The 72089-nt window shown below is 39.1% G+C and overlaps 5 protein-coding genes, 1 long non-coding RNA gene and 1 other non-coding gene across 7 annotated transcripts; 2 read left to right on the forward strand and 5 right to left on the reverse strand.

Annotated features, from left to right (window-relative positions):
- Positions 1 to 2582: 2582 nt before the first annotated feature.
- On the reverse strand, positions 2583 to 3321 carry LOC104425921. The gene has a single exon (XR_005548721.1). It is a non-coding gene; the product is annotated as an uncharacterized LOC104425921 (transcript).
- A 4857-nt stretch (positions 3322 to 8178) lies between these two features.
- LOC104427689 (protein PSK SIMULATOR 2) lies at positions 8179 to 9102 on the forward strand. Its single transcript, XM_039307155.1, has one exon. It carries the CDS (start codon positions 8179 to 8181, stop codon positions 9100 to 9102), a length of 924 nt encoding a protein of 307 aa, XP_039163089.1.
- A 570-nt stretch (positions 9103 to 9672) lies between these two features.
- LOC120290761 lies at positions 9673 to 10542 on the forward strand. The gene has a single exon (XM_039307156.1). It carries the CDS (start codon positions 9673 to 9675, stop codon positions 10540 to 10542), a length of 870 nt encoding a protein of 289 aa, XP_039163090.1.
- A 319-nt stretch (positions 10543 to 10861) lies between these two features.
- On the reverse strand, positions 10862 to 13786 carry LOC120290356 (cytochrome P450 76A1-like). The gene is made up of 2 exons (XM_039306384.1): positions 12246 to 13786; positions 10862 to 11723 (listed from the first exon to the last, which is right to left on the reverse strand). Exons 1-2 carry the CDS (start codon positions 13164 to 13166, stop codon positions 11112 to 11114), a joined length of 1533 nt encoding a protein of 510 aa, XP_039162318.1. The 5' UTR covers positions 13167 to 13786; the 3' UTR covers positions 10862 to 11111.
- A 7703-nt stretch (positions 13787 to 21489) lies between these two features.
- On the reverse strand, positions 21490 to 23144 carry LOC104427695 (MDIS1-interacting receptor like kinase 2). Its single transcript, XM_039304946.1, has 2 exons — positions 22251 to 23144; positions 21490 to 22106 (listed from the first exon to the last, which is right to left on the reverse strand). The coding sequence occupies exons 1-2, from the start codon at positions 22459 to 22461 to the stop codon at positions 21739 to 21741; spliced, it is 579 nt and encodes a 192-aa protein (XP_039160880.1). The 5' UTR covers positions 22462 to 23144; the 3' UTR covers positions 21490 to 21738.
- Positions 23145 to 34118: 10974 nt separating this feature from the next.
- LOC120290365 lies at positions 34119 to 35385 on the reverse strand. The gene is made up of 2 exons (XR_005548289.1): positions 34487 to 35385; positions 34119 to 34371 (listed from the first exon to the last, which is right to left on the reverse strand). It is a non-coding gene; the product is annotated as an uncharacterized LOC120290365 (long non-coding RNA).
- A 2359-nt stretch (positions 35386 to 37744) lies between these two features.
- LOC120286363 (MDIS1-interacting receptor like kinase 2-like) lies at positions 37745 to 39742 on the reverse strand. Its single transcript, XM_039303856.1, has 2 exons — positions 38191 to 39742; positions 37745 to 38068 (listed from the first exon to the last, which is right to left on the reverse strand). Exons 1-2 carry the CDS (start codon positions 38657 to 38659, stop codon positions 38043 to 38045), a joined length of 495 nt encoding a protein of 164 aa, XP_039159790.1. The 5' UTR covers positions 38660 to 39742; the 3' UTR covers positions 37745 to 38042.
- Positions 39743 to 72089: the final 32347 nt, after the last annotated feature.

Here is a 72089-nt window from a genome sequence, read left to right on the forward strand (position 1 = left end):
AATGGGAAGTCTAAGAGAAGATAATTCTGGACTACAATGTAGGTGAAGCTTATCAATGAAATATAATGAGCCATAAGAAGTTCAAATTACTTAATATAAACCATGAATATATAAATTCACATATTGTTAATTAGGGGCGAGCATGATTTGGGTTGGATTTGGTCCCACACGAGGTGAGGGGCAAGTGGTGCAACAAGGTATGAGTGGCAAGCAGCGAGCGGGGAATGTGGCGGCGTCGAGTGTTGCTCATGAAGAGGATTTATAAATTTCTAATTAGGGTTTTGTTCTTTCTAATTTACTTGACAAAGATAAAAAAGAGAAGAAAATAGAAAAGAAAAAGAGGACAAAACAGAATGCTAGAGGAGTAATATTAAGTTAGGATTATAGATTTTAGAATAGATAAAAGAATATTATATATAACATATATTATATATAACATATTAAATATATATTATATCTAATATATAATATCTACAGGGTTGGTTCGGTTAAACAAACTCTAAATTCTCAAAACCAAGGATCAACTCGTATAATGTAGGGTTTTGAGGTTTCAAGATCAAGTACCAACCCAATTCCCTAAGAACCGAATTAGGACTGGTAGAGTTAGATCGATCTAAGGTCAGTCTAGAGTTGACCCTAGATTGATGCTCACTCCTTCATGAGCTAAGAAGCTCTATTCTTGATTGGTGATTTTTCTGATTGGTAATTTTCGCTGTTAATAAGTTTTCCTATCTAGAAGAGACATTTGGCTTGTCCTTTTAAGCCTGTGGTGAATTTCGTCAATCTCAGTTTTTTGCTTCGACAGGTGGGGTCTCCTTTAGGTCTTGGGAGTGATCGTAATCTCATACATCACATCATTATCACTCAAACACACTCGCCACGTCCCACCCACATCAAGTTCCAATGCCAGCTCTATATAGAACTTGGCTATACGACCTCAAGCTCAAGCTACAATGGAGCTGGCCGTGAACCCCATTTTGAGCTCGGCCATGTGAGCTTGGAGTGGTGCCGAGCTCAAGCTTTACATAGAGCTTGTTTGTAGCAAATTGAGGGTCCAGATCGAGGTTGACTTGATGTCGACCTAGGCGTGACCAAATTTGGTGAGACCCGAGCTTGCTCGAGGCTAGTTGGGAGAGCTAGGGCCTCACCAAATTTAGCGAGCTGCATGGGACCCACGCCTAACTCAAGGTCCCCAAACGTTGGCGAAGCCTTGCCTAGGTGGCTAGATCTAGTGGGCCTTGAGCTCGTTGGCATCGGGCAAGTTCAACCTCGCCACCATGTGGCAACGTTCCAGTTCGCTCGTGGTTGGTTGCCAACCACTGCTGTGGCCGGACTAATCAATGAAGAAGAAAAAGAAAAAGAAAGAAACAGAAACAAAAAGAAAAAGAATAAAATAATTAAAACTCAATTTAAGAAAATAAAAAATAAAAGGAAAAAGGTATTTGATGAAGGAAAATGAGGTGAAAGAAAATATGAAAAATATTTTCCTTTTTCTCAAAAGTTGAGGATATTTTCTCTTATCGTAAAAGACTATTTTCTCTTAATAGAAAATGTTTTCTGAAACTAATTTTTTCATGAAACGAACGTCGAAAAATTTGAAAAATATTTTTCTCGAATTTATCTTTCATGAAATGAATGGAACCTTAATATCATCATAAAATTATAAAATTTGACAGAGACGCAAGGAAGGGGGAGCGAAGCAGAGAAACATGAGCAGAAGAAAGTGGAACTGATCAAAGTGAAGGCAAGTGAATATGAAGAGGAAGAGGCTCGCATGGCGGAGATGGCTAAGGACTTTGAGGTTGCAAGGTGTGAATTCGATAGAGCGGCCGTGTAAATTTGATTTCCACTCTGTATAATGAGAATGATGAAGTGCAAATCAAAACCATCACGATGTGATTTAATAGGGCGAAGGCGGCGAAGCGCAACATCTTCATCCCAGGGGAAATGTGATCGGAGCCATGAAGGAAAAACTTGCACAACCTACGGACGTTGATAGAGAGACTCGGGCGGCACACGAGCGCGGTGGCGCACGAACGAAAGATCGAAGAGACCTTACCAGCTGCTCTCGAAGGCTTCGGTGCGGGTTAGAAAAATGACATCTGAGGACAACTCTGGACATCGATAGAGTCCAAAAAATGAGTCTGTTCTAAAGCTTTTGGTCAGTGATTTCATCAAAGCTCCGTTGCAGGAGGAATAGAGGTGAGTTTTGGGAGACTCTAAAGTTAATGCCCAAAATCCTAAGTGGAGTCAAGGCGATTTTGTTGAGAGGAGGCCATTTGCAAGTGGTCCACCTTCACTTGGGCCATTTCCTCCCTTTTTCGTTCTTCTTGCAGACCATATATGTAATTTTAATATTAAAATATCAGACGGTTCAACCACCGATGACAAGTGGCCTGTTGCTGTGGCCTATTGCTGTGATGGTTTAGGTTAAGAGATGGCACTGCTTTACAGGAATATGTCTTGAAGTTGTTCATAATCAAAAGTGACAGAACAAAAGCTGCAATCCCTGACCTATGCAAAACAAATTTTGGTCTCAAAAGATACTTCTTTCTGTTTGTCCAAGAAAATCAATTTGGGTCTGTTCTGGCATGCTGCAAAAGCAAATCCAAAATCCCTGTGCTTGAGCTGAAGACACTATAAAACGGAAGACGTAACATATACGCGGAATCCAAAGACATAACTGAAGAAGATAAGATGGGATTAGTCGAGGATGTCGACGTAAATCCTAAAAAATGTACAATCTCATCAAACTACTCAATCCTCCTGTTGAAACACCTTCAAGTTAGGATCAATTTCGATCCTCGCGACCCCGACCTCGTGAGCCTTGGGCACCTCCACCTCCCCACCACCAGCCCGGCCACCTCCCCGTCCTCCCCTCTGATCGCCTTCTCCTCCGCTTCCTCATCCACGTAGTTCGGATCCTTCTCGTCAATTGCCGGTGGCGTCGAGGCCAGCTCGCTCTCTGCTGGATCCTCCGGCCCCTCCCACGTGTACTTGCCGCCGCGACCGGACTTGGGCGGTGGGCGGCCGATGCCGCCGAGGCCATTGGCGGGGTGGCGCTCCATCCGCTGCACGCCCTTGTCCATCAGCTTCCTCTCTAAGTATTCGACGGTGTCCACTTTGTGAGCCTCCACCTCTATCTTCTCCACCCTCTTCCTGCCTTCCTCGTCGCGGGTCACGACGGGGAGCGTCGTGGTATCTTTCCTGCGGTCGACACGCTTCATTATCTTGTCGCAGATCGGAAGAAGGAACCAAGCTCGAGACGGGTGAAGTGTTTTTCGAATGGAAATAGCCGATGTGTCGGTGAAGAGTCTGCGATGGTCTAAGAATATTTATAGATGTAGGAAAAATCGAGAACTTGGGATGCTAGAAGGTGCCGGAGAGTGACGAAGATGGTGCTGGAAATGTCTAGGACTTCAGTTGGAACCTAAAAATAAAAATAAAAATAAAAAAAGAGAGTTTATGCTAGGCTCCTGATTAAAGACATCGAATATGCATTTTTCTTTTGTTGTGATTATAACCAGTAGACCTTGTCATCGAAACCCATTTCTTGGATAAATATTCCTTGACAAACTCATTTTACTTTTAGGGGTAACATGGTCTTTTGCTATACGCGTGCGATGTTAAATTTGATTCTTAAATTTTGCTTCTTTTGTTCAGTTTAGTCATTGTGCTGCTTACGTAGATCCAATTTGGTCAGTTTAATTAATCAAGTTGGTAATATTGGCATCTGAAATGTTAATCGATCTCAGTTGTATTGTTTATGTAGCATTCCCAGACACCATACTGCAAGATGTGCAGGAAAATCGAGTATGATTTTCTAATTACAATGAATTTAAGTTGCACATGAAATTAGTCAAGCAACCTTGCAAAGATATTATGTTTTTTTCAAACTGCTCAATATTAATTAGATTGGGGTGCTTCACAAACACTTTATACTGGATATTTGTTACTAATTTGGAAAATATTTCATAAACACAAGAAAATAAAGAAAAAACTCCCGTAAAATAATTATGTGCAATTTGATCTAATGAAAATATTTCAAACTGTATACTTGCTTGTTAAATTCGTGATAAGTCCAGATCCATCTAACTTTAGTGACCTACCCATTACCCGTGGGCCTCGCAGTCAATCAACCTAAGAGGTCCACCATCATTATAGGCTTTACCGGAAAAAAGTCTAAGGTTGGGCTCAAACCTGTCGTATAATAAAAAAAAAAAACTAATTAAAACTGAGTTCTAATAAATTAGTCTAATACAAAACGAATCAATTAGTCAAATAAAACTAATTAATTTGTTAGTTACTGACAGAATAGAATAGTAACCAAATGTTTGCGTGTCTTATGCATTTGTCAAGTGTGTGCAGTGTGTACCTCACGTGGTTGTGCCTATTAATGATAAAAAAAATTAGGGTAACGTTGGGATGGCCAGTTTTTGACTTTTGGCTTTTTATTTTTCGCTTTTATTGTTATTGAAATATATAAAATATGAGACGCAAAAACGTTTAAAATCTTTATAAAATTTGAACGTTTAGAATAACTCTTCACATGATTCAAATTGGGAAGACTCGTTTTTGTTTTGCTCCTCACCATGAACGGTCTTCCTTTTCTTTGTTTCTGTTTGGCCACAAGCATTCCTATTGGGCTGTCGCGAACAAGAAATCCCAATCCCACTGGCCCCGATGTCGCAACTCCATCGTACTTCTCCTCGTGATGACACCATCGTGTCGAAAATGGAACAATGCCTTATTTCGTATCGAACTTTGGCCTTTCGGATTCGAGAAAAGGCGGAGGGCAAAACAAAGGTCGCCCAACAAAAATAAGGAGCTCAAGATCCGCCCAAGCTTTTCCTTCTCAGGGTCACCGTTGCTCCCTATGGTTTCCAAATTTAACAAGTGCGAAGTTACCGCATATTCCTCTCATCATTGAGCAACAGGAGAAGAACAAAATCTCATAGCAAACATCAAGAGTCCTTGATGTGACGTCACATAAGTTGATATCAACGCGTGCTCATCGAAAAGAACTATGCGAGCTACTCAAAACCAAGGGTCCAATACATATGCATGTCGATTTAGAAGTTGCAAAGAGTCATCTCAAGAATCACGTTTCTAATCGTCTTGTCCTGCCGCACATCCAAAGCTAAGGCGCTTCGATGTACGCTTAGTTTGGCGTTAGTTCGGGGGATTACATGATTTATGCGGAGAAAATTCGTGTTGCTTTGTCCTTCCCTGTCGGCAATGTTTGTGAATGTCTCTTGTAATTCAATAATTTGGAGTCAATTAGGTGCGGTATAGGATCTTGATTGTGGCCTTTAAGTTTTAACTACGTGATTTTAAGTCTCTTATAATTGTTTAGGTTTGTCTGTATATTACCAATTACCTCAATGTCTGAGTGGGTGTATATTTTTGTTTCAATACATATGTATATTCTTCTTTGAGTTTCTGTGGGGATTGAAATACTTTTCAAAAATAACTATGGTCTTTTAGTAAATTGGCCTGACTTTAAATGTAGCAACAACCTCTCGCGGTGGCTGTGATTTGGCCCTATAAACCGTGGATACTGAGACTAGTGGAGATAAATAAGGGACAAGAAAATTACACAATCGGTCCTAAACTTACTATACATATGTCAATTTAGTACTAAACTTTTCAATTTTGCTAATTCAGTTTAAAATCTTTGCACAGAGAATTTCAATATAATCATTCCGATCAATTTTAACTGGAAGTCATTAACGTGGTGGTCTCGTCATCGCCGCTTGTCCTACGTGGCATACTCCTTAGGGCAAAAATTGACAAGAAGGTATACTTGGCATTTCGCATAAATTTTTAGGCTAAATTGCAAAATTAAAAAGTTTATGATTGAATTGGTGTCGGTATAATATGTTTATGATTGATTGGACAATTTTTTTTTAATAAGAGACTTTTGGTGATTTTTTAATTAAGAACTCCATTTGATATCATCTAAAATCCACTAATAACTACGAGAAGTATGATATGCTAGATCAAAACATTGTTTAATATTTAAATTTTATAATGAATGTCATCGATTTCCTTAGATAAGAACAATCCATAGACGTTCCCACAATTGACGATCACTCGATGCTACATTTGTCCAACCTTGAAATCTTTTTCATGGGCAACGGTTCCAAAGAACTAGAACTAGAAACCTACCTACCTTTTAGGCTCTTGGAACCACCGTCAATCTGGAAATGCCAGTTCTATAGATTCCATAGTTATGGCAATACCACATAACATCTAGAATAATACACGAAAAGATATGTGCTTTATATCAGCAGTTACATAGTCAGAAACATAAAAACATTGAGAAATAAAAAAAAATACAAAATAAATCTTACTCCTATTATAATTGCATATTTATGAGCATGAGAGGAGAGCAGCTTCGTTGGAGGAGAGCCGGCCAGGCAGAGGCCAACTGTAAAATGGAGTTGGAGACTTCTAAATGTGATGACCCATACCCAGGCAATATAGAGGGATGGCATCTCGATGGTACACCAAACACGGATGAGGCTAAGCACATGTCCCCTATCTCACATCACTTAGGAGAGAGTCCTAAACTGACTTATAAAGTTTTAGGTTCTTTAACTATACATACACGTTTTCTTGAAATAATATGCGATGTCTTGAGAATAACAAAATCGTGAAAACTTAATGTCCAAAGTGAACACTATGTATACGGTGGCAGACCCATGTTACACTAAAGATGAGCTTTGCTTGTCTTAACAAGTGAATCGATGTTGATGAATTCAACATTTGGTTGAGAGAGAAAAAGATTCCAAAAAGACCATTCAATTAACATACTTTATCTAGACTTAATTTTTCATGTAAACTGCATCCACACTTGTAACTCATCAATAAAAAACTTGTTTAAGGAAACTCAGACAGGGAAAAACACCACTTCTACAAAACCTACTCGAGGGACATATCTGCATTCTGATCGGATAAAATTAGAGCCCTATTGATGGAGGTTTTCGACACCGACACCGTACCATTGTGGATTACCTAACAAAATGTAAGGTGCAAATAACAGATCGTAATACCAAGTGAAGCAAATTGCAATGTGAGTAACAACCAGTTGAGGCTGATTTTGTAGCCCAGAAGATTAGAGCACGTGGCTACAAACCAGAGTGTAAATTTCTTTTGCGGAAGATTTATCACGCGGGCGGGCAACGCTGAGTTAGTAGTTCCAACTTTCCGTAATAGAGCCAAAAAATAAAACTAAAAATAAAATTAAAGTCTAGTTTAAGAGGAGCCATGCGCGATGGTTTCGGCCCACGGTTAATGGCGTGGTCGTGCGAACTGTGGGAAGGAGGGCGACGGCATCGTAAGCGCCGTGGAAACGACAGAAGCACGACAGGAACATTTCATTATGATTGTACTTGGATTTGTTCTCTCGTGTGTTGTTAACACCGGGAGATCCAAATGAGAAATCGCATAGCATAAACCCCAAATGATCCCTTGAATCCTTCCTCGGTTTGAATGACTTTCGTCCTCACTCCTCTTTTATCCACATTCCCTCTTCTTCTTTTTTATTTGGCAATGCCATCCTGTTATTTCACGGCCGGCATCACCTCACAGTGCGCGACACCCTCTCGCTCTCTCGCTCACCTTCTGTTGCTTCATGTTGCTCCATTTGGACGACGATCTCGTAGCCTTACAAGTCGGCAGTGAGTTGTCTTCTTCACGCGCTCTCCTGCATATTGTTTAACTATGGTGCTGGCTTGGTTCCTGGATTAACGTCGTTGTCTTGGATGTGAATATATATGTAAGCAGAGAAATGTCTTGGAAAAACAAGCGTATTGCCACATCCGGTTTAGACGAAAGGATCGGTTCAGTAGAGTTTCGTTTGTGATTCTTGATTGTGCGACTCTTCTGCTGTTGCTATTTCAAGAAAAAAGAAAAAAGAAAAAAGAAAAAGAAGTTTCCCTGGGAAAGTTGGCATCGTGAATGTGGTTGGTTTAACTTAATGTCTCTTTTGCGTAGACATTTGGTTCAATGTCTAAATTGATTGTGGCTTTGATGGAGTTGCATTTTAGCATTTTTCTTCTGTCACCTGATTTGGTTGGGTTTTCATACGGGTACAGGAACCAAGAAGCTTGTCGAAATTACTAGGTGCATACCAGGTACTTATCTCTGCTTGATCCCACTGGGAGCATTTCAATGGGAGGTGAAAGGGTGACCGAATCATGGTTGGGCAATTTCTGGCGGGGCTCGAGGTACAAGGCACAAGAGCATGAGAAAGCCACGATTGGGATTTTGTCTTTCGAGGTCGTGAGCCTAATGTCCAAAGTGGTTAAGTTATGGCATTGCTTGAGCGATGTCGAGATTCTGCGGTTGAGAGAAGAGATGGCGAGATCCGTGGGCATCAGGAAGCTTGTGAGTGAAGATGATAGGTACATCATGAGTCTCGTGCTGGACGAGATCATCGACAATTTCTTGTACGTGGCCAGGGCGGTGGTCAGGCTTGCGAGGAGGTGTGCCGATCCTGTGTACCACCAAATTAGAAGCTTCTTCGATGACCCAATGAACAACTACATCAAATGGTTTGGTTGGGAGTACAAATGGAAGAAAATGGACAGAAGAGTGAAGAAAATGGAGAGGTTTATTGCCGTCACGCTGCAGTTGACCCAAGAGCAGGAGGTGCTGGCGGAGCTTCAACAGACAGTTAGGAGGATGAAGGCCAATCCCACGTCGCACCACGTCAAACTGTATGAGTTTCAGCAGAAGGCGATGTGGCAGATTCAGGTGGTGCGTAATCTCCGTGAGTTGTCTCCTTGTAACAGAACTTATGACTTTACCGTTCGGCTCCTCGCCAGATCGCTTTTCACGATTCTTGAGAAAATGATACATGCTTTTGGGGGTGACCAAGATAAGTTTGAATTAGAGGAAATCCATCCCACTTGTTTTTCCAAGGGCCACTCCCTCTCTGCTCTAATGTGTTGGAAATTGGTGATCCATTTTCAACAAAATCTAGAAGCTACTAGCTTAATGAAGAATAAACTTGAAGATTCTCAAATGTTGAAGAAGCTTCTGGTACTACGTGAAGAAGTCCAAGTTGATCAAGAAAAGAGGGGCACACAATAAAATAATATTATAGTAGTTGCTGGAGTTTTCAAGAGAACAAGCTCTACGTGCATGGGAAATTTGTGCATGGGAAAAGAAAAGAAAAGTCAACAAAAGCTGTTGGGAATAGAAAAATGCAGAAAAATGGAGAAGAGACCAGAAGATCCGAAGAAGCCGCACGAGCATGAGATAAAGAAGCAAGTTTGTAATTTTATATTAATTTTTTGTACAAAGTCGGTTATGTATGGCGGTGGATTTACGCCTATAAATATGCTTGTACATGACCATTTGAGTGTGTGAGGGAAATACCTCCACCGTGCGAGAGGTTACCTCCACCTTGTATGTGGGGGTGAACTCTCCACCTGAAAGGTCTTAGACCTTCATTGTATTTTCATTAAACTAGTTTGTTTAACTAATAAAACTATTTCCCCCATATCTCATGTCCTATATTCTTCAAATTATCCTACCTTGTCCCTTGTTTATCCTTCACAAAATATATCATACACTTGCACACATCACAAACCAAAAACTATAACTAATACCAAAATCATGCTTCCGTAACGCACACATCCAAAATATATTTTTTATAACATGGTACAATCTTCGGTCCATCCATCTGCTTACAGCCTCGATCCGTTCTATTTGTCACTGCGTCCTCCTGACAAGGATATAGCAAACAAAAAGGCGCACCAAATTCATCATCAGCAGTCCTCTTCGCTGAGGGAAAGGCACGGACCGATGAAACAGTCACATTACATTGGGCCTTTCAAGGGGTGCACTAATGTGGAAACCGATTCTCCCCTTATCGACAGTTACTGCAGAACAGAGATGGTTGAATCGAGGAGAGCGACAAGTGTGTTTGGAAATGATGTCAGAACAATTGACTACAAAGATATGAAGAGGTTGCTCGTGAGCAACAGAATTTACTCTAAGCTCGCATCTTTCTATGCAAAGTCCGGGTGCTTAATCACCCCTCCTCATACTCTTGGCCATGCTGCCTTAGCTGTGCACTATGCTAATGTGATTGTTCTAATCGAGGAGCTAGCATCTTCGCCTCACTCAATCACCCTCGACATGAGAGAGGACCTCTATCATATGTTGCCTGCTTCCATTCGAACTGCTCTGAGGGCCAGGCTAAGGTTGCATTCTATGAGTTTGGCGTTGATGGTGCATGATGGTGCGATCGTGGAGAAATGGAGGATGACAGTGGCGCAAATGCTGGAATGGCTAGCTCCGCTCGCTCACAACACAATAAAATGGCAATCTGAGCGGAGCTTCGAGAAGCAAAATCGCAATTCTGGGGCAAATGTGCTTCTGGTACAGACGTTGTCCGTCGCAGACCAACCGAAAACTGAGGAAGCGATTGTCGAACTTCTGGTGGGTCTAAACCATATATGCAGGATTGGCAGAGTGAAAGCGAGAGCTGAGAGGTTTTTTCCGGAGACTAAGTGCGGCACTTAGAGTTGCAAGACATTAGTCTTTACTTTCGGGTCAAATGTTGACTTTTCAATATACAAAACCTATTTCTATTCTGAGTGACGGTAGATAACATGAGGCATAATACTGAAATGCGCCATTTCCTTCATCTTGGTAAATTTGGCACTTAGAGAGGTGCCAGCTAAGCTGACAATTTTTACGCAAATAATTGACTGGGTCCATTTCTTCTTTGTTGATTTCTGCCGTCTTTAGTTTCTAGTCTACTGAACTCGGGACTATAATAGGTTGTGAAAGTTCTCTGAACTAATGAAACGGAGCTTATTTGTGCAACTACGTATTATCCTGATCTGAAATTTGATTCTATTCACGAAAGATTAACATCTTACCCAATGAAAATGTCAAAACAAAAGAGCAACCTTACATGACCAATCTCGCTGGTTTTAGATACATCATATTACATCTTGTCATTTACTCATTTTCTAGCCTAGGAAATAACTAGAAAGTAAAAACCATGGAGGATACGCATTTGAGCAAGCAAAGAAAGGCTCAGACCAATATGTCAAACAAGCACAAATTCCGAGCTGAACCCAGTCTCACATTGCTCTTCTTTTGGGCACCACCAGTAAGGGGACATACTTTCTCATGGTCATCCCCACCCTGTCTCTCATGTCAATCGTCTTTGCATCAATGCGGCCATCGAACTCCCAATTGAACTCATGAAGCAGCGAGCTCAAAGCCAGATGAAGCACGCGATGTGCCAAGGGCATGCCGGCACACATCCTTCGACCTGCTCCAAACGGAATGAACTCATAGTGTTGACCCTTATAATCCAACTTCGATCCAATGAACCTCTCAGGCTTAAAAGCCATAGGGTCTTCCCAGACATCTGGGTCTCTACCGATCGCCCAACTGTTCACAAAGACCTGTGTGTTTTTGGGTATGTCATAGTCCATGAAAATGGTGTTGGCCATGGCCTTCCGTGGTACGAGGAATGGGAGTGGCGGGTGGAGCCTGAGGGTCTCCTTCACAACTGCTTGCAGGTAGGAGAGCTGGTCTATATCGGTTTCCTGGACCTTTCGGTTGGACCCAACAACCCGGGACAGCTCTGCTTGGACCTTGGCCATGGAGTTCGGGTCCCGTAGGAGTTCTGTCAGCGCCCATTCGACAGTGCTGCTCGATGTTTCTGCACCAGCCAAGAAAATTTCCTGTGATGTCAAGAGGAGAGTATGTGAGAGCAAGCATGGCAAAATTTCACGAAATGGAGCCATATCCGTAAATTTTTCTAGGCCAAGGCAATGGAGCCATAGCCATACCATTTTTTTAAATACGTAGCAACTGTGGGTAGTTATACCATGTAGGCTACTAATTTACCACAATACTTTACCAAACAATCACAAACATATTTTTACATGTCTAATGTTGTCCTTGTTGACATACTCAGAAACTTGCATGTTTCTCACAATGGTTCTATTGAATTCTCGACACATTTCACAATGCTAAGAACCCTAACCATAATTCTAAAAGGTTATATTAATGAAAGGATGCCGATCTTGTTTCTAAGTAAAGTTATAAATAGAAAAATGACTCAGAATCGAGTATGATTATGTGTTATACATTAAGGAGATAATTGAATAATCAAGTGATATTCACCTGCGATCTATCCCCTACGCATATGATTGGACACATGAATCCTTACAGTACTAGCAATTCAAAGTTTGTGGTCGTACCAGTATGAATGTTTTGATTTGCTTCTCAGAAAGCTTGGCCGGCTCGTCCTTACCGTTTCCTTCGAACTCAAGCAACACATCAAGAAAATCCCTCCGATCAGCGTTTCCCCCAATTTTCTTCTCCTCAATCCTCTCCCTCACGAAATCCGAAGCGATCCTCATGGCCTTCCCCATATCCCGATCCATCTTTCTCCTCAGCCCTTGCGGGCCCAACCACCGCAGCCACGGGAATAGGTCCGCAATGGTCACATTGGCTGACCACTCCATCAATCCGCTCATTGCCTCGAAGAACTCAGATCCAACCTTTGAGTCCGGATCAAGCAAGTCTCGGAACAGCATGAGATTCCCCAGCAAATTGAAAGCCATGAGGAACACGAAGCGTGCCAGGTGAACACCTTCTCCGAGTCGGACCTTATCTGTGGATGCCGCCTCCCCGATCCATGTCAACATGTCGTCGACACACTTTCTCTGGATTGGAGCTGTTTCATTGAGCCGCCTGGCAACGAGCATGTCCGCCGTCAGCAGCCGCCTTGACACCCGCCAATATGTGCTGTATGGGGCTAGGGCAATGGATCCTTTGCAGTACTCCTGAGATTGCATGAGATCGGTGATGGTTCGCTCCACAAAATTGAGGTCATGGTTCTTGAAGAACTCGGCTGCAACTCTGCTTGAGAGAATCACCATGGTGTCTATCGAGCCTAGCCTAAGCCAAATCACCGGGCCATACTTTTCACGGAGGCCAGCTAGTGTTCGATGAGGCATCTTCCCAAGATTGAACAGGTTGCCGAATATCGGCCATCTGGAGGGTCCCGGAGGAAGCCGGTGTGACCTGGACCTTTTATGGTAAAAGGAAACAAATAAAGTAGTGGACACAAAGAGGATGCAGATCAGTACTAAAACTGAATTATTAGGTTCAGTCATGATTTCGATCGGTACAAGGAGTTCTCCGACGAGCTTGTCACCGGTGAACCTGACCTATATAAGTAGCAAAGTCAACTGGGAGTCGGAACTTCCCATACGCGTGAATTGGATGTCCATTATTATTATTCATTTTAGTATTGTTATACGTGACTAAAGATGTCAGATTCTAGTTAACATATCCCTATAAGTGAGGAATACAATATAAGTAAAAAGTTTAAAACCAATGAAATTGTCCCCTACAGCTGTACTTTGGACTTGCTGAAACATATAAAAATACGTTAGTTCGCGACACGATCCGGATGATCTAGCCATTGATTGGGAAGGTGAGAGGATGTCAGACTCTTGGGATGCTCAATTTTGTTGTGCTTGTCGTGGTCTGCGCTTTGGATTAGGAGATGAGAGGCGAAATTTAGACTCAAAATCTGCACGCACCTGACATAAGTGTTGAACGAGTTGAAAAGGAAGCGGGCGTGTACTGTAAGCAACATTATCGTAGGGCGCGGAATTGAAACTGAGTCAAGTTATTTGGGCTCCACGAGGATAAAAATCATTTGATTTCTGGTCAAGCTCGAGCTTGAGTTACTCAAACTACCTTGTCGCGCCAAGTTTGAGCTCGCCAATTTCTAGTTCCATAGGCTCGAGTGGAATTGAAATCTTTGAATATAATTTTAATAAAATAGATATAAATATCTTAAAAATTACTAAATGTACCCACATTATTCGAGCTTTTTAAGTTTGAACTCAAACTCGAGCTCAAGTTCCTTTTCAAAATAATTGTTGTCCAGTCTAATCAAATACCTCGATTTTTCAATAGAGTTGGGGTTGAGCCGAAATTTTAATACCTGATAAATTTCTAGTTGAGTTTCTAACCATTTCACTTGAATCGGATTCAATGACAAAATACATGTCATCAAAAGTCGTTCTTCGGTTTTATTAGACAAGATGGGTTCTGTGATGATTTTGAACAAAAGATATCATAGGTAGACAAAAGAATCAGCAAGTTTACTTCAAACATAGCCACACTTACAAAAACTTTGCTGGAATTTAATTGACAACAAAGCCTTAAAATGTGAAGATGCAACGTTGGAATTTAATCGTCGATGAGGCACCTAGGATTTAAAGCAAAGATACATGTAGAAATATAATCGACAATGAAAATTTGGTAACTACAACAAAGAAACACGTCGAAATTTAATCGACGACGAGAGTCTGAAACCTAAAATTCTTGTGTAGAAATGCAAAGATAATTGGAAGATAACATATTGTTTGTTTGTGCACCGAGCATCGGAGGGGGGTGGTCTCTAGTAGTTGAGCACTAGTGTAATATAGTGCCTATGACATGACCGCTCAAAAGCAGTTTCCTTGCAGTTTTAGTCATGCCTCCATATCTCCAAGGATCTCGATCCTATGTTCCAACGACACCACAATATTGTGTTGTGGTGGTTTCTCCTTAAAAATTGCACCTTGATTCTTCACCCTTGCTTTAACTTAATTTTTTTCCATGATCTACTAAACTTTAACTCTCTCTTCCACGAATGATTTCAATTTGGAATGTCATAACTGTTTTTGGCACTTCTCATATCTCCCTTCCCTATTCGCAGTCTCAATCAGTGATTCTCTTTAATTGGTATCTTTGCCAACCAATTCTACTATGATGTTCATCATCATCAATGATATGTATCGACAGCTGATTAATGGTCATTGATGTATGTTGATATTAGTAACATTTTTTGTGGTCATCGACGATGGCTCATGCATTAAATAATAATTTGTATTAGAGTCGTGTGCCAATCCATATTGATGATCTGGTTATATATGGTGGAAATGGATGCCTCCTTTTAAAAGAATTAAAAGTAATTTGGGTTTCTTTTAAAATATCCGCAGACAAAACTAATGCGTATTGCAACCTCATAGCTTCCTGACACGTTACCTCAATCGACACGATTCATGAATTGCTATTATCATGAATCATATCTTTATGTATAGAGGGCCGTTTTTGGAAAGTATAAATTCTGCCAAGATTTGATTTTTATCTCACTTCCTTCTTCGTATTTGACCTTAAACCCTAATCCTCTTCTACTCAAAACTCTTGACCTCAAAGTTCCACATTTGATCAACCTTGCCATTTCTATGACCCCTAAAGGCTAAAGCCTCCAGATACTCCTTTGTGGATTATATTACTAAGTTCGATGAGTAAAAAGAATAGATTTTGTGGAAAGGAATTTCTGGAGGAAAAGAGGAAAAGAGGATTGAGCATCAGCGAGGCCAACCCTCGCCTAAGTTGGGGATCTTTTATCCATACCGAATTCAAAATTGGATTTCTAACCTGATCACTTTACTTTTCTTTCTTATTTGAATTTCTCCTTCCTTTCATTCTTCATTCTTGTTTTTTTTTTGTAAGCTGCTACCTGCCTTATACAATCATTTGATGACGTATTATTTGACCACTCTTACGTTTCCATTAGTTATAATCCAAAACAAACAAGAGAAGTAAAATAGAAAAGTAGTTGAGTCTTCTTTTTCAATGATTTGAATTTTGTGGAAAAAAAAAGAAATAAATATGATAAAAAGCTGGGCCTCGCTGAGGCCAACTCTTGCTTAGGCGCAACTTAGTGAGATTGATCGTTGCCTATGGCTAGCAAGGGTGATCCTCACTCAAGCAAGGACAGCCCTTGCTGGCTACCAACAAAAAGAAAAGAGAAATAAAAACAAAGGAAAATAAAAAGAAAAAAATTATAAAAAAAATTCATGTCAACATCGGCTATGCCATGTAAGATTGCCAGTATTTATGTGAGTAATTTCCAATTTAAATTGGTCGAATGGATTGAATTGATATGAAAATGAAAATATTTATGATTAAATTGATCCGATTGAAAGGTTTATGATTAAATCGGTACCTTCGCTTTTATCTTCAGGGTTTCCCCACAAGAAACCCAATATATTTAGAATTTTTTTAATACTTTTTCCATAGATAGGAATCATGTCTTCTCTCAACAATATCATAGAAGGAGCCTGGCAACAAGAAGGTTGTACATGAATGGATCCCTAACCTAGATAACTTGCGCCGAGCTTCTAGACCCTCTTCCTGTTCGAAGACTTTGGACATCTGGGCTTAGTCACGCATCCAACGGTTATAGCAAAAGAAAGACCAAAGGTAATAAATTGACATTTACAAATTTTTAATTGTTTTCCCGGGAACGAGAACCAGCATGCCATTTCTAGTTACCTTAGAAATCCGCCAATCCAACTGGAGTGTTTATAACCCTTTGGGATTCGTCCCGGTGGCCACTCTTCCAACATGGAAGGGGAGGTAAGGGTTCAAATCCCCACCTTCTCGGGGGATGGGATGGGGACGCGTAAGTTTCGGGAGTAGGTTTCGACTCACGCCTGCAAGAGGCGGGGGCAAAGTCTACGATAGTAAGTGTAGTGTAGGAATAGAGTAGGACTGACAAAAAAAAAAAAATCTGGAGTGTTTATAGGTTTCTTCTCGTATCTTTAACGGGGAAAAAACGGGGGAAATCTGGGGCCGCCCATGGCCTCTCAAAGTCAATGGGCACACCATGTTCATGCGAATCTAACGCCTACTTTAGATAGTGAAACAATCAAGTGATAATCCTCGTGAGATACTAAACAATCTACTCGTGAGATACCTGAGATTGATTCATTGATTTTTGCCGAGTTAAAGTGAGAAGTTATTAATTGAGAAATACTAGCTTTTGCTAATTAGGGTACGCAAATTCCATTTAGTAATTGATTTAGCTCCCATGAAGAACCACCCTAATAACTCTATAAAAATAGAGTTATTTTACCTATTTTAGGTAATAAATAATGCAATATCTATGAGAAAATTTATATTTTTTCTAATTATTCGAATTTTCCTTATTTGTGTAGAATAGTGAGATATGGAGAAGATACGAAAAATAATGGCGAAAATCAGGAATTCAAATTAGAAGGCATTGGAAGATGGATATCAAATCAGGGAATCCTTGATTTTGTTTCCTAAATTTATTTGCATTGTGAGATATATATCAAGTCAAAGATTCTTTGATTTCCTCCCTAATAAAAAATTCTATGATTTCCTCCCTAATTTTATGCGAAAAATAAACAATTACTTGAGGATAAGGGTCCCGAATGTATTTTATAAATAGGAGAACATTGAGAGCCTGAAGGGACAACTAATTTTTTTTATATCGTTTTTTTATCGTTCTAAGTGTTTTTCAAATATTTTGAAGAGAAAACAAAAGTGGTAACATAATTCTTGTTCTTTGATTTAAGATGCTAGGTTTGATTTATATCTTTATTTTTTCTCCTACTATGTTCTAATTTTCCTTTGTTAGGGCTATGATGTAGCCTAATCACGATGATGTAAATTTCATGATTTTTATGTGTGCAAGTGATTTCATTTATGTGAGTGTCGCGACCAATTTTTTCGGGTGTGAACCACTTAGGGTTTGGCTAATGGATTGTTAAGCCTAGCCTTAACTCGGGCTCTCCCAAGCCTATACCAATTCGAGACTTAAGTTTAAATTTCTTAATATACAATTGATTTTTTCAATTAGGAGTCGCCACTAATCTATTTTCCGGTGGGCGATTAAAAACCCAAGTAAAGTAACGGGAGATTTACTTCACTCCTACAAACTAGAGATTTATGAGTTCGGGGACTTGGTTATGTTAGATTTCACTAACTCCCTTTTGGTACATTTCTCTTTTATTTTGAAAAATGTTTGGCAAGCAATTTGAATTGATTTTAAATTACATTCCTAACATGCGAGGTGATCATGCGGGTGCGCAAACCACCAATTTAACACCCAAATAAAGTATTGAATAAATTGCAGAACTTACTTCATAGTAATGAAAGCATCTGCAATGTTAGATTATAATTCATATCAACAGTCCTAGATATGAAATCTAATTAACACACAATTTTTTTTTTTTGTTTTCACTTATTTAATGAGAATATAATCCATATGTAGTGCAATGCTTTTAATCTAACATGAAATAATATGACATAGTAGTTTAGCCTAAACTATATGAATGAGTAAAGTAATTTTTTTATGTTTTCTTAATGAACATGCAATAATTAAATATGCAATCTAAATTAACCAAAATAACCTAATCTTAATGACGGGCAATTTATAATTAAATAAACCTAGCAATAATCATTAAATGACGTGCATTTCATGAACCTAACGCTATATGACGTGCACATGATTTTTTTTTCTTAATAAGCATGCAATCTATCCTAATATGCAATGATGTGCAAAGAATGCCTTAATTCTGTTTTTTTTTCTTTTTTTATTATGAAATTCGAAATTTAAAATTGCCAAATAATTAAACGTGCAATTTAAATTAATGAGAAGAAAATATGATATCCCAAATTAATGTTTTTGGTCTTTTTATTTAAGAAATTCGAAATAAATTTCCTATCCTAAACATGCAACATAACCTTAAAACCAATAATGCATCTAACTCAAATGTTTTTTTTTTCTTTTATGGGAGCAAACAAATAAAGGCATCAAGAACAGCTCAGCAACAAATCAAGCAAGATATCATCCATGTCCATTTAATTTTGGAAATAAATTGATGAATCATATCTCGCGCATGAGATCGGATTGACCAATTTTTAAATAAAATCACGAATCGTATCTCGAGCGTGAGATCGGATTGGTGATTTTTCCGTGCGATTGTGGGTCGTATTTCGAGCATGAAATTGGACCGTCAATCATATACACGTTGCGAAATTAGGAAGATTTCTTAATTTAGAAGGCTACTCGAGATTTCAGATATCTTAGCATATCGAAAATTTCCATCATGGGCATCAACGAATATATCAAATAAGGAAACATAATTTTCGAAAATCAAAATAAATAAGATTTTCACCTAATTCGAATATTGACTTCCGAATTCCGATCCTCAAACGGCTACTCGCGACCCGATGTGGTGGTGCTTAGCGAGGTTCACGGGATGGCTACTCGCCAGGGGGCTTTGCGTGCGGCCCCTTGATGATTGCTCGATTCAACGATATGCGCGTGAACCTCGAGAAGCAATCTGCAAAACGATGACTTTTGTTGTCGCAGCAGTAGCAAAGCTTGCCGAGAGACCTAGAGAGCCACGATGGGGAGATGCTCCAAATTTCAATAAAACAGGTGTGCGAAATCGTCCCTCCTTTCAATGTACACGTCCTTGTTTACTGAAAGAACGTGTGCCCTTCTCGCATTAAGTGGAATTTTGCCATGACTCTGTGAACTTGACCCTCGCCGCTTTGTTAATCGAAGGTGGTCTTGAACTCAGCCCAGAATTTCTTGAAGCGTCGATGACCGCTGGACTGAAAGATCGTTGAAATTGCTATGGGGTCTTGCTTGGAGGCTGCAAAGGTCGTCGAAGGCTGATGTGTCGTTGTGGCGGAGACAAATAAAACTGCAGAATTATTGCTAAAACTCGCCCGGAAACCTGCAAAGACATAACAAACACCAAAGCTTCGTGGGATCGACCTTGGTCATGCGGAAGTTGCGGGTGTTGATGGTGGCGACGCCCACGGTGGACGTAATTTACCGAGACTGGAACTCGCGTTGAGGATCTCCGTGAAGATGCTAAAGTTGTTGAAGAATTTGCGAGCGTAATGCGCTCAGTGTGTTTTCGGCTTCTCCCCTAGAAGTTTTCTTCCTGGTTAGTGGGTAGTTAAGAGAAAATAAATCAAAAGACTCAAATTGGAGACATGAATCTGAAGCCATTCATGGGATCATGGCGGTAGAGGCCTGAAGCCATGAATTTCGTGAGAAGAAAATCTCTGCCCGTGAACCCCTTCAATTATTCTTCACTCGGCGCTTCTCTTTATCTCCATGTGATGTATTTTTTAGCGTGAGCCCACTCTCCCTCTCTTTGTGCAGCTGCTCTGTCTCTCTCAAGCCATGTGTTTCTCTATACGCCGTGAGATTATTCCGTGCACCCCTAAATGTGGCCGTGTATGGGAATTGGGTGGCCCTCTCCCTGAAACCTACGCAAAAAATATTTTTATAGGCCGAAGATTAGGGTTTTAATTTCCTTTTCAAATCAACATCTGTGAAGATTTCTTTTTCGCACACAATATCACTTTTTTATTTTCCACATCTCATGATTTTATCGCCTAAAGATAAGATTATAACCCAATTTTCTTAAATTCCAAAAATCCACCATAATATCATTTCAAATCTCCATTTAGGTAATTTTTGTCATTAAAAGAAAATGGGCTCGGGCCAATTTACTTGCTTTGTGGGCTTAGTCCGGCTTGCCAAATTAAAGCTTAGAACCACTAATCCGAATCCATTGACCACCGATCCAATAAAATGCAAAAAAATGTAAATGCACCTGAATCTATATGCAATTAATATTTTTTTTCAGGGATAAAATTGACCCATAATTTTCTATGTAATAAATAAATGATCAGATCGCCAAAATTTAGGTGGCAACAGTGAGTAATATATTATTGTACTTAATGCTTTTAAGTAACTGGTCATCACTTGAATGATTTGATGTGCATATCTGAGACTGAAAAGTGATAATATGTAATTGCTCCTTATAATATATAACCATGAATTAAACATGGATAGATTTGTGTAGCTTTCGGTGATAAAATAATCCAAAAGACTCATTATAAGCTGGGAATATTCATAGATTTTAATACACTTATATTTATTTTAATTCACATAGAGAAATAGTGGATTACTAAATTGAGTAAGTTTGCTATATTTAGAGATATGATAGTAAATAGATTAAGAAATTCCTCTTTGATGTCGTTCTTGTACACGTAATAATATGAAATAAATATATAGCAGTTATGGTGAAATCGGATACTCTAATGTATTTATATGATTGATTTACTACATTTAGCCTTCTAATTTTTCTTTTAAGATTTTTAGTTTAAATTTATTCTCAATTCTATTTTGATCTGTTGGATAAATTTTAGAATTAATCTATTTTTAGTATTTAATTTGTTTATTAATTATGAATCTCCGTAGAACGATACTCTTTCTCATCATTATATTACTTCTTCGATATGGTCACTTGGATTTAGATTTTTACGAACACTCCTGCAAACTCCTGCAAGTATTGATATCGTTTCTGGACGTCCTAAACATCCAATCTCGGTTTTGGCTGCTCAAAAGGCAAGAATCCCCCTGACAAATTCATTTTTAATGAGCTATTTTGTCGAAAATATTATTATCGTGTTATGTGAGTCTGATTGCTTTCTATCATACTAGTTAACCCGACCATAATGATCCCAAAACTGTGAAGTATCCCAGAACAATTGCAGATACAAGACTTCGTAATGTGATATATGAGATGGTATTTTAAACAAGTTCAGATGATTTTGCTAAGAAACAAATGACTTATATTAACTGTAAATAGATGCTTGCTTACACGAAAGGGGGAAAATTAACTATCATTCTACTCTTACAAAAGGAAAACATTTAGACTATGCATCTTCCAAGTTTTATAACTAACTAATCGACATATTACTACCAAACACAGAAGCCAGAAAAGGTAAATACACAACAATAACTCGATCGGAAACTTGCAACCTCCCGAATGCGGTCTAAAAGTTCCTGCCATTGAGATCACGGAGTTGTTCTAAGGTGACTCCAAAGAACGGCAAAACCGATGGTGCTTGAACTCGAAGCTCTCCTGAGACTTGTGTCATGGTCGGTCGAAGTTGAGGATTGGTCTGCAAGCACGCGAGTGCCAGTGCTGCAGCAGAGAGTACGTTTTGCGCATGCCGATTTGTCGAAGGCGAGAGGCGTTGGTCCAGCACATCTTGTAATGGGGTTTGTGACTCGGATTGAGTGGATGAAAATACCAACGAGAGATAATCTCCTGGATGCTTTCCCATGATTATCTCCAGTACTACTACTCCAAAGCTGTATACATCACATTTTTCGGTTGGGATGTTTGTATAAGCTAGCTCTACAATTGAAAAATTCAAAATCCATTGATAATCATGTTAGCTGTAATTAAAGAATCGGACATTTGCTTTCACATGATTAAGGAATTTCCAATGACAACACGAGTTGGGACAGTAAATTAATATGCTTCTACAAAGAACATCACCTGGAGCGATGTATCCGATGGTGCCAGCAATAGCAGTCCAGTTGGTGGAATCTGGCCTCAATAATCTTGCGGTACCAAAGTCTGAAATGTGAGCCTCATAATCAGCATCCAACAATATGTTGTTGCTGGTCAAGTCTCGATGGATCAATGGAGGAAAACAATCGTGATGCATATACGACAATGCATCCGCAACTGCTCGAACTATATTCATCCTTTTGTCCCAGCCAAATTCTGATGCTTTTTCATCATCATTCAAAATTGTTCTCAAGCTCCCTCTTTCGACGTACTCGTACACCAGAAAACGATGTCGTGCATGAGAGCAGAACCCGTAAAGCTTCACGATGTTGCGGTGGCAAACATTTTGTAAGGCTTCAATTTCCCTTTCGAAAGGAACGATGTCGACGGTCTCATCTTCCTGGGACGATGGAATTTTCTTGACAGCAACAGTTTGACCTCTGGGTAGATCAGCTCTGTAAACAACGCCATAGGCCCCTTCTCCCAAATAGTACTTGGAGTCAAATCCTTCCGTCGCCTCCACGATCCGCTCGTATAAAATTTTGCCATCAAAACTCAGAATGTGCAAGAAATCTGAAATATTAGTCCCAATCAATGCATTCCTCTCTCTTGATAATCTTTCTTCGACGGCAACCAATGATTATGAGGACGATCAAGAAGGAAGAGAGAACGAGGAATCCCAAGGATGAGAGAACGGGGATAATCAAAATTCTAGCTCCGCTATGTTGATTGTGTTTCTTGCCCATGGTAGAAATATTGCTTTTCTGTAGTCTAGCCACGTTCCCACATAGCCCCTTGTTATGCCGAACTGCCTCAAATGGAGCCTCTTTAAAAGCTTTGACATTTGGAAGAGGACCTTCCAACTCATGGTAGGACACATCAACAGAAGTTAATGCCCCTGAGTTAGCAAAACTTTGTGGGATGGAACCAGAGAGGCCATTGTGGGAGATGTTTAGGGTTTCTAGGACTCTCAATTTTCCTAGAGCTGGTGGTATTCTTCCAGTCAATAGATTTTGACTCAGATCAAGAACGCGTAGAAATTGCGTGTTGCATATCTTAGAAGGAATGCTTCTCTCAATTTTATTTTGGCTCAAGTTCAAGCTCAGCAAATTGGTGCATAGGCTGAACTGCGGTGGAATGGCTCCGCTCAAATTGTTTGATGCTAAGTTGAGATGTTCTAATTGAGGTAAAAATCCAATTTGATGGGGAATATCACCTGTGATCCCATTGTTGTTAAGGATAAGATCTAGTAATAGTTTCAAGCTTCCCAATTCCCTCGGAATCTTTCCCCTTAAATTATTTGCAGAAAGGTCAACTACCCGTAATTGAGCCATCCTTCCAAATATTGGGGGTATCTCACTAGAAATGTTATTGTTCGATATCCGTCAAATTGTGGCAATGCCCCCATTTCCATGAAAGTTGACCATGCAAATAATTGTGGCTCAAGTCCATATAATTCAGCTGCGGATATACTCCAAAAGCTTCCGTTATATTTCCAGTAATCTTGTTTCCTTCAAGCCTCACTCTAACTAATGAAGTACAATTTCTCAAGCTTTTAGGGATATGACTTGTGAAATGATTATTCATCACAATGAATTTTCGCAATAATCCTCCAAGGCATATATTTTCTGGCAGCTACCCTCTGAGTTCATTATCGAAGAGATCCAAAACACTCATATGAACGATCTTATTAATTTCAAGGGCAAGGTACCAAGAAAGTTGTTATCTCTAAGAATCAACAGAGTTAAATTGGCCATGCTTCCAATTGATGCAGGGATTGAACCAGTCAAAGCATTATCAGAAAGTCCTAATTTAATAAGACCGGTTAGCCTCCCAATCTCTGAAGGTTTGGATCCCGAAAGTTTGTTCATATATAAGTAAAGCAATTTTAATCTTCTTAGGTCACCTATCTCTCTTGGAATGGGACCAAAAAGGTTATTCACTGCTATGCTCAAATTTCTTAAGTTGCCCAATTTTCCAAGAGAAGGAGGAATGGACCCTGAAAATTGGTTTCCCCCAAGAAGGAGAATATTTAGACTACTTAGGTTTCCTAGTGAAGTAGGGATATGCCCGATCAACTTATTTTCAGAAAAATCTAATTGAAAAAGATCTGTTAGCCTCCCAATCTCTGAAGGTATGGATCCCGAAAGTTTATTCCTCCATAAGTAAAGAAACTTCAATCTTCTTAGGTCACCTATCTCTCTTGGAATGGGACCAGAAAGGTTATTCGCTGCTATGCTCAAATTTCTTAAATCGCCTAATTTTCCAAGAGAATGAGGAATGAACCCTGAAAATTGGTTTCCATCAAGATAGAGAACATTTATACTACTTAGGTTTCCTAGTGAAGCAGGGATATGCCCGACCAACTTATTATCAGAAAATCCTCATTGAAAAAGATCAGTTAGCCTCCCAATCTCTGAAGGTATGGATCCCGAAAGTTTATTCTTCCATAAGAAAAGAAACTTCAATAGGTCACCTATCTCTCTTGGAATGGGACTAGAAAGGTTATTCGCTGCTATGCTCAAATTTCTTAAGTTGCCTAATTTTCCAAGAGAATGAGGAATGGACCCTGAAAATTGGTTTTCCTGAAGATGGAGAATATTTAGACTACTTAGGTTTCCTAGTGAAGCAGGGATACGCCTGATCAACTTATTTTCAGAAAAAAATCTAATTGAAAAAGATCTGTTAGCCTCCCAATCTCTGAAGGTATGGATCCCAAAAGTTTATTCCTCCATAAGTAAAGAAGCTTCAATCTTCTTAGGTCACCTATCTCTCTTGGAATGGGACCAGAAATGTTATTTGCTGCTATGATCAAATTTCTTAAATTGCCTAATTTTCCAAGAGAAGGAGGAATGAACCCCTGAAAATTGGTTTCCATCAAGATAGAGAACATGTAGACTGCTTAGGTTTCCTAGTGAAGCAAGGATAAGCCCGACCAACTTATTATCAGAAAATCCTAATTGAAAAAGATTAGTTAGCCTCCCAATCTCTAAAGGTATGGATCCCAAAAGTTTATTCCTCCATAAGAAAAGAAACTTCAATCTTATTAGGTCACCTATCTCTCTTGGAATGGGACCAGAAAGGTTATTCGCTGCTATGCTCAAATTTCTTAAGTTGCCTAATTTTCCAAGAGAAGGAGGAATGGACCTTGAAAATTGGTTTCCGTCAAGATAGAGAACATTTAGATTCCTTAGGTTTCCTAGTGAAGCAGGGATATGCCCGATCAACTTATTTTCAGAAAAATATAATTGAAAAAGTTTGGTTAGCCTCCCAATCTCTGAAGGTATGGATCCTGAAAGTTTGTTCCTCCATAAGTAAAGAAACTTCAATCTTCTTAGGTCACCTATCTCTCTTGGAATGGGACCAGAAAGGTTATTTCGTGAGACGCCCAATTTTGTTAAGTTGCCTAATTTTCCAAGAGGAGGAGGAATGGACCTTGAAAATTGGTTTCCGTCAAGATAGAGAACATTTAGACTACTTAGGTTTCCTAGTGAAGCAGGGATATGCCCAATCAACTTATTATCAGAAAATCTTCATTCAATAAGATCGGTTAGCCTCCCAATCTCTAAAGGTATGGATCCCAAAAGTTTGTTCCTCCATAAGTAAAGAAACTTCAATCTTCTCAAGTCACCTATCTCTCTTGGAATGGGACCTGAAAGGTCATTTAGTGAGACGCCCAATTTTGTTAAGTTGCCTAATTTTCCAAGAGATGGAGGAATGGATCCTGAAAATTGGTTTTGAGAAAGGTCGAGAAAATTTAAGTTGCCTAGCCTCCCAATCTCCCAGGGAATGTGTCCACTCAATCTATTGTCATAAAAATTAAAATACTTGAGTTTGGAAAGGTTACCGATACTTGAGGTTATAGGACCGTAGATCGAGTTGTTGGAAAAGTCAAGACTAACCACCTTGGTTAAGTGCGAAAAGTCGAGACTATTTAAAGTTCCTCTCAAGCCAAGATTAGAAAGATTAAGATGGGCAATGAATCCGTAGTCGTCACAAGTGACACCTATGAAGTGGCAAGAGTTCTTATCATGCCATGAAGACAAGAGAGATTGGTTGTGGTCTTCGAGACTAGGTTGGTCGTATTAGGAGCGAAAGAAATGGAGGAAGCAGAAACGACTATGCCATGAAATGGAGTGGAAACAAAGATGGTGATGTTGTTTACGAAGAAGAGCGAGTAGAATAAGAAGAAGACCCCTAAAGAAGACGGCTTCCACAGAAATAAGGACGAGGCCATGATTTTGGGGTGGTTTTGACGGTGTGAGATTGTCCAGGTTCGCATGTTCTCAACAACAAGATTGATAAGATATTTATAGATGGCTCATCATCATGATGAATGTCACACCATTGAGAAGATCACATTTGCTCGTGCATCAAGTTTTTTCTTCCGTCAGGAGCCCACTTTGATTATTATTTCTTTTTTTAACCGATAAATTCCTGACTTACTTTTCTGGTCTTCACTCGCGAATCATGGACTCTCCTCATGTTACACATGATGGACCAGAATATTTACGTAAAGCATACTTTTATGATGGAGGAACTTTGGTGAAAATTTAGGCTGGATGCCTTAATCGGAGCACGGATCACCTCTACCTTTACAATTCATTGAAAAAAGGTCGCAGCTCATAATCAAACGAGGTTTACTGTAATGTTTATATATAACCGTAATGTATAAAGATGTGAAAAATATACGATTATTCAATGACAATCTCACCTTTTTCTTATAAAATATTGGATGTAAAATCAAAGACAAGGATACTACATTAAAGAGAGACTTCACGCGATAATATATATGATTAAAAATTTTCATGAAGACATTTAATGAAATCTCTAGTGTCAACACATCGAGCGATAAATTTCAGAATTGATCTATTTCGTATGAATTGGTCTAGATGATTGAGTTTCATCAGCGGGTAATGACTTTCTTCTTTATCAATCTCTATGGCCAAAAAAAAAAAAAAAAAAAACGTAATAGGTGGCTTGGAAAAAAAAAGGTCAAAAGACAGAAAAGATGACTAATGGCTTTTTTCTTGGCCAATTCTTATTATTACATTATTTAAAAGAAAATGAGAACCGGAAAGCTGTGCATCCCTTCACCGTTAGCTTGAAAAATGAAAAATCGCAACCTTCCTTATTAAGATCGGATGAAACTTAAATCTATAATGTTGCAATGTGCCCATATGCAAGGAAAATATAAGACGTAATTTTCTTCATCCAACTCTGATCTTTTGACACTGTTCTCATTTAAAAAAATCGGAGTGATTGCTTGCTGGAAATACCTGAAGAATGCATCAAATGAAAACCCACTACTCCGCGGTTCGACTCGAGCTCAAACTGTCGCTGCTTCCTGAATTAGAAACCGAAGCTCCTTCAAGTTCCAAGTTTTCCATTGCGAAAGACGAATAGAAGGAGCATGCAAGAGAGGAACGAATCCCTTAAGCCACCCCCCAAAAAAAAAAAAAAAAAAAGGCATCATGCATTCATCTCCACGGATACTACTGAAAACCCGTGTGATTGGCCAATGGTTTATTTCTGCATCATCCGTTATAAAATTTATGCAAACATAATGTCTAGAAGAAAATTTTAATTTTTCCAAATTTGACTCCGGAAAGACCGACCGTAGAAGCAGCAGCAACAATGACAACAACTGAGCCAGTTGAGCAGGGTTGGGCATATGAATAATCTTTTGCGCCATTGCACTCAAATCTTTATCAAGTCAAATAGCAATAAAACCACAAAATTTGACTCAAAGCATTGTTGGAGCTTGAAAAAAAGGATAAGATGATAAGTCTAAAACAATCATAACTTACTTCCTATTTTTCACTTGTCAGATGTACAAGAATTCCCCGGTTATTTTCATTCGAGCATTCTCACCTTATTTCTCCTCCAAAAAACAGAAAAGAAAAGCAAAGCAAAGCATGCTCACCTTATATTGAAGGTGAAAAATTAAAAGAAATTATGCAAAACTCATTTGGTGTTGGGGATATTGAACCTAGGTGCACACCACCAAAAGGCAAAGTCATAGCTACAAATGGAAATCCTGAGGTGTGCTTATCATTGATGATGACGTATGATTCAGTGATTAGCCGCCGATTTTTTTGCTTAGATGCAATCACAAATCTATTCTTGAAGGACAAGCATATGTTCACCTTTGCTAACCATGCTCTAACAATATACCTTAATTTCTGGATTTTGATTTGTTTTGCAACTCTACGGGCTTGCATCGTTATGGTGATTTCTGAGATAATTTATGAATCTTTTTAGGTATCATTTTTGTAATAAATGTAAGTTTCCTTTTTGGGGGGAAAAAAAGATGCCACCTAGACACTTGTGATAGCCGATGGCTTATCGTTTCTTCATCATCCAGTGTCAATTATCTCTTGTTACAGCATTTAGGAATCATGTCTTCTCTCAACAATCCATAGGAGGTTCCTGGCAACAAAAAGGTTGTATATGAATGGACCCCATACCAAGCATAACTTGTACCCAGCTATTCGACCCCCTTCCCGTTGGATGTTTTTGGACCTCTGAGCGTAGTCACCTGTCAAACATTCACAGCAAAGGAAAGACTAAAACTCATACACTGACACATTTTTGAGCGGATATTATTAAAAAAGTTTTAAATCTATTACATTTGTACCAATTTAATTTTAAATATTTTAATTTGGTCAATATAACCTTAAACATTTTGATAAGATGCCAATGTTATCATTCGAGCCAATTTTGATAAAAAATCAATGATGTAGACATCGGCCATCCTATGTGATATGACCGATGCCATCGTGGATAATTTTTATAATTTTTTTTTTTTTTTGACAATCTTACTTTGTCCATTTCCGGATAGTCTTCACTAAGCACAAATTTCAAGTGCAGTTTGGATTAGCAGCCTTTTCAGGACCTGCACATATATATGCGGAACATAATTTCGAGAAGACAAATTGGATTATAATCTTTTCCAAATTTGACTCCAAAAAGATCAACCATAGGAACAGTAGCAGCAGCGACGATAACTAAGCCGGCTATGTAAGATTGGGCAAGTGAGAATAATTCTTTACGCCATTGCAGAGCATAGCTACAGGTGACTCTAAGCCAAACCAATCAATCCCACTTCAGATGCACAACAAATGCCCAATTCTTTGCAAATGGGGCGTCATTGTGAGATCAAATGTTTTCCTTTTTTAATCAGTTTGATTGGGAAATTTGGAGATTTAATTCAGACCATTTAGGACGAAATTAGGGAAGCGTGGGACTCCCCATTTCACCTTATGGTGTAGAAAAGTCATGGTTGAGACATAATAGAACTTTGATTTCAGTTTCTTCTCTATTATTCCAGCGACTCTGATTATCTTCACGGACAGAATAAATGAGTAGATAGTGTTCCGTAAGCATTCAGATCTCTTAAAGTAATTCAGCACCAACGGAGTCACTTAACCAACGCCTTGAAGTTAAACACACGTGCAATTGTAATGTCCATATGAGTATCACGTAGTTTAATTAAAACCACATAAATAGACATTTACTTTTCATTCTTTACTTCATCTACATTTTGCGATGGACACACTTTTTCCTTTTCTTGACCCGAAAAGTTTGAAATTTTCTCAATATGCAAATAATGATACGCGAATTCACATGCAATGTTTTCATAATTTTCAGTATATGGTTAATGGCACTCTTCTGCCGGTTCTTTTAAGCTCAAGTAGATGCTCCTTGCAAGTCTCACATCTTCTGGCTCGATGGAGCTTCCTCTTCCCACATAATTCCTTTTTTTCTGTGAAATTTTTAGTTTGAAATCATTTTAAAAGAGATCACATTTCGAAAGGAGTGCGACTCATCTTGTGTGGGTCTTCCTCTGTTTTTGCTCACCAAGTCTTCACCCCTAAAACACTCGTGAAGGTATGAACGCATGAACTCCTCGTAAAGAACAAAATCAACATTAGCTTTATCTTTGATTTGCCCCAGTTTTCTTTTTTTCAATTAATTTGTCTAAATCATGTGAAGGGCATTGATCATGAAGTTCTCTTCACTTTTTCACATTTCGAAAGGAGTGCGACTCATCTTGTATGGGTCTTCCTCGACTTTTGCTCACCAAGTCTTCAACCCCTAAAACACTTATGAAGGTATGAACACATGAAATCCTCATCAAGAACAAAATCAACCTTAGCTTTATCTTTGATTTGCCCTAGTTTATTTTTTTCCAATCAATTTGTCTTAATCATGTGGAAGGCATTGATCATGAAGTCCTCTTACCTTTTTCACATTTCCAAAGGAGTGCGTCTCATTTTGTGTGGGCCTTCATTTGCTTTTGCTCACCAAGTCTTCAACCCCTAAAACACTCATGAAGGTATGAATGCATGAAATCCTCGTAAAAACAAAATCAACGTAAGCTTTATCTTTGATTTGCTCCAGTTTTCCTTTTTCCAATCAATTTGTCTTAATCATGCGGAGGGCATTGATGATAAAATCCTCTTTAACTTTTTCACTTGCTTTTCTCCTTAAATGGTCTAATTATATTATTGTTAGTCCAAAGCTATGAACATTTTATAATTTGATTGAACTCAATAATTAGAGCAATCACGATCAAGATCCAATCAAAAGGAGTTACCGTGCCATCATGTCCTCAATTATTATAAGTTATCGTGTCCTTTTTTCTCTATTTTTGACCTATAGGTTCTTGACTTGCTTTTATGGTCTTCATGGGCTAGCTCTTCTCTGTGAGTCATGGTTTCTCATCATGTTACACGTGACGGGCCCCAAATAAAGTCCGGCCCCACTCAAAAAAACACATACGAATTATTTAATGATGAAAGAACTTTCTTATCATGTTACACGTGATAGGTCGAATTAAAATGCAGATCCTTCAACATTAGATCGAATGGTAAAAATCACAATCACATTTATTGAATGACTAAGATTTATTGCATTCCAATTCGATGGTGAAGGATTTATTTTTCTTTTCTTTTGCCCCAATTTTCTTTATTCCAATGAATTTGTCTTAATCATGTGGAGGGCCCCAACCGTGAAGACGTTCACTTTTTCGTCTTCTTTTCAATTCTACACTTCAAATGGTCTGATTATGTTATTGTTAGTGTAGAGGGATTCAATTTCGCAATCTTGGATCCAATTGAAAGGAATCATCGTGCTCCAACGTCCTCCATTTTTGAAGCAATCGTTTCCTTTTCTCCCCTTTTTTGTTTTTTTAAAACCGATAAGTTGTTGACTTTCTTTTTTAGTTTTTATGGGCTTAGTTCCTCTTGAGTCATGGACTGTCTCCATTGCACACGTGATGGGCCAGAATAAGATCACGTCCCATTGGAAAATCTAAAATAGGTATACTTTTATGGTGAGGGACTTCAGTCAAAATTAAGAACTAAAACCCAATTTGAGTCTACATCGCCTTTACCACTATAATCCATTGAAAAAAAATTCTTAGCTCATAATCATACATGTTTTATTGTAATGTCTATATAAAATACTGTAATCCATAAAGATTTAAAAATTTTACGGTAATCTGATCACTCTCTCACACTTTTTCTCTTAAAATATTCCATGCAAAAGCAGAGATTAGGATTCTGAGAGACATGAATTGGTAATAAAATATTATAAATAGATAGTTGAAAATTTTCTTTCTTTTATCAAGTGCATTGAAGGGGGCCACCACATTCTGGGGATTAGGTTTAATTTGGCAATTTTGAAAATTGAATTTAGACCATTCGGACAAAAATTAAGAAAGCGCGGGACTCTTGATTTTGCCTCGTGAGGCACACAAGCCATGATTAAGAAAAAATGGAACTTTGATATCAGTTTCTTCTCTATCATATTCACAGGAAATTACATAAATGATTCTTGAACTTTGGTCAAATATGTAATATCTTCTCTCAGCTTTTAATTTATTTAATGTTGTCCATAAACCTTAGTCAAATATGTGATGTGGAGTTTAATCTAGCCCTTGAACTTTACGAAGATATCCAATATTATCATTCCATTAACTTAAGTTCATGGATAATATTAAACATTTTCATATAGTTCAAGGACTAGATTGAATATTTACCAAAATTTCAAGGATCATATTGCACAAATCAAAAGCTCAAGGATTATATTGTACATTAGACTAAAATTCAAGAACTATATTGAACAAATTAAAAACTAAGGGATGATATTTTATATTGGCCCAAACTTCATAAACTATTTGTGTCATTTTCCCTTTTCATAAAACATTAACAACTCTGTTGATTATCTTTATAAACAAAATTAGTGAATAGATAATATTTCATTAGCACTCACATATCCGAAAGCTACTCATCACCAATACAATCACTTAACCATCCCCTCGGATCTCAATCTACGTACGATTCTAATGCCCATACAAGGATCATGTAGTTTGATTAAAATCATGACTAGAAACTTACTTTTTGTTCTTTCCTTCCTCTAGATATTTTGATAGACGCACTTTTACCTTTTCTTAACCCGAAACATTCAAAATTTTCTCACAATATACAAATACTGAATACGTAAATTCACAAATAAATTTATCATATGTTTTTTGAAATTTAAAAGATTTTAAAAAAAATTAATTGAAAAGCAAGAAATTGCTTTTTTTACTTTTAAAAAGCTTAACTATGTTTGAAGCCATCTAATATCTAGTATAACATTCATTTTTCCATCCGACCTTCATACAACCAAAATGCTTTAAGCATGTTAGACTCATCACAAACAAATAAACAAGATGATTCCCGACTTCACATTTGTCGACGTGAGGAATAGACAAATAATTTGGTTCTCAAATTTATAGTATTTTCAGCATGTGAGCTCGAGCTTCGATTGAATTTGCTTTCTTATTGAGTTCAATCGACATTGGTTTTGGACAAACGGGTCCAGTTGTACTAAAAAATTAAAAGGAATGACAATCGTGAATCCAATGGTAATGCGTCTTTGTACTGCAAATAATGTCCTCAAATCTAAGTGCTATCGTTTCCTATTTTCTTTTTGGCCGACAAGTGCTTGACTTACTCCTTTTGTTAGGCCTCGCAACAACACATTGCGCTGGGAACTTGAGTGCAATTAGAAGAAGATAGCACGGAAGGGATTACCTTGGGAGCAGCCATATATTAATCTGGAGTGATAACTGATAAGCGTGAGCACTGGGAGGCTCGGTCACTGAGGTATTGCTTGCCTCAGAACCCTTGACAACATGTTTCTGATTTATTTTGACAAGTAAATGAGTTCCATTACGATAAACTAGTATAAATTAGCTTCCTGGAACACCTAGCTCAACCGAGGGAAACTAGTTGTATTAAAGGCATCAGCATAAGCTTCATTTGACTATGCTTCCTTGTTTAGGAATCCTCGTGGTGACTTGATCCTTTCTTTCAACTACCTAACATGCGGGGGTTTCTATTGTTTTGGATGATAAAGTTATTATGGGATTTTAAATCAGCTGAAGCTTGATCTTTTCCAAGAAAATACTTAATGCCATGCATGGGATTTGCATTCTGATGTGGGGTTGCAACATAGTTAAAAAGTATAAGAGAAATCGAGCGGAGGAGAGCTCCTGTCACCGTCACTAGTAGCCACTAACCACCGGCATGCGTCTCTTGTAAATGTACTATTCTTGTTCATGTCTTTCCCTCCCTTAGTTTGCAGACAAACTGCATGATGGGTTGAATCTTGTCAAAATAGGGGAATTAGTTAGTAGTGAGGCTGACGTAGCTAACTCGAGATTGATGTAGAAGATGGAAGGACTAGAATGAACGGGATTTGTTTGTCCTTGTTGAGATCTTTCGAATACTTGCTTATAATTTCATCAATAGTTCTTAATCATGCATAACATTAGCTTGCATGGCGAAACATAGTACCTCGGTTAAAACACTGCTTTTATCACTTCTTCAGAATTATGCGAAAAGTCATACATGAACCTAACTGCATTTCGCTCAAGAAACACGGAGGAATCAAAAGAGTTAAAAATTCGCTCCAACTTCTCAATATTACAAACACTAAAAATTTGCTTTCAATTGCTTTGAAACACTCACTCACACTCATCAGTGCATAGAAGCATACACTGCAGGGGGTGCATAAGCCACTGGAGCCAACGAGTCGAGCACAACCAGCGCTGAAGAAAGAGAGAGAGAGAGAGAGAGAGAGAGAGAGAGGCATGAGCAAGTCCGGGCCAGCAAGCCTCACTCCGACGGTTTGATCAAGGCGGGGGAATGGGGACACAGGCTTACCTCGTGGGTGTGGTGTCGCCGGCTGCAGTCGCTCAGCCAGTCGGGAAGAGTGGGCTTCACTAGGTGTTACTGAGCCAACGTTCCTCTCCCTCCCTCTCATTCAAGGCTCGCTCTCTCTCGGTTGCTTCCTCTTTCTCCGATCTCTCTCTCGGCCAAGAAGCAGAATACCAAGCTGCCCCTACGTCTAAAACTAAGGCCTAGAATCTGTTTGAGCCCACACCAACCCAAGCTCTCTCAATCAACCAAAAACCCAAATCTCATTAAACCTACCAAGCCCATTGCTCACAACTCACGGCCACTTCAATGCCAACTTCTCCTCTCATATGCACACGCTCTTTTCCCAGTAAAAAGAGAACACTCATGGATCGACAAACTGACACATTCGATCTCTAGACATAAAAATGTATAACCGCAAACTCAAATCTCAGGTAAACAAACGCGAACTGAATGATCTGAAGTCGAAAGTTATAATTTTTCTATAAAATTTAGATGTTTTGATTCAAAAGACCCTCTTCGAACAAGGACGCAGCTCTGTTTAGGCATTATCACGAACGCATGGCAGTCGGCTAGAATGCACAGCACAAAGAGAGGTCTACACAGGTTCGGTTCAAGCATTTCGTCAAGCACGTGGTGGGCAAGAAGTGAGGAGAACGACGCTGGCCACTTCTTAGGACTCGAGCCCGGACCTAGACCCGAGCGAACACATGGAACTGCTCAACATCAAACAAATCGACTCAGTTGCACACAAAAAAACTCAAGAATCGGAGACAACTCGCTCGGCTATTCTATCGCCGAAACAGGGCAGTGCTAAGAGGGTTCGTGGGGGATGAGTTTCAGTCACAAAAACCCCTACTCGGCTAGAAGACGGCGGCACGAGGGCCAGTTCGAGACAAATGGAACTTCAGTCGGCCGCCTCGCGATGTCTCCGAGCCGAGATCCCCGGGAACGGCGGGTTTGAACTGAAAAGAAACTCACCGGAAATGCCGAGGTTTGGGAACGAGAAGTCTTGCGCTCGAGGGCGTCGGCTAGAGGTCGGCGACTGGCGTCGAGGATGGGCGAGCGATGCTCAACCCAGGCAGCTTCAAGCTCTCTCGCTCTTCATCTCACTCTCATTCCGTCTCTCTCTCTTTGAAGAAACCCCCTTTAGCCGACTTTCTGTCTCTCGCTTTTAAGCACCGGCGCGCATGGCCTCTAACGTCTCGGCTGTCCCTGGCCGGCCTGGCCCTGACCATCAACTCCCCGTCTCCTCCCTCTCTGCATCTTCTGGTCTCCTTTTTCGTGTCGTCCTCTCTGTCTCCTCCCTCTCTTCAGCCAACGTTGAGGACAAAAGGAAGGGAACCAGAGAGAAAAGGAGAAGGCCGGGCTTGGGATAAAAGAAAGAAAAAATGGGCTAGGCCTAAACCAGAAAGAGCAAGAAGAAGGAAAAGAAAGAAGGCCGGGCCGGCCTGGCCCCGGCTCGGTTTTGCTGCTTCTTCTTTTTCTTCTTTTTTTTTTCTTTTAAAAATAAACATTTTTTAAATTAGAATAATAATATTTTTAAAAAATTTAATACTAGTAATGCAAACGTTCCTAAGTGTCCATATGCGATGCAATTTTAATGGATATTATTTTTATTTAGGAGTTAAAAATTAATCCCTAATTTTCTACATGATAAAGCCCTTAATAAAATGGTCAAATTAATGTGTCAATAGTACCTAACCCATTTCTCAGATGGCTTGCAAACTCCAAAAAACTTTTTTTGATGAAGATCAAATTTATGGAAGATGTTCAACATCGTGGACCTCCCCAATGGTGAGAAGAAGGTCATCTGCATGGTATGTGCTATAAAATTATCTTTGGAACCTCATGGTGGGACGGGCCATTTGAAAAGGCCAAGATAAATATTTTGCTGAAATGGTCAACCCAGGGGGAGTTCCGCCACTTCTCTTGAAACGGGCCATTGAGATTTGTATTTTTGTTGTTGTTGTCTGTACTAAATGTTTTAAAAGTGTACTTGTTTGTACTTTAGTGATGAAATAACTGTGTTTTTATGAGTGTGCTTAGTATGGTGTTTTTAATTATTAGGCTATAGTTTTTTTTATGAGATTGTATTTATCTAAGTTTGATTCTTATGTATTTGTACTTCAATAGGCACAAATTGTATGGCGTTGTTTGATTTTATAATGAGATGTATTGGTTTAAGTCTAAGTCTTTTGTACTATATCATGTATTTCGATTTTGTACAATTATCCCAACAACTCTTTATAACAAAACAACCATGAAGCAGGAATAATTCATTCTACCGACCTTTATTTTTTTATTTATTGAATTTTCAATTAGTTTAAAAATTATGGAAAAAGAAATTGAAAACCAGCCCTTAGCATAACGTGACCAAGCCTGACATGTGAGCTAGCACAGCCCGCCATTGTCATGGGCGAGCCGGCCCATGCGCAGGATTTCCCATGCTGTACTTGGCCCGACACATAAAAGTGACGGCCGGGAGTCATCACTATTTGCTAGTTGTGATAATAATTTCCTCAGTATATATAACATCCTAGCAAAAATAATTTCGTTATCAAGATGGCAACTTTAAAGGCTGATGCAGCAAGATTCATCGATCCGGTCCTTACTATTTATTGATATATCGGTTATAAGCACATTGCGCTAATTATGAAGAAAAGAGATCAAATCCCCTTAGCAAGAGCCAATAGTCAGCAATGAGCAATGATATTCAGGGGGATGAATTTTGCCGAGCTATTATGCGAAAGTTCCAAAAAAACGTGAGCTATCCTCTTCTCATGTGAAGCGAACATAATGATCTTGAAATCGTTAATCCCCAAAGTACTTGCAGATACATAAATTTGTGGTGGGATTGGATATGTAAAAAGGGCATTTTAAAATAAGTTCTTCAAATTATTTGGCCAAAAAAGAATTTCTTTAAATTAATTAATGTTTTTCGAAAATGTACGCAAGGGAAGAAAAATAACTATTTGTTCTCATCTTTATTGCTCATCTTCAAAGGTTTATAAGTAGACTTTAATAATGTCAAAGAGCGGAAGAGGGTGAACGGACGAATTGCACAATCAATCTTTAAACCAATTGTTTATAGTTTTGCAATTTCAAGTCAAAATGACAAGTGTGAAAGCCACTTAATTTTCTCCATCAAACATTAGCTTTCTTATATTGATGTCCATGCCAAATTTCATTTAAATTAATCACTGAAAGAATGAAATAAACACATCAAAATATATTAGAATCTCATTGGACCAATTAAAAGTTTTAGTACGATAGTGAACATCAATAAAAAGTAAGATGAATGACCAAATTGAAAGTTCAATTATGACACTATATATCAAAAAAGTGCACAGGCTACTGGTATCATTATCTCTTCTAGCAATAGAAACTACATGTTGTTTACATCTCGATTGAAAGAAGGCAAGAGATGTCAATTTAATGCATTTTGCAAATTGACTTGCTGATCGTTCTGCAAAAAGTTGGAAATAATCATGAAATTAGATCTCCCCGAAAGCCGTCCCTACTTATTTTTGGTCCCACGATTCCAAACTTAAACATTGCACTATTCATGTAACGTTGAAGCTAGCTCTGCAGTGAACATCGTAAATCACAAAATTAGGATTAGTGAGAACTAAGTATTTAAAAGCCGATCGTCATCATGATTAAAAATCAAACACAATAGCACATGAAAAAATAACTTCCAAACTTACCAAGTCCTGTGAATGCTCCAAATTTCCTGACATTGAGATCACGAAGTTGCTCTAAGGTGATAGCAGAGAGTGGCATTTCTAGGGGTACTTGAACGCGAAGCTCATGGGAGACTTGTCCCATAGTCGGTCGAAGCCGCGGATCAGCTTGCAAGCACGTGAACGCTAGCTTGGCGATTGAGACTACGTCTTGCACATCTCGAAGACAAAGTCTAGAAGGCAAGAGACGTTGATCCAACACATCCTTCCACAGTATCGGCGATTCAATTTGAGTGGATGATGAACATTCTCCAAAGACATGATCTCCTGGATGCTTTCCCATGATTGTCTCTAATGCGACGACTCCAAAGCTATATACATCGCACTTTTTAGTAGGAATTAAAGAATAAGCCAACTCTGCAAGTGGAGAATTCACGATTTTTTTATAACCTTGATCATAAGTTGTTTTCAAATTGATGACATTGCTTCCCATGAGGTAACAGTTACAAGTACAAATTTCTACTTAATCTATGCTTACAACACTGATTTGAGCATAGGAGTTTACGCTTTAGGGGAGTTCGAAGGATTTTGTCTGATGCTCGTGTCATTTAGGTAACACAAATTTCATATCCTTGAGATGCATCGATAATAATTTTTACCTCTTTTGCCAATTCTTCCTTATTAGGAAAGTTAGAAGGCTTTCTATAAACATTAAACTTGAATGCTCTAAATGGGTAAACAAATTTCCATAAGAAGATTAAATAACAAAAGAAGGGATGTTTTGACACTGAATGCCAACGAAATTGAAAATATTACGAAGTACCTGGAGCAATATACCCTATGGTGCCAGCAACAATAGTCCAATTTGATGAATCCGTCCTTAATAGTCTTGCAGTGCCAAAATCGGAAACACGAGCCTCATAATTGCAATTTAGTAGAACGTTGTTACTGGTCAAGTCTCGATGAATTAGTGGAGGTGAACATTCGTGATGCATATAGGACAAAGCATCCGCAACTCCTCGGACCACATTTACCCTCTTGTCCCAATGAAATTCTACCGCTCTTTCATTATCGTTCAAAACTGTTCTCAAGCTTCCTCTTTCCATATACTCATACACCAAAAAATAGCGTTGGACATGAGAGCAGAACCCATAAAATTTCACGATATTACAATGTCGTAGATTTGTTAAGGCTTGAATTTCCCTTTCAAATGGTATCAAATCAACAATCTCACTATCGTCTTGGGACGGTGAGGTTTGCTTTATAGCAAACGTTTGACCTTCTAATATATTGGCTTTATAAACAATTCCACATGCTCCTTCGCCCACATAGTACTTGGAGTCAAATCCTTCTGTGGCCTCGACGATTCGATCATAGAAAATTTTGCCATCATAATTGAAAATATGCATGAAATCCAAATCATTTGCTTGTTCATTGTTCTCTCTCTTGATAATCATTCTTCGATGATGATTGATGATTACAAGAACGATCAAGGTGCAAGAGAGAAGGATAATTCCCAACAACGAGAGAAAGAGGATAATTGTGATTCTAAGTCCAACATGTGGATTGCGTTTCTTGCTCTATGAAGAATTGCATTTCGGTAAACCAATAACATTTTCACAAAATCCTTTGTTATACTGCATTATCTCAAATGGAGCCTCATTGAAAGCTTTGACATTTGGGAGAGGACCTTCCAAGTTATTGTAGGAAAAATCAATAGAAGTTAAGGCTGACATATCACCAAAAGTATGTGTAATAGAACCATAAAGGCAATTGTGGGAGATATTTAGAACTTGCAGCATTCTCAACTATCCAAGTACTCCCGGTATGTTTCCAGTCAACAAATTATGACTTATGTCAAGAACCTCAAGGAACTGTGCGTTGCCTATCTCTAGAGGAATGCTTGTCCAAAATTTGTTTCTACTCAAGTTCAAAGTCAACAACCTTTTGAATGAGCCTAACTGCATCGGCATCAATTCACTCAAATTGTTTAATGCCAAGTTTAGATGTTCCAGTTGAGATAATAGTCCAATCTCGGTCGGGACATTTCCTGTGATAGCGTTGCTGCTTAGATCGAGTTCTAACAACATCGATAGACTTCCCAATTCCCTTGGAATGCCCCCACTTAAAAAATTTGAAGAAAGTTTTAGTGCCCCTAACTGAGCCATCCTTCCAAATATTGCAGGTATCTCACCAGAAATTTGGTTGTTTGATATCCTTAAGCTTGTCAAATTGGGACAACGCTCCCATTTCCATGAAAGTTCACCGTTAAAATGATTGAAGCTTAAGTCCACATACTTTAGATACGGATATATTCCGAAAGCTTCTGTTATGTTTCCAATAAGTTGGTTTTTTTTCTAGCCTCAATCTGATTAATGTGCTACAACTCTCTAAGCTTGTTGGGATGGGACCCGTGAAATGATTTTTAAAGGCATAGAAAGAACTTAATGATCTCCCAAGGCACACATCTTTTGGTAGTTCCCCCTCTAGTTCATTATTACTCATTAACAATCTAAACAAATGCGTTAACCTATTAAATTCAAAAGGTAAGGACCCAGAGAACATGTTGTCCCTAATGCTTAATTCAGTTAACTTGGCCAAGCTTCCAATTGATGTAGGGATTGGACTGGCCAAATTATTTTCAGATAGGCTAAGAGCAGACAAACTTGACAAGTTTCCGATGGAATGAGGAATTAAGCCAGTGAAACTATTGACTCCTAGGTAAAGTTCAGTGAGAGAAGTGAGCCTTCCAATTTCTAAAGGAATTGATCCTGATAATCTATTTTCCGATAAGCAAAAAAATGTCAAGCTCCTCAAGTTGCATATTTCTTGTGGAATGGAACCGGAAATGGCATTCTTTGAAATGTCAAATATGGTTAAGTTGCCCAATTTTCCAAGAGAAGTAGGGATCAGACCGGCCAAATTATTTTGGAAGAGGTTCAAATAATGAAGACTCTCCAACATACCTACACTTGGAGGAATTTCCCCAGATAGTTCATTGGATGAAAGATCAAGAGAGTTGAGTTTGGAAATGTTACCAATACTTGAGGGGATGGAGCCATAGATCAAGTTGTTGGTGAGTTCAAAGCTAACCACACTGGTTAAGCGCGAGAAGTCAAGGCCATCTAGAGTTCCTCTCAAACCGACATTGGAAAGATTTAGATGGGTGATGGCTCCGAAGTAGTTGCAAGCGACACCGGTAAAGTAGCAAGGATTGTCGCCATGCCATGAAGAGAGGAGAGATTGGCTATGGTTGTCAAAAGTAGATTTCCAATTCAAGAGAGCCTCTACTTCATCCTTATTCCTGGTCATGTGGACAGTGGAAAAAGAAGTGTAGGAAGGGGAAACTCTTGCTTCATGAAATGAAGTGGTGCCGACCAAAAAGAGTAAGGAGAAGAAGAAGAAGACACATAAAGGAGACAAGATGGACAACAATAATGAAGAAGCCATGATTTTAGGGGGATGGATTGTCTTTGGGAGGTGGAGGATGGTTTTGATTGACATAACGTTAACAAGATGGATGCCATATTTATAGATGAATGTCATTCTTGAAGCTCCTCAGTTGAGGCCAATGCCTTAAAGTTGGATAGCGTTTTCCCATGAATGGGGGCCTTTCGTGAACAATTTTTTTTTTTTTGTGATCGACGGTATATTGCAAAATAATATCTTTTACTTTTCCGAGCAGTTCAGCACGTGCCATTTGCCCTCTCTTTATGCTCTTGCCTCGGCCTCTCCAGAGGTAGACTATGCCCTAATCATCTCCTCTAATTCTCTCGACGTTCCTCTCTCTCTCTCTCTCTCTCTCTCTCTGTTCTCCATCAGTGTCGTGGTCTCTCCCCGCAATCCTATCATCACCAATGCTGGAGATTCTCCACCTAAATTTGGGGGAATAGGGTTTTAATTTGAGAAATTAGGAAATTGAGTTCAGACCATTTCAAACAGAGATTAATAAAGCGTGGGACTCCCTGATTTTTGGCCTTGTGGTGCAGAAAAAAGCCATGATTAAGGGGAAGAAAATGGAAACTTTGAGTTTCTTATTTGCAGCAACTATGTTGATTCTCTTCATGGACAAAACAAATGAAAAAAACAAAAAGATGTTTCATTAGTACTCACATATCCAAAAATTACTCAACGCCAATTGAAATCCCTTAATCAACCCCTTTAATAAATCTACGTAACATTATAATGTCCATATGAAGATCATGTAGCTTAATTAAAATTACTTGAATAGAAATTTACTTCACTTCATCTAAATATTGTTTTTGACGCACTTCTAACCATTTTCTTAACCCGAAACGTTTGAAATTTTCACAATTTATAGATAATAATACATAAATTCAAGTATGATTCACCTTTTCTTCTACTAGTTCTTATGAGGCACAAGCGGATGCTCTTGCAAGTCTCTCTTCCTCTTGCTCAATGGAGCTCTCTCTTCCCAAGTAATTTCTTTTTTTTTTTTTTTTTTTTGTGTGAAATTTACATTTCAAAAGTAGTTCGACTCATGAGTTTGGGTCTTCTCTCTGTTTTTGGTCAACCAGTCTTCACCCCCTAAAACATTCATCAACATATGAGCACAAGAAATTCTCATAAACAACAAAATCAACATCAACTTCATCCTTCATTTGCCCCAGTTTTCTCTTTTTCCAATCAATTTTTCTTAATCATATGGAGGGCCTTGATCATGAAGTTCTTTTTAACTTCTTCACCTTCTTTTGAATTCCCCTCCTTCAAATGGTTCAATTATGTTATTGTTAGTTCAAAGCTATTCAATTTTATAATCCAATTGAACTCAATTATTAAAGTAGTGACAATTGAAGGAGTTATTGTGCTATCATGTCCTCAATTATTTCAAGTCGTTGTTTCTTGTTTTTTGTTTTCGACCTATAGTTTCTTGACTTACTTTTGCGGTCTTCATGGCCCTAGCTCTTCCTCATGAGCCGTGAATTCTCATCACGTTGATGGGCTCAAATAAAGTCCGGTCCCACTTAAAAATTTCACATACTTGTAATTTTATGATGAGGGCACTTTCTCATCATGTTACACGTGATGAGCCTAGATAAAGTCTAGAGCCTTCAACATTAGATCAAAAGGTAAAAAATCATAATAAGATTTGTTGAATGACTAAGATTTATTGCATTTGAATTTGATGGTAAAGGATTATACAGACACAATGCCACCTAGGAATCAATATATCACCTCATACAAATTATGTATTTCACAATTGATTTTGATTTTTAAAACTTATAACTATATCTATATCAATGGCAAGAGAGAGGACTTGAGTAATCAACAACTTGAATAGGCCATATAGCAAAAATAAAATGATAAAATAATGAACTTTTACAAGCTACACAATCAGCTGGTAGCTTCATCCGTATGGTTGGTCGCATTGGGAGCGAAAGAAGTGGAGGAAGCAGAAACGACTATGCCATGAAATGGAGTGGAAACAAAGATGGTGATGTTGTTTACGAAGAAGAGCGAGTAGAAGAAGAAGAAGGCTAAAGAAGACGGCTTCCGCAGAAATAGGGAAGTAACCATGATTTTGGGGTGGTTTTGAAAATGTGAGATTGTCCAGGTTCGCATGTTCTTAACAACTAGATAGGTAAGATACTTATAGATGGCTAATCATTATTAGATGAAGCCTCAATTAAGGCCAATGCATATATCGCTGTTATTTTGAAATAGTTAAATATGGTGTGCTCGTCACATATGTCTAACATTCATCTTAACTACGCAGCCTCTATCCTTTTTTTTAATGCCACTCGCTTTAATGGGTTCTGCGATCCATTATTTTGTCTTGGCAAAATCTTTACTTTAAATTTTCACTTCACGACCTGCAGTTGTCGATTTAGATTCTACATCATCTAGGCCTGAAAATTTGTGTTAGTCTTTGTAATTTACATCAATATCCATTAGCATAAGACATCGTAAGTCTTTCTCTATGTAATTCATAAATGATCTCTCGTCTCATTTTATTGTCAATTCGCGTTACCATTAAATCGTTGGAGTACAGAAAATGATGATGCTATTGAGAAAAGACTTGTGCTGTGAATTGTTACTAGCTGACAAACTATTCATGGGAAGGATGTTATGACGGCAGGGACCAGAAGCTAATGAGTCTCGTTGGAGTATAGAAAATAGGGTTGAGCATCGGTCCGGGGTCAACCCTAGATCGACTCTGGACCGGCCCAACCCCTGCCGATCCTAGTCCGATTCCTAGAGAGACTAGGTCGGTCTTTGGTCCTGGAATTTCTGGACCAACACTATGCAAGTCAGTTCTCGGTCCTGAGAGTTCCGGGTTGGTCCAACCCGGACCAACCCTGACTATATATATATGTAATTTTTTTATATAGAGAAAATCTTAAAATAAATTGCGTTAACAACATTAAATAGCTCTTTAGTGAGGAGTTCAAGTAATTTTACATTGTTCTTTAATAACTTAGGTTTTTAATGTCTTTTACGGCGTCAATAGTGTGATAGCTAGTATAATCACCTAGAGGGGGGGTGAATAGGTGCACAAACAATTTATCGAGATACGGAAGCGATTCTTTAGAAATGATAGAAAGAAAGTTTACTATGATTAGCGAAAATGAAGTACGATCAAAGTAAAGAGAGTAAGGAAGAGAAAATTGAACACATGGTTTATAGTGGTTCGGCTTATTCCAAGCCTACGTCCACTCTTCCGCACCGACAGCCCCACCGACTGGATTTCACTATGATCAAAAGAGAAGTTACAGCACAGCTTTGCCTTGATTCCACGGTGTAGATGTTCTATCACACCTCCTCAAGGTTTCTCACAAATATAGACTCTCTTTTGTATACAAGTATTCGCTCAAAGGAATTGTCTAAACAAGAAAAAGCTTCAGACTTTGGAATTCTTCTATCGCGCACATCTCAACAACTAAGACCGTCTTCCTTATATACTCCTTTATGCCATCATACCCGTTGGCACTTACCAAAGGAATTCCTCCAATCTACCCATTGGACGGAATCAATTAGGAAGATCGTTCAAGCTATCAAAGGAATGTGTCGATAGCCCATCAATCCTGTTCGCCCATACAATCAGGATCTCGGTTTCCATAAGTAGAACCTTCCAATAATATTTAGGCAATCACCGGATCTTCAATCATCGAGTCAATCTCGATCAATCAAAGGATTCCATTACGTCTTTTCTAGCCACGAGATCTTCTCCAGTTGATAAGGATAAATCCTTGACGAAACATCCAGTTCTGGATAGCCTTTCTTCAACGGATTAGAGACTGTCAATGAGGATAGACTTTGAGTCTTGAGTCTCGGCTGGGAGGTCTTGAGACTTTTAAATAGCGAGTGCAAGCCTTCGAGACTAGACCGATGGAAACGTTTTGTCAGCTTCAAAATACTTCAAGAAGATTTCTCCAACAATCTCCCCTTTTTGATGGTGACAAAATTTTCCTGCAGATTTGGATAACTTTGACTCGCAAAACATTTCTCAAACACATATGCATATCTTATAGAGATAAATGGCTAAATGAATAACACTAGAATCTGCAACCACAGAAAATAGGTTAGTCTAGTATGAGATAAAGCCATCCATAAGATATCAATAGTAGTTAATAGAAGCAATCAAGTCCAAGTCTTGTCCAGTTCTTAACCAAACACAAAACAAAGTCAAACAGAGTTCAACAACAAAACAGTTCAACAAACCACATGATTAAAAAAGTTTAAACGATTGAAAGTTTGATCAAATCTTGCATCTCTCCCCCTTTTTGTCAGCATTAAAAAGGTTGAGATGAAGTCAAGATCTCTTGGGAATGCGGACAAGCTGGAAATCTTCCATAGACTCCAGTCTTTTCAAGTCTTCCTTCAGTTGTGCAATCTCCTCATCCTTGGCATTGGCCGGATCCGAACAGAGAGGGCTTGGATCTTATCATTCAATGAACATGAAGAAGCTTGACCCGCATTCTGCAGGTTTGAACCTCGCATCCCAAGGCATAAATTTGACCTCGCATCTCCAAGAGAATATCCATGATTCTGCGAAAATCTGCTGCATTATCCGAGTACTTGCTTCGGCCCGATCGATGGAGTAAATGCGGACGATGGTAGATCAGCATAATCTCGCAGGTTTGGCGATGAAACTTCATGACCTTCTTCTGGAAATTGAGAGGTATAAACATCCTGCAGGTGCACGGGTGAGCAATCGACTCCTTCACTTGCATCGGGATATGAGGACTTCCTCCTTTCTCTTGATCTCCCCTTGTTTTCATGCCTTCGGGTGGAGAAGAGAGTTCCTCGGGTTCTCCTTCTTCTCTTCTTTCTTCTTGAGTCTTTCCTCCTCTCGCTTCTTTTTCAGCTTCTCTTTCTTCTTCTTCCTTCTCCTCTCTGCATCCTTCTCCTCTTGCTTCTTTTGTCATTTTGTTCCGAGTCTTTCGTGGAACAGACGACTTAAATTCTTCAAAGCCATTGCGAGAGATGGTGATATCATCTTCATCATCTTCATCCTCAACGAGGAGAGCTCTTCTTCTTTTGGATGGAGCAACCATGGGCTCCTTCCCTTTTCTTTTAACTGCAGAAGAGGTTTGATGAGATTTGGCAGGAGTCTTCTCCTTGAATTTCTCCAACTCCTTGCTCAGTTCCTTCAGACGCATTTTGGTCACCATTTTCAGTCCTACCACCATATGATTGCATGATCGAACACAAGATTTGTGGAGGCTGAATATTCAGGTGTCTGAATAACTTTGTAACAAGGCTTGGGTAAGGAAGTTGACCTCTGTCCTTCATCAGCTCTATACATGTGAAACATAACAAAGTATGAGGGAGAGAAAACTTTTTCCACGAGAGGATGGCATACATCAACTTTGCCTCTGAACTTGAAACATCAGTTTTGGAAGTTGATTTCGGTCGAAGGCAATTAATCACAATCTTGTGAAGCAAGATGTTGAATGCACTCATCCTTAAGTAGGTGATCTTCTCATCTGTTCTCCTGTCCTTCACCGGTTCCGGTGTGGCCCGAGCAATGGAAACTTTGATTGGTTGATATCGCGCTCTCTCAACTTCTAACACATCTGCCAAAGCATATTCATATCCACAACATAGTCTTGATCTTTAACGCTGAAAGAGAATCTATTCGCATCCAAAAGCTAAGATTTGAATAGAAATATGCAAATCAATCCAAAGATAGGCCTCGGTAGAGTCGGAGCGGAACTTTTCAAGTTGAAGATAACGAACTTTTCCCTCAAGTTCACTTTCACAAAGATCCAGAAAATCAAAATCCACACTCCTAGGGTTTATTACCTCACGCTTAAGCAATTTCGAGTACGAGATCCTTTTGTTCCTTCGATCGAACAAATCTCCCATTTTTCCTTGAATTTCAGCCGCAATACCCATTTTCGGTTGAAATAGACTGAACAAATTGTCATCATCATTCCCATCTACAGTGATTCGGCCCCTGATCCACGAGGATCACTTGGGATATTCGCAAGGGTTTCCTCACCACCCCTTTACGAGCAATTCCCAAACTTTCCATTTTTCGCAGAAAGATATATTCGTTCTTATATCCTTTGTCTTTAAGAAAATCATCAACATAGTTCAAAGGAGTATGAATTCCTTTTAAGGCACGATATAGCTTGTAAATAAAAGCGGGCTTTTGAACTCTTACTGGAGTGCATCCTCGATGATTTCTTCCCGTTGTTGATGATCAACGCCTTGAAGACTAGATGGAGGAGAATGACGCTTACGAGAATGTTGTGGGCTCGGTTGCTGTTCTCGGAGACACTTCTTCTTCAGTGTAAGATCGAAGTGCGTAGGCCCCTCACTCATTCACCTTTGTGGTCCCCCTTTGCGATTCTCGAAGACTTTCTTGAAGATGACATCTTTCTCGGTTTTTGGAAGATTCCTTGCTTGACTTTCCCAAGAAAGATGACAACTTTTTGAAGATAAAACAAAGAAGACAAACGGGAATGGAGAATCGATGCTTTCTAGGGTTTTTTTTTAGAGTAAAGTGAAGAAGAATCGACGGTGCATGATTTGGTTAAAAAGAGAGATAAACGAACCGTCACAAAGGAAATAAAAAAAAATGCCTTTTCAAAATAACTGTCTTTTTCCGCAAAAATAGCTATTTCAAAAATACTTTCTTTTTGAAAATGAAACGATGCAATAATTACATCGATTAAATATAGCAACAATTTAAACATAGTCTGACGGTCGTACATTTTCAAGATAAGATTAGAGAGAGAAAGACTTACAGTCGATGGACGTACCAAGACTATCTTACAGATAAAGTCTTGTATGTCTGAGTCTGAAAGTCTTTAGACTTTGATCTCCTCATACCTCAAAATGTTGAGTCTGGAACGGATAGATTTAAATTGATTTTTCTCCAATGGCTTTGTGAATATATCCGCCAGTTGGTTCTTTGAGTCAACAAATTGAATTGAAACATCTCCATTCTGAACATGGTCTCTAATAAAGTGATGTCGAATCTCTATATGCTTCGCTCTAGAGTGTAGAATTGGATTTTTGGTGAGATTGATAGCGCTGGTGTTGTCGCAATTAATCTCCGTGCATGAGTCTTCAATTTCAAAGTCTCTTAGCTGTTGTTTTATCCATAGAATTTGCGAACAGCAACTTCCAAGAGCTACATACTCTGCTTCTGTTGTTGAAAGAGCCACAGTGCTTTGTTTCCTTGAAAACCAAGACACTATCCTGCTTCCAAGCAAGCGGCAAGTTCGAAGTGCTCTTTCTATCAACTCGCAACCGGCATGATCTGCGTCTCGAGTATCCCATAAGATTAATGTCTCCCTTCTTAGGATACCATAGACCGATGCTTGAAGTTGATGAAACATATTTAATAATACGCTTCGCAGCATTTAAATGAGATTCTTTTGGGTCTGATTGAAATCTGGTACAAATGCAAACACTAAACAAAATGTCAGGTCTAGAAGCAAGTAAGATAAAGAAGAGATCCGATGATACTCTGTACAGCTTTTGATCGACTTTCTTCCCTTCTTCATCTTTGTCTATCTTCAAGGAACTTGACATTGGTATGTCGGCCTTTTTGCAATTGTTCAGACCGAACTTTTTGACTAGATCATTTGCATACTTTTCTTGATGAATAAAAGTTCCTTCCTCCAATTGTTTTATTTGAAGTCCAAGAAAGAAGGTTAACTCACCCATCATGCTCATTTCAAATTCATCCTGCATAGTCTTTGAAAATTTCTTGCACAGACTTTCATTAGAGGATCCAAAAATAATATCATCGACATATATTTGAACAAGCAGAAAACTTTTGCTTTCTTTTTTAATAAAAAGAGTAGTGTCCACTTTACCTTTAACAAATCCATTTTGAATTAAAAACTTACTTAATCTGTCGTACCAAGCTCGAGGTGCTTGCTTTAAGCCATATAAGGCCTTTTTGAGTCTGAATACTGAGTCTGGTTTCTTTGGGTCTTCAAACCCTTGCTACCGGTGCATAAGTCTCGTCATAGTCGATCCCTTCTTCTTGTGTGTATCCTTTGGCCACGAGTCTTGCTTTGTTTCTTACAACTTTACCTTTCTCGTCCATCTTGTTTCGAAAACCCATTTAGCTCCAATAAGCGATTTACCTTTCGGTTTTGGAGTTAATTCCCAGACATCATTAATTTTGAATTGTCTGAGTTCTTCTTGCATAGCTTCAATCCAGCTTTCATCAGATAAAGCTTCTTCTATGCTCTTGGGTTCTATTTCAGAAATAAGAGCCACGGCACTAGACTCTTCTCGCCTTTTGGATCTTGTGCGAATTCCTTCATTGATGTCGCCAATAATAAGATCTTTAGGATGACTGAACTTATGTTTCCAGATTCTGATTAATTGATGATCACTTCCTTCACTTGAATCTTCAATGTTACTTGTTGCTGATCCTTCAAAATCTGAGTTGCTTCTTGAGATTTAGACTTTGTTAAGTCTGGAGCAGATTCAGTTTCTTCTAGATGAGTCTGAATGGATTCATTTTGAATGGAATCTTGGAATTTGACATTCATTGATTCTTCCACAGTTTGAGTCTTCTTGTTGTAGACTCTGTACGCTTTACTTGTGGTTGAATATCCAAGGAAGATGCCTTCATCTGACTTTTCTTCAAACTTACCAACTCGATCATTTGCATTTTTCAATATGAAACATTTGCATCCAAAAACATGAAAATATGAAACAATTGGCTTCTTTTCTTTAAATAGTTCATAGGGGTTTTTTTCTAGAATAGGCCTTAGAAAGACTCTATTGATAATATAACATGATGTTGAAACTGCTTCAGCCCAAAATCGTAAAGAGATATTGCTTTCAATTAAAAGAGTTCTAACCATTTCTTGAAGAGATCTATTCTTCCTTTCTACGACTCCGTTTTGCTCTGGAGTATATGGAGAGGAGAACAAATGTTGAAAACCAGATTCATCACAAAATTTTGCAAAGTCTTGATTTTCAAATTCACCTCCATGATCTGTTTTTATATTTGAAATTACATACCCTTTTTCATTTTGAACCTTCTTAGCAAATTTTTCAAAGTAAGAGAAAGTTTCAGACTTACTTGCCAAGAAATATACCTAAGTAAATCGTGAGTAGTCATCCACAATTACTAGGCAATATTTCTTATCTCCAATGCTCTGCGTTCTGGTTGGTCCGAAGAGATCCATATGCAAGAGCTGCAGTAGACGGTTAGTGGAAACTTGATTTATTGGTTTAAAGGAATTTCTTACCTGTTTTCCTAATATACATGGTGTACATAGATCGGACTTTTGATATGATAAATTGGGTAGACCACGAACAAGCTTCTTTACTGAGATTTTGGCTATCTGCTTCATGTTGATATGCCCAAGTTTTTTGTGCCATAAATTTGCTTCGTCTTGGATTGAGATTAGACATTGCGAGTCATCTGGTTTCACGTTCAAGAGGTAGATATTCCCATGTCTTCGACCCATGAATGACCGAGTAGAGTCTTTTCTTGGTTCTGAACAAATACCCTCTTGAAAGTTGATTCTAAAACCGGCATCACAAAGCGGCGATACCGAGCGGATTGTAATTAAGCCCTTCAACTAAAGAAACATTGCTTATTGTGAGGTTCCCAATCTTTACAGTTCCAAATCCCACTATTTTTCCTTTGCCGTTTCCTCCAAATGAGACTTTTCCACCATTCACTTGAACGAGCTTTATGAAGTAATTTGAATCTCTGTCATGTGCTGGAGCATCCACTATCCAGATACCATTTCACTTTTTCTTGATAGTGACTGCATTCAAAAAGAAACTCAAGCTTTCTTTGGTACCCATATTTTCTTGGGTCCTTTTGAGTTAGTCGATATACGGTTTTGCCCGGACTTTATTGACAGGTCTCCAAACCATAGGACATTCTTTCTCAAAATGATCTCGCACTATTGCATTTTGAACATCTAAGAGCATTGCGACCTCCGGTTTTACAAAGTTCATTTCAAAATGATTTTTGTAAGCGTTTCTTGTAGGTCTTTGCTTGATTCTTTCTTTTACTTTAGGAAAATCGATTAAAGGAATAGTTTCAGCAGTCATTCCCAATCCAGATTTATTGAAATAAGGTCTTTGAAGAAAGTATTTTCTCCATTTTTTCAGAACCTAAATAAAATCTTTTGAAAATATTTGAAATATCATTTTTCAAGAATGCATTTTCTTTTAAAAGATTATTTTCACTTTCTTTGAGAGAAGAAACATTCTGGTCTAAGCATTTCACTTTTTTTCAAGACATTCTCTTGTTGTTTCAAAGCAGAATTTTCCTTTTGAGTTCTGAAATTCTTTTAACGAAGTCTTAAGACTAAAACATAATTCATCAATGTATTTTGAAACTTTAATAGGGATTTTGAAGTTACTTACCTCGAATTCACTTTCTGAATCGAATCAATCTCGGAGTTTGATTCGAATCTGATTGTGCCATTAGACATATGTTGGCATAATCATCATCACTATCTTCGCACTCGTATCACTCAGGTTTTAGCTTTGAGAGCTTTTCGATATCTTTCAGTTTTTCCTTTCTTCTTCCTTAGAAGAGGACAGTTGGGTCGATGTGTCCCTTTTTCTTACATTCAAAGCAGACTACATCTTTGTTTGATTCTTCATCTTCAAGAGACTTGGTCTCGTTGCTTTTGAAAACTTTGTTTCTTTGCATTGAATCTTCTTCCTTTTCGTTAAGCTTTCTGAATCTTCTTATCATAAGAGCAAGTTCTTCATCATCCATGTCGTCTTGAACTGTTACATCGGAATCATCATTAGATTTTAATGCAATAGATTTCTTACCTTTAGGGTCTTCGTCTTCATTGATTCGTTCCACTTCATAGGATTGAAGAGTCCCAACCAACTCATCGACATACAATGGCATGATTCTTTGGGTCTCCCTGATTGAGGTCTTTATGTGATTCCAATCCTTGGAGAGTCCACGCAGTAACTTGTTTACTTTCATGGGATCGAAATTGGTTGACCTTGATTTTCAAGACCATTCACGATATCGCAAAACGACTAAACATGTCGGTGATAGATTCTCCTGGTTTCATTCGAAGGCTTCGTATTGACCGAGAAGAATGTTGATTCTTGTCTCTTTCACTCGATCGGTTCCTTCATATGTGATGTGTAATCTATCCCAGACTTCTTTGGCTGTATCACAAGAAGATATTCTGTTATATTCAGTAGGTGATAAAGCACAATATAAAGAATAAATTGCTTTTGCATCAAGAGCTTGTCTCTTGATCATTTCTTCCTGAGTCATTTCGCTAGACTCAACAGAGTCTTTTCCTCTTTCTGAGACAGGAGCAGATTTAGGAGTGATTCCTTTTTCTACAACGTCCCATTCCAGAGGATCCTTTGACCTTAAGAACGCCTTCATCTTGTTTTTCCATATGTTGTAGTCCTTTCCATCAAAGTAAGGAGGTCTCGTGTTGCTTTGCCCTTCTACCAGCCCTGGAGCCAACATACAAGCCATGGATCTTTAACTTTGAAGTAAAACACTTCAAACAATGTGAGTACACGAGCTCTGATACCAATTGTGATAGTTAGTATAATCACCTAGAGGGGGTGAATAGGTGCACAAACAATTTATCGAGATACGGAAGCGATTCTTTAGAAATGATAGAAAGAAAGTTTACTATGATTAGCGAAAATGAAGTACGATCAAAGTAAAGAGAGTAAGGAAGAGAAAATTGAACACAGGGTTTATAGTGGTTCGGCTTATTCCAAGCCTATGTCCACTCTTCCGCACCGACAGCCCACCGACTGGATTTCACTATGATCAAAGAGAAGTTACAGCACAGCTTTGCCTTGATTCCACAGTGTAGATGTTCTATCACACCTCCTCAAGGTTTCTCACAAATATAGACTCTCTTTTGTATACAAGTATTCGCTCAAAGGAATTGTCTAAACAAGAAAAAGCTTCAGACTTTGGAATTCTTCTATCGCGCACACCTCAACAACTAAGACCGTCTTCCTTATATACTCCTTTATGCCATCATACCCGTTGGCACTTACCAAAGGAATTCCTCCAATCTACTCGTTGGACGGAATCAATTAGGAAGATCGTTCAAGCTATCAAAGGAATGTGTCGATAGCCCATCAATCCTGTTCGCCCATACAATCAGGATCTCGGTTTCCATAAGTAGAACCTTCCAATAATATTTAGGCAATCACCGGATCTTCAATCATCGAGTCAATCTCGATCAATCAAAGGATTCCATTACGTCTTTTCCAACCACGAGATCTTCTCCAGTTGATAAGGATAAATCCTTGACGAAACATCCAGTTCTGGATAGCCTTTCTTCAACGGATTAGAGACTGTCAATGAGGATAGACTTTGAGTCTGGAGTCTGGCTGTCCGGAGGTCTTCAGACTTTAAATAGCAGAGTACGCAAGCCTTCGACTAGATCGATGGAAACGTTTTGTCAGCTTCAAAATACTTCAAGAAGATTTCTCCAACAAATAGTCATAATTTATGAAGGAGGAAAATATTTTTGTGAGAAGTCCTCACGGCATCCAAAAAGGCACCTTATGGCATCCTCCTCTAGTTTTCGTTCTCTTCTATCTTATTTGTCTTCTTAATCTTCAATTTTCCAAAATCGAAAGAAACAATTTCTCCGCTCGCCACTCGACACTCGCCTCGCTCGCTTTGGGTCACTCGTGCTACTCGCCGCTCGATGCTCGCTTGGCTTGTTGCTCCTCGCTTGATATTCAATGCTCATTCTATTCGACGTTTACCCCACTTGACCATCATCGCTTGCCTTTCTTAGCTGACCTCGCTCATCATCGAACTCATTGGGTCGGTACAATCCCCGGTTGCCCTTTCAAGGAGTACAAAAAATGAAATAAAAAATTATTGATTGGTCCTGGGTTGACCTTGAAACCGGACCGAACCCATTGGGTTAGTCTGGTTCTCAATCGTTTTTTTAAGGAGTACAAAAAATGAAATAAAAAATTATCGGTTGGTCCCGGATTGACCCTAGAATCAAACTGAACCCATTGGGTCGGTCCGGTCCTCGGTCCTAAGCTTAATAAGGTCGGTCCTTGGTCCCAAAAATTGAGGACCAGCACTGTGCGGGTTGGTCCTAGGATTAGCGGGTGAACTGACCCAACCCGGACCATGCTCACCTCTAGTTGATGGCAAGAAAATCATGCTAGCTAGAGGCCGAAGTGCGTAAATATAAATACAATATGTAAAGACCAGGTCATTTTAATATTTTTTATTTGCCAAAAATTAGTTCAATATGTTATTGATCATGTAATATTACTCTAAATATAAATACAATACATAAAGACCCAGGTCATTTTAATATTTTTTTATTTGCCAAAAATTAGTTCAATATGTTATTGATCATGTAATATTACTGAAAATATAAATACAATATGTAAAGACCCGGGTCGTTTTAATATTTTTTATTTGCCAAAAATTAGTTCAATATGTTATTGATCATGTAATATTACTCTAAATATGATTTCAATATTATTTGTTTGTCAAATATGATTACTCTAAAATGTAAGTCAACAATGAAATAGACAGTCCTGTGATGATGGATTTTTTCATTGATCTTCTAATATAATTATTTGTCAAATATGTGTGACGCCCTGAACCTCGAGCACGCGCACATCTCTCGGTGGTTGATAAAATTGCGATGTTCCCAGGATACGTCGCTGACCAAATCGATTATATGCATGCAAAAGTGAATTAAAACAAACCCCAGACAACACAAACATGTGATAGAAAAGCAGGATAGTCAAATCAAACCAAACACACTTTTATAAACAAACTGAGTTTATGCACAGAGGCCAAAAAGACAAAAGAGCGGCCAGGCTAACCCTACCCCGAACCCTGTCTACTTGGGCTAATTATTATTAGATGAAGCCTCAATTAAGGCCAACGCATATATCGTTGTTGTTTTGAAATAGTTAAATATGGAGTGCTCGTCACGTATGTCTAGCATTCGTCTTAACTACGCAACCTCTATCCTTTTTTTAACGCCACACGCTTTAATGGGTCATGCGATCCATAATTTTGTATCGGCAAAATCTTTACTTTAAATTTTCACTTTACAACATGCAGCTGTCGATGTAGATTCTACATCATCTAAGCCTACCAATTCGTGTTAGTCTTTGTAATTCACGTCTATTTCTATTAGCATAAGACATCATAAGTCTTTCTCTATGTAATTCATAAATTTTATTGTCAATTCGTGTTACCATTAAATCATTGGAGTACAGAAAATGATGATGCTATTGAGAAAAGACTTGTACTGTGAATTATTACTAGCTGACAAACTATTCGTGGGAAGGTAGTTATAATGGCGGGGGACCAAGAAGCTAATGAGTCTCGTTCTCTTTGTCTCTTATCTTTTTATGTCAGCATTTCGTATAGAGGTTATCTTGTTAGCAGTAATGTCCCTTTTAACGCATTGTGCTCAGAAGACCGGCATTATCTCCGCAAGAGTTTGAATAGTCTACACTGAACACATCCACAGACTAGGACCCGCAAACCTTCACGTACAAATGGAACATTAATCGACTTTGGACTCATCCGCTTGGATTCTTCATAGACGGTTGACGACCGAGTCAAGGCACGGGGTTGATCTTGGGTTCTGCAAATGAAATCTAGAATGAGCCGCTCGCTCAATTTCAAGGTTCTTGGAGTTGATGGCAAGAAAATCATGCGAGCATTGGGACTTAAAAGACATGAATCTAGATTGACAAAGAAACAAAAAATGCTGGAGGCCGAAGTGCGTAAATATAAATACAATATGTAAAGACCCGGGTCGTTTTCATACTTTTTATTTGCCAAAAATTAGTTCAATATGTTATTGATCATGTAATATTACTCTAAATAATACAATATGTAAAGACCCGGGTCATTTTAAATTTTTTTATTTGCCAAAAATTAGTTCAATATGTTATTGATCATGCAAAGACTCGGGTCGTTTAATATTTTTTATTTGCCAAAAATTAGTTCAATATAGCATTCATCTTAACTACGCAGCCTCTATCCTTTTTTTAACGCCACATGCTTTAGTGGGTTATGCGATCCATTATTTTGTATCGGCAAAATCTTTACTTTAAATTTTCACTTTATGACATGCAGTTGTCAATGTAGATTCTACATCATCTAAGCCTACCAATTCGTGTTAATCTTTGTAATTCACGTCTATTTCTATTAGCATAAGACATCATAAGTCTTTCTCTATGTAATTCATAAATTATCTCTCGTCTCGTTTTATTGTCAATTCGCGTTACCATTACATCGTTGGAGTATAGAAAATGATGATGCTATTGAGAAAAGACTTGTGCTGTGACTTATTACTAGCTGACAAATTATGCGTGGGAAGGAAGTTATCATGGCGGGGACCGAGAAGTTAATGAGTCTTGCTCTCTTGTCTCTTATCTTTTCATGTCAACATTTCATATAGAGGTTATCTTGTTAGCAATAGTGTCCCTTTTAACGCATTTTGCTCAGAAGACCGGCATTATCTCTGCAAGAGTTTGAATAGTCTACACTGAATACATCCACGGACTAGGACCCGCAAACCTTTACGTACAAATGGAACATTAATCGACTTTGGACTCATCCGCTTTGGTTCTTCATAGACGGTCGACGACCGAGTCAAGGCACAGGGTTGATCTTGGGCTTTGCAAATGAAATCTGGAATGAGCCGCTCGCTCAATTCGAGGTTCTTGGAGTTGATGGTAGGGGTGAGCATCGGTTTAGGGTCAACTCTAGACCGATCCGGGACTGGCCCAACCCTACCGATCCTGGTCTGATTCCCAGAGAGACTAGATAGGTCTTTGGTCCTGGAATTTCTAGACCAACACTGTGCGAGTCGGTCCTCGATCCTGGGAGTTTCAGGTTGGTCCAACCCGGACCAACCCTCACTATATAAATATATATATATATATATATATATATATATATATGTAATTTTTATATAAAGAAAACCTTAAAATAAATTGTGTCAACAACATTAAACAGCTCTTTAGTGAAGAGTTCAAGTAATTTTACATTGTTCTTTAATAACTTAGGTTTTTAATGTCTTTTACAACGTCAATAGTCATAATTTACGAAGGAGAAAAATATTTTTGTGAGGAGTCCTCACGGCATCCAAAAAAGGCACATTATGGCATCCTCCTCTAGTATTCGTTCTCTTCTATCTTAATTTTCCTCTTAGTCTTCAATTTTCCAAAATCGAAAGAAACAATTTCTCCGCTCGCCACTCGACACTTGCCTCGCTCGCTTTGGGTCACTCGTGCTGCTCACCGCTCGATGCTCGCTTGGCTTGTTGCTCCTCGCTTGACATTCGATGCTCATTCTGTTCGACGCTCACCCCACTTGACCCTCATCGCTTGCATTTCTTAGCTGACCTCGCTCATCATCAAACCCATTGGATCAAGACGATCCCCTGGTTGCCTTTTAAGAAGTACAAAAAATGAAATAAAAATTATTGGTTGGTCTTGAGTTATTTTAAAAGCGGGACCGAACCGGTGGGTCGGTCCAGGTTCTCAATCGCTTTTAAGGAGTACAAAAAATGAAATAAAAAATTATCGGTTGGTCCCGGGTTGTGCGAACAGGACCAACCCATGGGTCGGTTTGGTCCGATCCTCGGTCCCAAGCTCAATAAGGTCGGTCCTTGGTCCCAAAAATTGAAGACCAGCATTAAACGGGTTGGTCCTAGGATTAAGAGGTGGACCGACCCAATCTGGACCATGCTCACCTTTAATAGAAAATGATGATGCCATTGAGAAAAGACTTGTGCTGTCAATTATTACTAGCTGACAAACTATTCATGGGAAGGATGTTATCATGGCAGGGACCAGAAGCTAACGAGTCTCGTTCTCTTGTTTCTTATCTTTTCATGTCAGCATTTCGTATGGAGTTCGTCATGTTAGCAATAGTATCCCTTTTAACGCATTTAGCTCAAAAGACTGGCATTATTTCCGCAGTAGTTTGAATAGTCTACACTGAACACATCCAAGACTAGGACCTGCAAACCTTCATGTACAAATGGAACATTAATCGACTTTGGACTCATCCGCTTGGATTCTTTGCAGACGATTGACGACAGAGTCAAGGCACGGGGTTGATCTTGGGTTCTGCAAATGAAATCTAGAATGAGCCGCTCGCTCAATTTCAAGGTTCTTGGAGTTGATGGGAAGAAAATCATGCGAGCAATGGGACTTAAAAGACATGAATCTAGATTGACCAAGAAACAAAAAAATGCTGGAGGCCGAAGTGCATAAATATAAATACATTATGTAAAGACCCGGGTCGTTTTAATATTTTTTATTTTTCCTTTCAAGGGTTTGAACTATAGCTTCAATTAGTTCACACTATGCACGTTACCCATTTCATGTATTCCTTAAACGAGGAGCATGACTCCTAATTGAAGTTCATTGGAGCGATGAGCAAGCGTCTTTTTCTAAAGGGAAAAGTACCTAAAAATCATCAATCTATTATATTAATATCAATTTAGTCATAAACTTTGTAATTATGCTAATTTAATACTAAATCTTTTAGAATTTGTCAATTGAGTTCTAGAAGCCAATTTTGGCTAGAAATCATTAACGTAGACCATGACCGTTTTACTTGGCACAATCAGTACCGACGTAAATGATTTTTGCAAATTTATTTTGAACATTTAATATTTAATTATATTTAATTATATTTTCTTTTTCTTTTCTTTTCATTTTGGCTAATGAGGGTCAATGGGGATGGGGTGAGGGCATGGCTCTAGCCAAATCTAGGCATGGGTCCTTGGCTAGTGACTAGTGGGGCCACGAGCAATGGACCTTTGTAGCCTCGCCGACTCTAGTTGAGGTTGCCCTTACCCAGATCTTGCAATGGCCTGGCAGAGGCAGCCCTTGACTAAATTTGGTGAGGGCTGCGAATCTCTCTACAAAAAATAAAAAGAAAGAAAAGATAATAATAATAATAATAATAATAATAATAATAATAATAATAATAATAATAATAATAATAATAATAATAATAATAATAATAATAATAAATAAATAAATAAATAAATAAATAAATAACAAAGAAAAAAAAAATTAAAAAATTATTAAAAATATTCGTATGGCGATTTTCGACCAAAATTGATCAGATGAAAACGTGAAAATGTTTAGAACTAAATTGGTCAAATCAAAAAGTTTGAGATCAAATTGGCACTAATGTAATAAATCTAGGACTTTTTAGGTACTTTTCCCCAAAACTCTTGTATATTTTGCATGGACAAATCCCATCACCTGCCAAAAAATGAAAAACGAGAAATATTACGAGCACCCTAAACAAGATCAACATCTACCGCCACATTAGGGTTTTCAATAAATGAAGAAATTTAGATATGTTAACGTATTGAGCGATGAATTTTTAAATTAACATCTTTCGTATGAATTGATCCGGATGATTAAGGTCGAACCGCGGTCGATAACTTTCTCTTCATCACTCCGTACAGCAAAGGAAAAGTAAAAAGTTGCTTGGAAAGGAAACCCCAAAAGATGGAAAAGATGGTGAATGATTTTCTTCTCATCAAGCATGGTGAGAAGATGGCCACATAGGATTAAAAATTTCATCAATGACCCATTTTGATGGGTCTAACCACACCTACTCTCCGAGCACATGGACAAATGCCCACCATCCATCGCTTTGTGATATTTCTTGCCCAATTTTTACTCTTACAATAATTCAAAGAGAAGAACTTGAAAGTCATGACCCATTTTGACGGGTCTAGCCATACCTAATCTCCGAGCACATGAACAAATGCCCACCGTCCATCGCTTTGAGATATTTCTTGCCCGATTCTTACTCTTACAATAATTCAAAGAGAAGAACTTGAAAGTCGTATGTGGTGTAACCCTTTTATGGTCCACAAGTTTTGATTGACAAGTGGAGCTTTGATAAGACTTAACTCATGTAATTTCCCAAGAAAATTCAGCTGAATGACACTATAACCCTCAATTTTTTCCAAGCGAATTCCCACCACATGGCAGTCCTCGCCGCGTATGGTTTAATCGTTGAGCGTTAAAAGACAGAACTCTTATCGTTTCAAAACAAAAACCAATGCGTGCTAAGCAAGCCACATGTTCTGTATAGGAAAATGCTTGCATGACTGTCGTTGTTTCCCAGGGAGAGTAACGGCCCTTTATGAACGACAATATCCTCTCTAATAAACCGGCTGACTAGCTCATCCGGTCACCAGATTGTTTCCAATTGACAGGCATATTCTCAGATTTTAAAAAAAGAGAGGCATATTCTAAACAAGCATATTGGAAACTCTATTTAATTGACACGTACTACATCATGTGTTAACTATGATAATAGTCATAAAAAAATATTTATTAGATTTGGATATGTTTAATTATTTAAGCTTTTAGGTGTTAATTTAATTGAATTCAGTGAAGATTGAATCGAATCTACATCTATTTTATTTTTCAATAATCTTTTATAAATATATATTATTTGTGTAAAGGTCAATAAATTTTCAAATATGAAAAGACACTTGATAATGTTGTTTGTGAGACTAATGAATAGATTGCTTTTTTTTTTTTTTTTTTTTCTGGTACCCAAAGAACCTCCGTGCGCTCTTGCGGCAGAAAGTAAACCCTAAAGGAGCGGTAGAGTCACCATCACCGCGCTGTCCTGGGTAAGTCGTGGGTTCCTTTTCGCAAGGCAGACGACGCAATGATTACTAATGAATAGATTGTTGTGCATTAGATTTTCAAATAAAGAAAAGATATTGGCGACAATAATGTATTAGAGGACAAACTCCTACCGCCAGTAGGATATTACTAGCTATTCAGTTGAATTATTCGTCTCCCCTTGACCGCTAGCATCATTTCATCAATCAAATTGCCTTCAGTATGAATTCCATCCTTTCGAAAGAGAACGTAAAGAAGAGGGGGCACACCTTTTTACTTAAAAGAATATGTATTGTCAAATTCCACCTAAAATCAATATGGAGTATCAGTTATTTTATTATTCTCATGAAGCTTACTTGTATTTCAATTTCTAAACCAATAAAAAGATGTTCCCCAATTTACAAGCGGCAATTCGATATAGAGTATCAATTATGCCAACTGGACCTTTCTGCAAATAAGTATGATCTTTTTTAGAGGAAATTTGAATGGTTTTTCCCTTTTTAGCTGACAAGTCGTTCGTCCATTAGTAATGTGTAGTTTCTCGACGGTTTTACAACTTTAATCTTTGAAAGAAATTATGGATGAGAAAAATATTTAAATTTTTCATATAAATTAACGTAGATGCAAAAATCCGAACCAACCCGCCCCCCCAAAAAAAAAAAAAACAAAGGGTAGACACTAAAAAGGGTATGTCTCCCTTAAAAGATGATACAGATACGAATAGAGAAAATTCCATTTTATCGATACATGGGTGGCACCCCAAGTAGACTCCACCGTGATAAGCCTGATAAGAACAAAGAGGGAAGAAAACGATTCAATAGCATAATCACATTAACCTTACTCCGTACTTAACTAATGAAATATGTTGCAATATGCCCATATGCAAGAACAATAGAAGACGTGGGTGTCTTCGTCCAGCTCTGCTCTTTTTACATTGTTCTCATTTCAAGAAATAACAAAGTGATTGCTTACTAGAAATACCAGAAGAACGCGTCAAATGATAACCACTACTCCACAGCTCGACTCCAGTAGAAACTGTCGCTGCTTAATAAATCAGAAATCAAAGCTCCTTCAACTTCATCGGGAAAGACGAACAAAAGGAGCATCTTTTAAGTATCAAGCTGAAAAATGCAAGAGAAGAACGAACACCTTAAGCCAGTCAAAGAAAGCAAACAAACATTCATCTGAACAGATACTACTGAAAACCCGTGTGATTGCCAATGGCTTATTTCTGCATCATCCGTTGTAAAATTTATCCTGTTACGGCATATAGGAATCATGTCTTCTCTCGACAATCTCGACAATCTAAGTATAAGGTAACCCGGCAACAAAAAAGTTGTATATATATTGATCCCTAGCCAAGCATAACTTGCGCCACGCTAATTGACCCTCGTACTGTTCGGAGTTTTTGGACCTCTGGGTTCAGTCACTCATTTATAGCAAAAGCAAGACTGAAAAGTAATAAACTGAAGTTATTGAAGCAACAGAGTGAGATCGAAAAACGTGCAGGAGAGCTCCGGAGGATGGAATTACCACAATCATAAATGAATGAAAGAGAAGCACAAACAATATCAAGTGCAATCTAGCATTAGCCCTTTCGGGATGGTCTTTCCCGTGCACGAGTTTCAAGTGCAGTCTATATTAGCAGCCCTTTTAGGTCCTACACATATTTATGCGAACATAATGTCCAGAAGATAAATTCGATTATCTTTTCCAAATTTGACTTCACAAAGGCCGACCACAGGAACAGCGGCAGCAACGACAACAACTTAGCCGGCTAAGTAGGATTGGACAAATGAATAATTTTTTACGCCATTGCACTCGATAAGACAAAGAGCAATAAGACTACAGTACCATTTTATTTCACATGTCAGATGCACAAGAAATACCCAATTATTTGCATTCAAGTATCCTCGGCTTATTACTTATTCCAAAAAAAATTAAAAAGGCATCCTCACCTATGTGAAGATAAAAATTGCAAGAGGAAAAGATATTACGTACAACACGTTTGGCAGCAATTTTGGCATAACATCCCAGTTCTTGTGAGCTATGTAGCACGGACACGCGACACGATACGAGTGTCCGACACGACACGACACGTCGACACGTCATTTCTAAAAAATAGAGAATTCCGACACGTTGCAACACGTTGAATATTAAATGAATATTTTTATTTTTAATTAATTTGATTCAAATAAAGCCTATAATAAATTTACACTAATAATATTAATAAATCAATTCATTTGAAATTTGAAAGATATATTCATAACTAAGGTGAAACATGTTTTTAATTTTAACAAAAGTTATTGATAAAACTAATAATTAATAAAAAATTAGAATCAATTTATTTAAATAAATTCATGATTTTTTAGAATGATCAAAATTTTTCATTATTCAAAATTCAATACTTTTACTTTTCGAAATTATTTTTCATTTTCATTTATTTAATTTTTCTATAAAAAAATTCTCAAATCCACTATTTCTTTCCTTTGTCCATTTCCCTCCACCCCAAACTTATTTTACTTTTTTCCCTCCCAAAACCACTGACAGACAGGCTGTCAGCCTCACTTCCCCTCCCCCAAAACTCAAAAGACACGCCATCGTCCCCCTCTTTTTATTATTTTTTATTCCTTTATCACAAACCCTAGCGACCCTCTTTTCCTCCTCCTTCAACTGCTCGCACAAAAAACACTGGACCAAGACAAACACGCAGACAGCAGACGTCGCTCCCCTCTTTCGCACCTCGTATCATTTCTCGGCTTCCGACGATGGAGCGGACGCGACGCCGAGGAGGAGGAGATGCCATCGCCGCCGCCGCCGCCGCTGCCGCTCGGCGCCCCCTCGGGCCCCGATACCTTCCTCTTCTCTTCCTCTCTCTGGCCGTCTCTCGCCGCCGCTGCTGCCGCCGCTCGGCACCCCCTCGAGCCCCGATCCCTTCCTCTTCTCTTCCTCTCTCTGGCCGTCTCTCGCCGACGCTCGCGGCCTCTGCTCCCTCCCCCTCCCTCGCCTCCACCCGGAGTCTTCCGGACACGCGTCGACACGCGTGTCGAGAAAAGTTGACCGCGTGTTGGAAAATCCGACACACGTTGACCGCGTGTCCAAGCGTGTCAACGTGTCCGACACGCTCCGACATGTGTCGGACACGACACGGAAGCACGGACAACGTGTCCGTGCTTCATAGGTTTTTCTAGGGTAAAGGCAATGGAGCCATAGCCGTACCATTTTTTCAAATACGTAGCAACTGTGGGAAGTTATACCAAGTAGGCTACTAATTTACCAAACAATCATAAACATATTTTTACTAGTCTAATGTTGTCCTTGTTGATATACTCAGAAACTTGCATATGTTTCTCACAATGGTTCTATCGAATTCTCGACACATATTTCACAATGCTAAGAACCCTAGCCATAAAGCCAAAAGGTTACATTGATGGAATGATGCCGATTTTCTTTCAAAGTAAAGTTATAAATAGAAAAATAATTCATAAAATCGAGTAAAATGATGTGTTATACATTGAGGAGATGATTGAATAATTAAGTGACATTCACCTACGATCTATCCCCTACGCATGTGATTGGACACAGGAATCCTCATAGAACTAGCAATTCAAAGTTTGTGGTCGTACCAGTATGAATGTTTTGATTTGCTTCTCAGTAAGCTTGGCCGGCTCGTCCTTATCGTTTCCTTCGAACTCAAGCAACACATCCAGAAAATCCCTCCGATCATCGTCTCCGCCGATTTTCTTCTCCTCAATCCTCTCCCTCACGAAATCCGATGCGATCCTCATGGCCTTCCCCATATCCCGATCCATCTTTCTCCTCAGCCCTTGCGGGCCCAACCACCGCAGCCACGGGAATAGGTCCGCAATGGTCACATGGCCTGACCACTCCATCAATCCGGTCATCGCATCTATTAAAATTTTTTGGATGTTTGCGTGTGGAAGCATGGTTTTGGTATTAGTTATAGTTTTTTGGTTAGTGGCATGTGTGCAAGTGTATGATATATTTTGTAGATGATGGACAAGGGACAAGATAGGATAATCGAAAGATAAAGAACATGAGATATGGGAAATAGTTTCATTAATTGGATAAAATAATTTTACAATAGTTGAAGGAGGTGTTGGTGAGGGAGCTACATGATGTGGTTTTTATGGTTAGCTCCCACACAAAACATGAAGCACTTGCTCCTTTATATAGCTGCCAAAATCGGTGGAGGAAGTCTCTAGACTTCTCTACAAATAGTTACTAATTATTTTATAGTAACATAAGATGAAACTTTTAGAACACATAAGAGATAGCAGCTTGTAGACAATTCTAGAATTTTTCTTTAATTTTTTAGCTCAAATCTATCTTGAAGTTTCTAGAATTGGATCACAAATTCCAACAGCATCAAAGAACTCCGATCCAACCTTTGAGTCCGGATCAAGCAAATCTCGGGACAGCATGAGATTCCCCAGCAAATTGAATGTCATGAGGAAAACGAAGCGCGTGAGGTGAATACCTTCTCCTAATCGGACCTTATCTGCGGACGCCGCCTCCCCGAGCCATGTCAACATCTCGTCAACACACTTTCTCTGGATTGGAGCTGTTTCATTGAGCCGCCTGGCAACTAGCATGTCCACCGTCAGCAGCCGCCTCGACACCCGCCAATATGTGCCATATGGGGCTAGGGCAATGGAGCCCTTGTAGTACTCCTGAGATCGCATGAGATCGGTGATGGTTCGCTCCGCAAAATTGAGGTCATGGTTCTTGAAGAACTCGGCTGCAACTCTGCTTGAGAGAATCACCATGGTGTCTATCGAGCCTAGCCTAAGCCAAATCACTGGTCCATACTTTTCACGGAGGCCGGCTAGTGTTCGATGAGGCATCTTCCCAAGATTGAACAGGTTGCCAAATATTGGCCATCCGGAGGGTGCCGGAGGTGCCGGTGTGACCGGGACTTTTTACGGCAAAAGGAAACAGATAAAGTAGCAGACACAAAGAGGATGCAGATCAGTACTAAAACTGAGTTATTAGGTTCTGTCATGGTTTGGATCTGTGCAAGGAGTTCTCTGACGAGCTTGTTCCCGGTGAACATCACTGATACAAGTAGCAAAGTCAACCGGAAGTTGGAACCTCCTATACGCGTGAATTGGATGTCCATTATTATTATTCATTTTAGTATTGTTATACGTGACTAAAGATGTCAGATTCTAGTTGACATATCCCATTAAGTGAGGAATACTATATAAGTAAAAAGTTCAAAACTAATGAAATTGTCTCCAACAACTGTACTTTGGACTTGCTGAAACATATAGAAGTACGTTAGCTCGAGGCACGATTCGGATGATCCAGCCATTGATTGGGACGTTAAGAGGGTGTAAGATTCGTGGGATGCACCATTTTGTTGTGCTGGTCGTGGTCAGCGCTCTTCGTTGGCAGATGAGAGACGAAATTTAACTTAAAAGGATATATTTACTGTCCAATTAGGGCTTGGAAGCAAGCGGGTACTGGAAGCGACATTATCTTGGCGCGCAGGATTGAGACTGAATCAAGTTATTTGGGCTGCACGAGGATAAAGATCCTCTGATTTCTGGTCATGCTCGAGCTTGAGTTACCCAAACTACCTTGACGCGTCAAGTTTGAGCTCGCCAATTTCTAGTTCCATAGGCTCGCGAGCGTAATTGAGCTTTCCTATTCCTTAAAATATATATATATATATATATGTTAATAAAATAGATATAAATATCTTGAAAACTACAAAATATACTCACATTGTTCGAGCTTTTCTAAGTTTGAATTCAAATTCGAGCTCAAGTTCCTTCACAAATTAATTGTTGTCGAGTCTAATCAACTACCTCGATTTTCCAATAGAGTTGTGCTTGAGCTGAAGTATTAATACCCGATCAATTTCTAGTTGAGTTTCTAACTGTTTCATTTGAATTGGATTCGGTGGCAAAATACATTTTATCGAAAGTCGTTCAACAATTTTATCAGACGAGGGGTTCTGTGGCAATTTCGAACAAGAGATATCACAGGTAGATAAAAGAATCAGCAAGTTTACTTCAAACATAGCCAAACGTACCAAAATTTTGCTGGAATTTAATATACAAAAAAGCCTGAAAATCCGAAGGTGCAACGTTGGAATTTAATCGTCAGTGAGACACCTAGGATTTACAGTAAAGATACATGTAGAAACGTAATCGACAATGCGAATTTGGTAACTACAACTAAGAAACACATCGAAACTTAATCGACCACATGAGGCTAAAACCTAAAATTCTTGCGTAGAAATATAAATATAATTGGAAGATAAGATATTATTTGTTTGTGCACCGAGCATGGAGAGGGGGGGTGGTCTCTAGTAGTTGAGCACTAGTATAATATAGTGCCTGTGATATAACCACTCAAAAGCAGTTTCCTTGCGATTTTAGTCATGCTTCCATATTTCCGAGGATCTTGCTCCTATGTTCCGACGACACCACAATATTGCGTTAAGGTGGTTTCTCCTTAAAAATTGCACCTTGATCCTTCACCCTTGCTTTAACTTAATCTTTTTTTTCCATGATCTACTTGATTTTAACTCTGTCTCTTCCACGAATGATTTCAATTTGGAATGTCATAACTGTTTTTTGGCACTTCTCATATATCCCTTCCCTATTCGCAGTCTTAATTAGTGATTCTCTTTAATTGGTATCTTTGCCAATCAGTTCTACTATGATGTTCATTATCATTAACGAGTGCCATACAAGAGTGTCAAAACTTGGCATAGAGGGACACTTAAGTGCCAAAAATTAGAAAAATGGCATTTAAGTACCAAAATCGGAGCAAAATTGATCACTTAAGTGTCAACGGCGAGAAAATCTGACCAAAATACTGACATTGTGATTTTCCGGCGAGATAAGTGCAAAACAACGTCGTTTTGCTGCTGACGTGATAAATAATTAATATAAAAATTCATTAAATTAAATTTAAAACTAAATTTATTTAAAACATTTTAAAAAACAACAATGGAGGAAGAAGACGGTGAGGCTAAGCCTCACCGATACTCACAGGAAGGGTCGGCGACGGTGGGAGGTTGATTAAGGTCGTCGGGCTCTGGCCAAGGGCTGACAACCCTAGCGGATCGGCGATAAGGGCCCGTGAGCCCTTGCCCAGATTTGGGGTGAGGGTTGCGGCCCTCCCTTAGATCCGGCAAGGGTTGGCGACCCTCGCTCGGCCGGGCTAAGGGCCGCCGCTAGTTGAGGGTCGCCCTAGCCAATGGCGGCCCTTCGTCGGGCCGAGCAAGGGTTGCCGACCCTCGTCGAATCTGGGTGAGGGCTGCGACCCTCGCCCGATCTTGCCAAGGGCCACCATTGGCTGGGGGGTCGTCCTAGTGGGCGGCAGCCCTTGGCCAGACCGGGCGAGGGCCGTTATCCCTCGCCGAATATGGGTGAGGGCTGCGACCCTCGCCTTAGATCTAGGCGAGGGCTCGCGAGCCCTCCTTTGCGAGTGGCTTGGGTCGCCGAGCCACGACCAAACCCCGGCAACCCCCTCCCCCACCATCACCGGCCCTTCCCGATGACGGCGGGGAGGCTACGGCGGTGGCGAGGGCTCGGCCCTCGGCTACTTTCTTCCTCCCTCCTCCTTTTTTTTAATATTATTTAAACCATCTTATTCATTTCAAGAGGCAAGGAACCAAGAAAGTTGGGGATAAGTACACTAATGGTGCTATAAGTTGTGTACGGCGCTCACTTTGGTGCCAAAATTTTCCGTCGGATCACTTAAGTGCCAAATCGGAGGAAAAACGCTCACTTTGGTGCCACCGGCGAAAGATTCCGGCCAAAATAATTACGTGGCTTTTTTTGCTTTTTTTTTTTTTAAATCGACAAGGCCTTAAACGATGTCGTTTTGCCGTCCTACATGGATGGCCTCACAAAAACGACGCCGTTTAACTCGTTGGGGATTGAAATTAGGGTTTCGACTTGGCGCCGAGTGGCCATCGTCGGAGTTGGGGTCGGGGTCGGGGTCGGTTGCGGCCGCCGAGTGGCCATCATCGAGGTCGGGGTCGGGGTCGAAGGCTGCGGCCGTCGAGTGGCCATCATCCGGGTCGGGGTCGGGTCCGAGCCGCGGCTGTCGAGTGGCCATCGTCGTGGACGGGGTCGGGGTTGGGGTCGGAGCTGCAGCCGCCCGAGTGGCCATCGTCGGGGTCGGGGTCGGGGTTGGGGTCGGAGCTGCAGCCGCCGAGTGGCCATCGTCGGGGTCGGGGTCGGGGTCGAGGTTGGAGCCGCTGCTGTTGAGTGGCCATCGTTGGGGTTGGGGTCGAGGTCGGGGTCGAAGCCGTGGCCGCCGAGCGCAAGGACTGTCGAGGACGGCGACGGCCGGAGATTAGGGTTTTGAATTGGGGGAGACACCAAACGGTGTCGTTTTGGTGTTAGGATGCTGACTGTGTTCTCCGGTGAGCCACATCAGCTTAAAAAATTAATAAAAACGTGCCACGTCGGATTTCCGGCCAACCAGATCGGAGTTGGCACCAAAGTGAGCGTTTTTCAAATTTTTTGGCACTTAAGTGATTTGACGGAAACTTTTGGCACCAAAGTGAACGCCATACACAACTTATGGCACCATTAGTGTACTTATCCCAAGAAAGTTGTTATGACTAAGGAATACCGCTGAAAATTGGTCATGCTTCCAATTGATGTAGGGATTGAACCGGTCAAAGTATTATTAATGCAAAGCTAATTCTACAAGAGATGTTAGTTTCCCTATCTCTTCAAGAATCAAACCTAAAAGATGATTTGAGTATAGGTGTAAGATATTTAGATTGCTCAATAAGAATATTTAGCCTCCCGATCTGAGAAGGTATAGATCCCGAAAGTTTATTCCTCCATAAGTAAAGACACTTCAATCTTCTTAGGTCACCTATCTCTCTTGGAATGGGACTAGAAGTGTCATTCTGTATTACGCTCAAATTTCATAAGTTGCCTAATTTTCCAAGAGGAGGAATGGACCCTGAAAATTGGTTTTTGGAAAGATATAGAACATTTAGGATAAAAGCTAGTACGAGCACCTAGAAAGGGTGAATAGGTGCAAAAACAAATTTTCCAAAGTGAAGTGAATAATTTTACTTTTAAACCAACTCTGTTCAGCAATAGATTATGAAAAGGAAATTAGACTCTAATAATCAAATAGAATTACGATCAAAGTAAAAGAGCTTAGGGAAGAGAATAAGAACACAATGTTTATAGTGGTTCGGCTTAATCCAAGCCTACGTCCACTCTTCCGCTTTGACAGCCCATTGGCTGGATTTCACTATGAATTAAAAGAGTTGTTATAGTATAGCTCTTCCTTGATTCCACAGTGTAGAGACTCTGCTACACTTCTTCAAGGTCTCACAAAGGTATAAACTCTCTTTTGAGTACACGATTTCGCTCAACAATTGAATTGACTAAGAACAAGGAGCTTCACACTTTGGAATTTTCTATCGCGCAACACTTCGAATAACTGAACGTCTTCCTTATATACTCCTTCATGCCATCACACCCGTTGGCACTTACCAAAGGAGTTCTTCCAATCTACCCGTTGGACATAATCAATTAGGGAGATTTTGAGTTATTTAAGGAATAAGACGATAGCCCACCAATCCTACTCGCCCATACAATCAGGATCTAGGTTTTCATAAGTAGAGCCTTCCAAGTATACTTTGCTAATCAACGGATCCAAAATCCCTGAATCAATCTCAATTTGAATAATGGATTCCGACATGCTATATCCAGCCAAGAGATCTTCTTCAGTCGATAGAATCAAATCCTTAACGAAATACTCAGTTCTAGATAAGCCTTCTTCGACGGTCTAGAAACTGTCAATGAGGATAGACTTTGAATTTGAGTCTTGAGTCTGGCAGTTCGGTGGTCTTCAGACTTTGATGAAAGAGTTTGCAAGTCTTCAGACTAGACTGATGGAAACGTTTTGTCAACTTCAAAACACTCAAGGAATTTTTCTCCAACAATCTCCCCATTTTTTATGGTGACAAAACTTTCATGCAGATTTGGATAACTTTGACCTGCAAAACAATACTCAAGCAAACATGGATATCTCACAAAAGATAATTGGCTTAGTAAAGATAACATTAAAATCTGCATCCACAGGAAATAAGTTAGTCCTGTAAATGAGCAACTATCTTTGCCATGAAATACCAATAGTGCTTAAAATAAACAAACGATCAAACAATCCAAATCCAAATCCAAATACAGTCACAACCAAACAGCCAAACACAGAAGTAAAGTCAATCAAAAAGTCAAGAGTTTAAATCTCAAATCTCAAATATGCACCACATCTCTCCCCCTTTTTGTCAGCATTAAAAAGGTAGAGACGAAAAGATAATGGAATTAGGATTGCTTTGGAACACGAACAAGTTGGAAATCTTCCATTGACTGGACAATCCCTTCCAGTTTTTTTTAAATCCTCATTCAGTTGAGCCACATCTTCACCTTTGGCATTTGCTTGAACTTGAAGAGCAAGGGCATGAATTTGATCATGCAAAGAAATTGAAGAGGCTTGACCTGCATTCTGCAAGTTTTGAACTTCGCATCCCAGAGCATAAATTTGGCCTCGCATCTCCATAAGAACATCAAGCACTCTGCGAAAGTCTGCTGAATTATCAGTCGAGTACTAGCTTCTGCACGATCAGTAGGTGTATTGGTAGATGATGGCAAGTCAGCACGATCACTTAGATTTGGCGATGAAACCTCATGGCCTTCCTCAGGGAATTGAGAGGCATAGATGTCTTCTGGATCTGCAGGTGAACGACTTACTCTTTCACTAGTAGCAGCAATTGAAGATGTACCTCT

Source organism: Eucalyptus grandis, chromosome 2 (genome assembly GCF_016545825.1).
Source record: "Eucalyptus grandis isolate ANBG69807.140 chromosome 2, ASM1654582v1, whole genome shotgun sequence".
NCBI classification, from domain to species: domain Eukaryota; kingdom Viridiplantae; phylum Streptophyta; class Magnoliopsida; order Myrtales; family Myrtaceae; genus Eucalyptus; species Eucalyptus grandis.

What these genes read in the sequence shown, in the direction of transcription:
- LOC104427689 (XM_039307155.1), top strand. Translation starts at nt 8,179, where the DNA reads ATGGGAGGTGAAAGGGTGACCGAATCATGGTTGGGCAATTTCTGGCGG.
- LOC120290761 (XM_039307156.1), top strand. Translation starts at nt 9,673, where the DNA reads ATGGTACAATCTTCGGTCCATCCATCTGCTTACAGCCTCGATCCGTTC.
- LOC120290356 (XM_039306384.1), bottom strand. Translation starts at nt 13,166, where the DNA reads ATGACTGAACCTAATAATTCAGTTTTAGTACTGATCTGCATCCTCTTT. An exon ending in AAATCAAAACATTCATACTG is followed by an intron (nt 11,724 to 12,245) that starts GTACGACCACAA and finishes TTGACATCACAG; the next exon opens with GAAATTTTCTTGGCTGGTGC.
- LOC104427695 (XM_039304946.1), bottom strand. Translation starts at nt 22,461, where the DNA reads ATGAATATAGTTCGAGCAGTTGCGGATGCATTGTCGTATATGCATCAC. An exon ending in CATCGGATACATCGCTCCAG is followed by an intron (nt 22,107 to 22,250) that starts GTGATGTTCTTT and finishes TTTCAATTGTAG; the next exon opens with AGCTAGCTTATACAAACATC.
- LOC120286363 (XM_039303856.1), bottom strand. Translation starts at nt 38,659, where the DNA reads ATGGGAAGCAATGTCATCAATTTGAAAACAACTTATGATCAAGGTTAT. An exon ending in TGGAGCATTCACAGGACTTG is followed by an intron (nt 38,069 to 38,190) that starts GTAAGTTTGGAA and finishes TGTTCACTGCAG; the next exon opens with AGCTAGCTTCAACGTTACAT.